Source organism: Mya arenaria, chromosome 5 (genome assembly GCF_026914265.1).
Source record: "Mya arenaria isolate MELC-2E11 chromosome 5, ASM2691426v1".
In the NCBI taxonomy this organism is placed as follows: domain Eukaryota; kingdom Metazoa; phylum Mollusca; class Bivalvia; order Myida; family Myidae; genus Mya; species Mya arenaria.
The window spans coordinates 50425471-50492970 of record NC_069126.1 but is presented as its reverse complement, the minus strand read 5'-3'; the positions used below and the strand labels follow the sequence as shown (position 1 = coordinate 50492970).

The 67500-nt window shown below is 33.9% G+C and overlaps 2 protein-coding genes and 2 long non-coding RNA genes across 5 annotated transcripts; 1 reads left to right on the top strand and 3 right to left on the bottom strand.

Moving 5' to 3' along the window:
• Window positions 1–4016: 4016 nt before the first annotated feature.
• LOC128233887 (uncharacterized) lies at window positions 4017–7566 on the bottom strand. Its single transcript, XR_008260804.1, has 5 exons — window positions 7443–7566; window positions 6992–7094; window positions 6011–6138; window positions 5355–5479; window positions 4017–4408 (listed from the first exon to the last, which is right to left on the bottom strand). It is a non-coding gene; the product is annotated as an uncharacterized LOC128233887 (long non-coding RNA).
• A 386-nt stretch (window positions 7567–7952) lies between these two features.
• LOC128233889 (uncharacterized) lies at window positions 7953–9440 on the bottom strand. The gene is made up of 3 exons (XR_008260805.1): window positions 9271–9440; window positions 8811–8837; window positions 7953–8047 (listed from the first exon to the last, which is right to left on the bottom strand). It is a non-coding gene; the product is annotated as an uncharacterized LOC128233889 (long non-coding RNA).
• A 21888-nt stretch (window positions 9441–31328) lies between these two features.
• Window positions 31329–37766, bottom strand: LOC128235772 (uncharacterized). Its single transcript, XM_052950570.1, has 10 exons — window positions 37156–37766; window positions 36402–36698; window positions 35859–36164; window positions 35428–35730; window positions 34660–34977; window positions 34112–34393; window positions 33311–33616; window positions 33054–33188; window positions 32313–32416; window positions 31329–32051 (listed from the first exon to the last, which is right to left on the bottom strand). Exons 1-10 carry the CDS (start codon window positions 37508–37510, stop codon window positions 31875–31877), a joined length of 2583 nt encoding a protein of 860 aa, XP_052806530.1. The 5' UTR covers window positions 37511–37766; the 3' UTR covers window positions 31329–31874.
• Window positions 37767–54202: 16436 nt separating this feature from the next.
• Window positions 54203–60580, top strand: LOC128236185 (uncharacterized). 2 transcript variants are annotated; one of them, XM_052951076.1, is made up of 12 exons: window positions 54203–54315; window positions 54759–55076; window positions 55372–55668; window positions 55805–56110; window positions 56222–56524; window positions 56753–57067; window positions 57573–57791; window positions 58236–58355; window positions 58896–58947; window positions 59167–59183; window positions 59898–59995; window positions 60340–60580. In XM_052951076.1, exons 1-12 carry the CDS (start codon window positions 54264–54266, stop codon window positions 60568–60570), a joined length of 2328 nt encoding a protein of 775 aa, XP_052807036.1. In that variant the 5' UTR covers window positions 54203–54263; the 3' UTR covers window positions 60571–60580. The 2 variants fall into 2 exon arrangements, with proteins under 2 accessions (XP_052807036.1, XP_052807035.1); XM_052951075.1 differs by having other exon boundaries at window positions 57555–57791.
• The last annotated feature ends 6920 nt before the right edge of the window (window positions 60581–67500 follow it).

The following is a 67500-nucleotide window of genomic DNA, read 5'->3' as shown; positions in this document are numbered from 1 at the left end:
AAGTAGCCTAGGTAAATTTATAAATCAAGCATTTCTGTTCAGAAGTTCTTATATAAATAACAGCGTTAAGATATTTCAAACATTTTGACATTTGTAAATACCCTCCCATACTACTTCATAAAACCATTACATTTGTATATCATAGTTTGATTTCGAAATGTATCTCTTTTTTACTTTTCTTTTTGTTACCTTTTTGTATGTTCTTTAATTTGACGTACGTATTCCTTTCTCTTTTTCTTTTAATTATGTCATGCATCGTTGACCATACTGACTATTTAATGAACGAATTGCGGGATTGATGTCATTATCGGGGTATAAACGTAATTGGGCTGGTCAAAGTATGTTGAGTCCGATGAACAATTGCGTTCATATCCCCGATAATGATATCAATCCCGAAATTCATTACTTATATTTACACCAATAGTTCATTATTCTATTCAATGGCAACAATACATTTAACATATCATTAATTAACACTTTCTAAAATGTTAATTTATTTTTACGGGACCTGCAGACACAATACAAACAATAACAAGATCAACAATTTTCATGTATATTGTTATGCGATGAATGGCAATCCGAACATATCCGAAGATGTTGCGTTCATCGGATGATAACTGCAATTTCTAAAAAGAAGTTTATTAAAGGAATGGAAGTGGAGATGTAAATATTTATATTGATGCTTATACTGATAATATTTTGTCAAGAAACTGGCTTAAAACATGTTTTTGACAATAAACATATATGACTGTTTGTGATGGTAAAGAATTTAAATGTACTATTAACCGTCAAATTCCTTACCATCACTAACAATTAGTTTTATACCTGCCACGTATCTCAGTATTTCGTATAAAATTCCTAAATACCGCTAACAAACATATGGAGTGGGTCTTAATGTCATACATGTATATGGATGAAACAATCAATTTTGTTAACTTGGTTCATCTAAATAACTATCTGTTTAGACGTTCAGAAAAGACATATGAAGCTCAGTTTTCATTACGGGAATATATGGTCATTGTAATAGGTCTTAAGCCGGCTCCATACGTTACCAAGTGTCACCATATGTCACTTTCTGGTTTCTAGAAACCCATTTATCTCAATATATTGGGAACTTCTTAAAAACATAGTAAAACGAGAAAATAGAAAATCAAATTTGAATTTGGCCTTTCAGATTATACAAAAAATAATGTATTTATTGTTACAAATACTTTTTAACAAAATTCGGTGTACTCTGTCGCCCCTGCTAAACGACGTGCTACAGGATCGTCCCAAGTTGGTCGTGGTTAATGATAAAATATTTAATATCGTTTTGCTAACAACTTAACCATGAACTATTTTGGTATTGGAGTCTCTTGGTTCTTCAGTACGTAAAACTATCCAAGCATCCGCAATACCAGTTAAACACATACGACACAATGTTAAACTTCCAATGTGAATGTACATGGGTAAACTCTTAACATTGAGGACAAACAGGAATTGGGAAGGCTAAGGACTTTTGGAGGGCAAAGTAATCTTCAAAACGTGTTTGCAATAGTTTATGGAATGTCGAAAAACAATGTGCGACGCTAAGATATTTGCTCTATTATGTGCTTACGAATCACCTCAATTGAAAATCTAAATTTAACTCCGTGGGATAGATTAATTCATGAAATGAGGTCTGATAGTCAATCCGCCTGAGAGATCGTTTAATGATTTATTAAACAATCACGGCACCTCTGGCATTCGAAATTGTAAGCAATAAGCAATATAATATTGCATAAAGAGTCATATCATTATGACTTAGCTAAGTCCTCTGATACATACTTGAGATTAATTTGTTTGATCGCTTTGCGTCAAAGGCTCCATATTGACCTTTACCTAGCACGAATAATTGCAAAGGTTGTATGCTCAAGTATTCATTATCTATACGTATGTCTTTGTTTAAAAAAGCCACGGTACATGTGAAGTCAAAATTGATCAGTAAGCTTTATCATGGTCCTTTGTTTAATGCGTCGGATCAATGAATTCGATTGCGGTGTATTGAAAATATCAAAATTGACCTATACTTATGAATAATTGGAAAATTTAAATCTCGACAAATCCACTATCTAATATGAACTTGAAACAAAGGTTTTGTGTGTAACTAAGAGGTATACTTACTATGAATCATTTCAATTTCAATAATCGTAAGAGTTGATATATAGTCCTCACATACATGTCTATTATACAATAACTGTTGTATACATTCAACCCAGGTACAGGTTGCCCAGACAAATAAAGAAAGCTTGAAAACGTGTAAGCCAAATTCTACATATTGTTAAATGTTTTATATAGTTATCCAAACTTAGTTACATTTTGGGTGTCTATGTTAATGTGAAATTCTCCACACAAAACGTTTTGGAAACGACATCACAAATAACTTGAACAGTATTTTTGTAATGCTACTATGCAAAACAATTATTTCAATGTGCTGATTAAGACTTATCCGATTAATATATGTCACCCCAATTTGAACAGTCGGGCATGAAACTTCACCATCCGTGCTATACTTGCGGGATCATCGGCAACATGTTACTACGTAAGTAAGCCGGTGTGCGTTGCATTGACACCATAGTCAATGCAATACTGAAATTGTGATGCTTTCGAGGGAATGACCACTCTAATAGTAACCGTTGGATTGACATACACGTTCCTTGATGGTGTCAATGATAAGGTAATAATAATACAAAGGGATTAATGAATAAAACGCGATATCTCGTTATGAGTTATTAAATACACTATTACCAACATAAGTAATTTGTTTTTAAATTTGATACAATGTTGTGATAGTTCTGCGTAGCATATATCAAACGCACACGGTATATACCTAAAACATTAGCGACATATTAAATGACCTTTGGAGAGTCCAAATCAGAGCACTGATATTTGACACACCTAACCATAACAACAATAATTCTTAAAATCTACAAGCTTTTAAGTACCACAAGCTTCAGGTATTACAAACTGTGTATAGATCTGAACAATTAGTCAACTACATTTTAAAAGGGCATTTATCTATTTAGAAACTCCACATTAACCCCTTTTGGATGAAGATCTAGCTTCAATAAAACAATTGGCAATATATATGATCCTGATGTGTTGGTCTTTAAGTCCCCATAACTTTCATATTTTATCGCCACCCATATCTTCTGATATTTCAATACATATCAGCTAAAGGGAGACAACTATGATTCCGGAATGATTTATCAAGGTGACCACACTCAACTTTTGTATCCCAGCCTAAGTTCAAATTCTAATATCATTTTATCATACTGTATTATTTCTAAGAACATTTATTTCATAAAATGTTATTTCAAGATGTTCATCCACATAGAAGAGGCCCTTGCCTTTGGCAATTCAAAATGAGATATTCATTAACACATACATTGCCATTAAATCAAAGCTTCTGATATAGTGTAATGACAAAAAGCAAAGTAGTCATGTTTGGCAGTTCCTCTTATTTCGTTTCATAATAATATATTCTTTTTTCATAGACAGTGCCTTAAATTGCTTAACGTTGTTAACTTTAATCATTTCCCTTTTGGAATTACACAGTTTCAGTACAAAGGGAGACCAAGCAAATGTGTACACCTAAACAACGTAATTGTTCACTACAAGTTAACCATATGTCATTTGTATCCCAGTGGGGACCAATGAAAAATAGCAGAGCTGTAACACGTTGCCAACTTGCAATTGCTTTAAATTTAGAAAGCAGCTATTCATCCACAATCAGATGTCACTGCTAGTCTTCTGTATTAACAGAACAATAACAACTTGTGTATTATCGTATAAAAACCATTTATAATTCCCACATTAACCCTTTTTGGATGAAGATTTAGCTTCAATAAAACAATTGGCAATGTATATGATACTGAGGTGTTGGTCTTTAAGTCCCCATAAATGCCAGTTCTAACCTCCACCCATAGCTTCTGATAGTTCAATAATTATTAGCTAAAGGGAGACAACTATGATTCCGGAATGATTCATCATGGTGACCAACTTTTGTTTCCCAGCAATTTAGCCTAATTTCACCATTTTATCAAATTGTATTATTTATAAGAACATTTATTTCATCAAAATGTTATTTCAAGATGTTCATCCACATTGAAGCCCTGCCTTTGGCAATTCAAAATAAGATATTCACAAACACATACATTGCCATTATATCAAAGCTTAGTCTTCTGTATTAACAGCAGACATATATAAATGCGTTTGTCAGTTTCGAGTAAGTTTATACATAATATTATAATTGTCTACATCAAATGACAATATAAGCTGTTGTTTTAGTAATTGCCAGACAGCAATGGACCATATCCTGCCAGGAAGTGCCTCATGGTTACCTCCTGATCAGAGATTTAGTGCTGGACATCTGCTCATATAGGTCTATCTGAAAAAGAACAATTGCAATAACGATTCAATTAAAAGATAGAAATAACTAATAAGCATCAATATTGTTATAACCTCAATTATACGGAAAGTAACTAGCGGTAAGGGAATCTACTACGGACTTGAAGCCATTTGGATGGACCATTATCAGGATCGAATTTCAATTAAATGTCCAGACATTTGTAAACGAACTTTGCTGTCTGGTCAAAAGTCTGTGAATGTGTAACTTGTTGTACACAGCCCGTCGCTAGCTTAACAACACACACATGGTTTAAAAATGGCAAACTTGCAACTAAATAAATGTTAGCTATTAATGCAATTCAAAACCTTAGTAATACAATTAGTCTAAGAGTGACAACCGCGATGCCAGGTTAACATTTTCTAAGCTTGTCACATTGCGATGTTGTTTTCTATCTGTATGAGAATAAAATTGACACCATTGAGTTAGCTGTATGTTTCGCAAACTTTATTATTTACTGTTGCTTTGACAAAAAAATGCTTGTCGTAAGACCAGTGCATGTAACTGCTTATAAATGTCAGCTTATTTCAAGTTCTTGATAATACATTCAAGGCAGCAATTAGATAAAAAATATGGACCAACATTGGAATAAAGCGTACTACCAAGCAAGTGCCATATAGTTTCTACTAGAATAAATTTAAAAACAATTCTTCGTTCACCCGTTCTTAAAATCCACGTCATAAACATTAAGGGCAATACTTCCATCGTTCATCGATTCGTTTGGTGCTCTTAAACAAGCATTGGCAACCTCATATTCAGAAATGTTAATGTCAATGACAACTAAAGTTGTGGAGTCATGATATATATCTAACAGTACCCAATGTTAGGTACACATATAACTACTTTGTATTTAAAAAAGTAACATTATTAAACAAATTATCTAAGCTGACTATAATTAAAACATATTAATTGGAACTACAATCAATACCTGCTTGACTTCAAATTGCAGATCATACTATAAATATCCGCAAAAACGAGACAACTGTGACGCAGGTTCCAGAGATCCTAGAATTGTCAAATCCCGCCGTTGTGTCTTCAGCATACCAACTTTATCTGTCAATCAATGAAATGAATATAAGCAACAGACTTACGATTGCGTTAGAAACGTTTTTCTACAGAAAGTTACTTGTTTCAGCAATTTAGGAAGAACAAGTTTATCGTTTAGCAGTATAGACAATTAAAGTATGTTTACTAAGTAATGTTAAGCATTCTTGGGTTACAGATAAAAGCACCACAATCATATTAGTTTCTTTTGTGAAATTCCTGTGAATTTGAGTATTTCATTACAATAGCCGAGGTAACAACTGTTATTAAATAAAATAGACACATTGAAGTTCGTGATCAATTATTTAAATACATAGAACATTTCATTTCTTGACTTACTTATCAAGACATTTACTCTTAGTGTGAGAAGGTTGATGACTCTACTCCGTCTGATGACAAATACATTCTGAGACAACAAATCACCCGTAAACATTTAGTTGGAGGTCTTTATATAAGTTATTAAGTCGCTAGCTTTAAATCGTAAAAGCTTTACACTACGACCCCGCCTCAACAAATGGCAATTGTATCCGCAGCCAATACCTGTTTGTACTCAAACTGTAGTATATAATCGTAACAGCAGTCAAAGGGAGACGAACTGCGATTCCGTTTTGACAGAACAATAGCGGGTTGCATTTCGATGCGTGTCTCCAGCATACCACCTCATCGGTCTGTATATAAAAGCCACAAAATGAAGAATTACTTTAAAATAATTCACTTAGTCATGTACCGTTGCTTTCAATGCTAGCAAGGCTTGCTCCGAAAAGGTGCAAGCAGGGGACGCAGCTATCAGTGTAATTGAAGTGTTTGGTTTGTATTAAAATTGGGTTCAAACCAAAGATGCATAACATATGATAACCTAACAATATTTAAACATTGGCATTATGGTAATAATTTAAATCTACTTGAATACTCTTATATCTAAAAACTGCAAGAATTGTCTACCATCTAAGGTCAAATGATAAAGAATCAGACCCAAATGCACACACAATAAAGACAGATGAGACATTTACTGTCAATGTACATGCAAATGATATGTCATGTTGTTTCATGTAAAATATTTAAAATGCGGCTTCAAATTGCATCAAGAAGAAAACCTTGTGTTACAATGAATAGAATTACGAAACCTTAGTTATAAATGCCGATGACGAAACTTGAGGACTGTTTTTAACGACAAATATATGCCATTCTATAAAGATTGTAATAAAATGAGAAACAATTAAAATGCAAAGTAATGCTACCAACTTGATTTTTTACGAGCAAAAATGGATATGTATAATTTAAGCAATATAAGTGTTAGCAGTAGCATTGCTATTGTATTTAAACTGCGGACAATAACTATGTGTTTGCGAAAAGATGGTACATACCAATGTTTTTTTTTTATTTTCTTGCCACTGTAACTTTCCGGATTAAATTCACTTTAAGGTGTCCGATCTATTATCATCAAAATAATATTATTATTGATCTCAGTCACGTGATACTATGCTAAGATGACTGTATTGTTTAACTGCAAACGACAAATACCTTTGTGCCTTGTACATTGCGGATAGACCAGGACCAGATGTTACCAGTGATCGACACTTGTTACCTTCAGATAATGGATTTAGTGTTGTCTGCTTGTATCCACCTTAAATAGAACATATTTACTGAAAATCCGATCGAAAGACACAATCATCTCTCTGAACATGTATAACCTAGGTTAAACAGGAATATTGAAGTATTATGTATAAACTGTTATTTTGCTTGGCATTATCAACTATAAAGTGCAGTACAAGCTGAATTAAGCTATGGTGAGAATAAGGCAGTGTCGAGGTAAAATAACTGTCTTGGCAACTTCGTCTAAAATTGTCAATTGTGTAAAAAGTCCGTGAATGTGTAACTGGTTGTGCTTAGCCACCCGCTTGCTTAAATGTACAAAAATGTCTTCACTACACCCCCCCCCCTTCGATAAATGTCGGTTCGAACTGACAAATACCTTCTGCTGGACAACATCCTTTAAACATCAACATTGAAGCCCGTTTCACTGAACCTCATGCAGCCTGTCGTGTTTCGATGTTTTGATGTTCGTGGAACGCCATATGTATCCGTCTTGCAATAAAAGTAATACAACTGATAACATTTTAACTATGTTTAACAACCTTAGATATTGGCTAGTTCCCCTTAAATGTGTTTCAAACTTGATACAGCTATCAGCTTTTATTAGTTATGGCTCTAAAGTTTTATATTGACAATACGACAACGAAATAACAAGCTAAGCTCATTTAAACAGTCAGCCATTTTAGAATTTAGTATCACTATTAAATAACGAAAAAAATGCATATATTTGTAATCAATTACAACCAGAAAAACAGTGGAATGTATTTCAAAGCCCTTTCACCAAACAGTTAAAATACTGTTATATCAAAATATCCGAATTCATCTGTGCAGAGCAATGGTGCGGTTCATATGTCTTACCAAGCCATCTACCTGAGATTCTGGTAACTGCCGAACATCTCAGGACCGCATGTCTGGTATTAGCCCATATGGAAAAAAACATATCGCCTGACTCAATATCATATTCAGTCTAAAGAATCGTGTAAGCTGAAAAGGAAAATAAAATGTGGTTTAAAATCTAATTATAAAAAAGAAAACCCTCATCAGGCCTTTTGGCATATATTTTCAGACGCTAGAGAAAATTAGAAAATGAAAACAATAAAACAATGAATGTCAATTATTTTGGGTGTCCTGTTTTCTCTTAAAAATCAGTCAAAGGGAGACAAATACGATGTGAGTTATAAATAGACAATGCTTTCACAATTCGATGTTAAGTCTTCGGCATACTAAAAACTTTTTTACGTGAACTGTGAGATATATATCAATACAAAAGTGTTGTAAAGAATCAAAAGCAAGTGTTGGGTTAGTTATGGGGATAATTAAGGTTAAAAAACTGTCAATATCAATTCAGACGGATTTATAATATTCCACATTTAACGTTACTTTGAGAAAAAAACGGTGTGCTTAAAAGAATGTCAAATAAAAGTTGAATAAATAAATAAACATGCAAAAGAAGTTTCTACTACTTAACTATAAACGTTTCCCATACAAAACCTAATCTCTGTCAACGGATAAGTCAATAGTGTCCTAAGAAAAGGTACCCTTACCACATAAGCAGTTAATGCAAACTAATTACTTCTAGAGCATGCAGCCATTAATATACTAGTAGTTAATAAACATGCATACAACTTTATCAACAATCATAATGCATAGACATAACCTGAATTAAGAGTTTTATTAAAAGTATTGGACAAGATCTTCGTTGTTTACATTTTAGCATTATTTGTAAAATATAAAAACATGCCCTTACTTGTTTGGACTTGTTTGCTACCGTTTTCTGTTGAATAAACGGAAGGAACACATGCAAATCAATTTTGGTTAATAGTTTAGCTATTTACAGTCACTGTTTTTTAACATCAATGTACCATTATCACGGTCGCATCTCCTGTGTCATCTGTTAATTCATCAAACGTACTAAGAGGTATATCAAACTCCACGCTTTAAACGATATAAATCTGTAAACTTTTAAACATAAACAAGTCTGCAGTGTACACAGCGGTAAATGATACATTTATTGGATTATTCTTTGTTTTGAATGTACTATTAAAGACAATACATCGACCCGGAAGCAGATCCCACTATTTATTTTTTGTTGGCTTTGTGAAATTGATCAGATTGTTTGTGACGCGTAAACACATTGTGTTTGTTTCCACAAAAGAATAACAATGAGGTAGGTAGATAGAAATAACTATTTTATTCTCTATACTTACGCGTTCACTCCTCATTATTTGTAGAGTGTTGGTCTACGTTAAATCAGTTGTAGGAACACTATTTAAATACCAGAATATCATTTAAATCCGTTTAAACTACATCCATCTGTCAATGTATACATTTGAAGTATAACTGAACGCATGATTCTGTGCTGATCGAATTTAAGATAAACTGCTCTTTTTAATACACCTTTTCCATGTTTGTGAAACATAATACAGATACTGACAAAACGAAATACTCCACTATATCTGAATGTGAGTCAATGATATATTGATCCTTTACAAATACTGCGGCTTATTTGTGTTTAATAGGGGTTTTCGTACACGGATGGTTAGTAATGTCTAGTGCTGTAAAGATATTAACATGTCATGTATTCACATTAATTGAGAACTTTGGAATGAAATCATAAATCCGCTTTAATATAAAATTATAAAGTTCAATTTAAGGGTCTACCATAAAACGACAGTGGATGGGAAAAAACGGTACAATCTTTATCAAGTAAAACATAAATCCTTTGCAACTTGTCACGAGGACTATCAAAGTAACATAACAAATGCACTCGATTGGGTCTTGTCAAACTATATTATACTCCAGATTTGGCTAAATTGCGTAGATATTTTGGACACTTTCATATTTTACTTACCGTTTTAAGGCGGAGAGCCTAGAATTCATTGATAACGATATCTTAAAATAAGTGTTATATATGTTTCTGTTATGTGCCTCGTTTGGGTTTGATTCTCATCCCTTCAAAAAGATCAATATTTAGTTAAATACTTTTCGGCTTGTTTCGTACATGATATTGCTCATAATTTGGTTGATAAATGGTATATTTTTGTTTATATTTCTTTTCCAAACAAGGTTCAACATTTCATTGATGTAGCTTTATGAATAATAAAGTAGGTCAAAAGGTCACAGTCATTATTCTCTTTATTTCCACCCGAAAGTGATTTAAACATATTTAACAAACAAACGGTCATATATACAATATATACAGCAATATATATTACATGTTATAAGGCACAAAATTGTTACACAAGGATGACGATGTTAATGTAATAATATTGTAAGATGAAGCATACACTTTAGAACTGAGGTTATATTTTCTGAGTTTTTGGCTATTATCATTAATGCGATGTACATTACACTGAATACGTATTTCTATTATTTTATTTTATTCCAAGAAAATATATATATTATATATATATATATATTATAATAATACCTTTGATTTTACTGTATCCGTTTTAATGTTCAAAAGCCTTAAAACGATAACCCAAAATAAATGTTACAATAATATTAGAGCTGTCGTATAAGTTTTAAAGATAGTACTCATGAACAAGCAAGAAACATAAATACGAACATAATACTAATATCTTATGCGAATAATCAGCAGAGAGAGGTTCTTTTTGAATGTAAGTCTATTAAGTCTGTTTGCACAATGCATTGTGAAAATATCTACAAACTGCGCGTATAAGTGTGTCTGTGTCTGTATGATCACTCGGTGCAACATGTTTATGGCGAATCGCGCTGGTACAGTAGAAGATAAACTCTGCACTATTACATGGGGTCTCGAGTCTGTTCATTAACACTTGTCTCTCGGCGGAAAGCCTTGGACACGAAGAAACACGATGGACGTCTTCGTCAGCCGACCACGCAAGACATCGAGTACATATCCCGGCCTGGGGATGTCTTGTGTTTGTGAGGAAGCGGATGGTTGATATCGCATGACGTATATCTTCTCGTGATTTCGCAATTGACCATATTAAGGACGGGTAGACGCGAGTATGGAAACTGCTAAAAAGTTGAAACTCCGGGTCGCCGGTGACTCTGGATTTCCATATATCGTTATAGAAGCCCGTGATAACTGTTCTGATTGACCGTTTTCAAGCCAGTTTTGTAGGAAGCTTTGCTGTACATCTGTAGGTGTGTATGTGCTGATCTAAACCATATTTGCTAAGGATTTTGAAGATGTCTGGGATAAAGCCAAGTTGGCTGCTATTACCGCAAGCAAAGAATAACTGTAGCCTATAGTCGAACATCTTCTTCACAAGTAGTGATGCATTTAAAGTGCACAGTTTTGTGGAAAAACATGAGCTTTCGTAGGTCGATCTATGATACAACAGAATGCCATCCCAACAGACTGAGAGCCATATCAGTTCTTGTCCTCGTGTTAAGGTTATGACACATCTTAGCCGCGAGACGAACGTAACATTCGAGCTTCGTAATATCAGATTCAGTGAGTAACGACCTTAATTCAGAGCCATATAGAACGGTTGGTGTAGATATTTTTTGCACTAAGCCAGCAAGCATTAGCGGATTGACATCGTATGCAGACTCTCTGATTGTTAGCAAGGAAAAGAGCGATGATCGTCCTTTGCTTATTCTGGCGTCAACGGCCATGGCACTTTAACAAGATCTATGGATTTCTATGCCGACGTGTGTTGTTGACTTGGACAATTGGACAAGCGTTGTATGACCTACGACCAACGAGTCGTTTACAGTTTGACTATTTCCGAAGATTAAGTACGAACATTTGCCTTCGTTTAACTGATAGCCCCATATATTTAATGGGCAACAACAACGTTTATTTGGGCTTGTAGCGCAGCTTTGTTCGATGATATCAATGTGAGGTCGTCAGCAAGGGTCGGTTAACAAGTGTTTATGGTTCCAATGTAAGATCCATGGGGAGAAACAAGTAGCTTGTTTAGGAGTTCATCAATGAAGAGAAGATACAGCCATGTTGAAAGTATCCCTCCCTGACGGACACCTTGGCGGACCGGAAATGGCGTCGACTGTATACCGTTTACTAATATCGTGCCCTTTAAGTCTGTATAACAGTTGATGAGTACTCTCAGCATTCCATATTCATGAAGTTTAACAAATAGGGCTGGGTGCAATACATTGTCAAAGGCACCAGAAGTGTCTAGTGTTGCTACGTATGACGGTGAGCCGTACTCTAGGTTTGTGAATATAGTTTCCTGAACAGCAAAGGATGCTGTTATCGATCCAAGTCCTTTTTGATATCCATTCTGTTGTGCATTTGGAAATTGTTTTTTATGTTTAACTGACCATGTTTGAAGGCGTTTGAATGCACCAGAAAGCTTTGTTTATCACAGGCAGTAATGTGATAGGACGGTAACTTTTACATGCAATTTTTATCTTGTTCTGTTTTTGAATGGGTATGTTAATTCCCAATTTGAAATCTGTTGGTATATACGAGGCTTTTATCATCATATTAAATATATATAACACTCTGAGATAATATTGTAGAGTTGATCCGCCATGTATGAGGTGCTTATTCACAGTTTTGTCATGGGCTGGCGCTTTTCTTCGGTTCAGTTCTTTCAATATGCCATTAACGTCATTACATGTGACGTAACAAGTTAGTACGTCATCCGACGAGTAGTCATTGGATTCAAGAAACGTTTGTATTTTCTCAGCTAGTTTAGCATGGAAAATAGTATCATAATCAGGAAACTGTTTAGGCGAAAAAACATCTTTATAATAATCGCTAAAGGCATTTGAAACGTCCTGGGGGTCTCTAAAAGTTTTCCACTGAATTTCGTTAATAGTTTCTTTTGTCTTATTCTGATTCTGCTCCGAGCGGTCATGCGAGGACAACATTAATATTTGTTTCCACACTGCTACATACAAGCTATCAAACAAGAAGTTTAAAGAAAATTGTGACCACCGGGGCGTGGTCAATTTCGAGCCTAGGAGCTCTTTTAGAACGCTATTGGTAGCGCACCACTGAACAATGTTACACATAAAACATTTTAGCTCAATGACAAAAACATGGCATGTATATTCATATTTTCACAAAATCCTTTCGTTAGCTAAAAGACAGTTATACGACCACATTGAGAGAATGGGAATATTGTATGGCACCTAAGACACAAAAGACATTGAAGCTATAAAAAGAGTTCAGAAAAGGACAGCAAAGTAAGTATATTCATGTAAGAAACCTGTATTATATTGAACGAATAAAATCTAAAACTTACAGTGCTTTCATACATTTAAGTTTGAGTAGATATCGGATATGATCAAAGTTTTTAAACATATGAATCAAAAAGAAAACAGAAATTATGAAAACTCTCATTTTCTTTCTACATAGGATGTTTACATAAAAAAGGCAACAAAATATGATATTTTGTAAACATTTCAATGCCGAATACATTTTACAAAAATAACAGACACGCAAGCACGCACACACACGAGCACACACACACACACATACACACACACACACACAAACACACACACACACACAAACACACACACACACACACGCACGCACGCACGCACGCACACACACACGCACACACGCACGCACGCACGCACGCACACACGCACACACACACACACACATACACACGCACATACACACATACACACACACACATTGTTATTTTTTTGTTTGTTGGTCTCATATTTGTCATGATTAAATGCTATTTGTTCTTCTATTTTTATTTTTAGCTTTATGCCAGTAGTTGTGATTAGTTTATTGGTGTAACATAACCTGTGTTTATTAACATCTGATTTATCTGATTCAAAGTTATCTCCCTTATAGTACGATTTACTGGCGTTAGGTACATCAAGTATGCATCAAACGACAATATTCTATATAAGTATTGTTACATTTTGCTGAGTGTATGTACAATTTCATTAATATGATAAGGAAGTTACAAACATTTGTGGGTGTGTTTGTACCTACTATTTCTAGTAAAGCCTCGCGTTTACCTATGTTTACATATTTTTTTCCATAATTGTTGTACTTTACAGGGGCGTAGCCAAGCTTTACTGAATGTTACGCATGAAAGGCTCAGTCAGCGATCTAGCGCAGAGAAGCAATACTTCCATTAGCTGATCTTCCTTTTATTTTGATATCATTTTTTAGCTTAGCCCTCGAATTTGATACCAATTTTGGCCATTTTTTTTTTCGTTTTCAATTGATGTAACGCACATGTATGTGGTTACGCCCCTGCTTTATTACAATCCAAATATAAATGCTCAATTAACTCTACATTGCAGTAACAGAATGTGCATAGACTGCAATTGACAAGTTTTGATTTAAAGAGTAATTTCTTTGTGGGTATTATTCTCATAAGAAACTTATAATGAAAACTAAGCAAGGTTGTATCTATTGTTGATTTGTATATATTACCGTTCGTGTAATACGAGTTTGATATTTTATGAAATCATTACCATTTTAATCGTAAAGATACCTCATTTGATTGTAGTCTTAAAATTTGTTTGTTCTATATAATAGTCAAATATATGTTAAAGATATTTAATGCCCTTTTCAAATCATTCGTTATAGAAAAAGGTAAGGTTTCTGCTACAAATATTTTTATTGTTCAATAAAACTTGTTTTGCATGTAAATTATTATTTATATCATATATTTTTTAATATTACTCCAATCTTTAAGGACGTCGTTTAAACATGAACGATTCTTAGAAATTCCATTTATTAGTGTTTGATCTATGTCACAATAAAAAATTAATTCATTTCTGTAAGGCATCAGCTTTTTATGAGATAATATTTTCCTTTGACTTTTGTTGCTGTTGTCTAAACATCATTTCACCCAAACAGCTTTTAATGACTTAATTAAATGTTCAATATTTGTTGATTTTTATCCACCATTTTCAAGTTTTTGGTATAATATTTCTCTTTTGATCTTGTCTGCTTTTCCGTTCCAAAGGAAATTGAGTATGTCTCTTTTTATTCTATCAACTATGATTTTTCTTGGATTTGTTAAGACTGTAAATGGATATATACAAGTTTTAGTAATGCATATGTTTTCACCACAGTTGCTTTACCATGAGTGTAAGTTTTCTGTATAGTGTTTTATGGAATTCTTCGATCTTTTTATGAATATTCTCCTCTATGCGGGTATCTGCTCATAGGAGGGTTACATAAGTTGAACCAACTTAAGACCTACCTGTATTTAATAATAATAATAATAATAATAATAATAATAATAATAATAATAATAATAATAATAATAATAATAATAATAATAATAATAATAATAATGATATAATAATAATAATAATAATAATAATAATAATAATAATAATAATAATAATAATAATAATAATAATAATAAAAATAAAAATAATAATAATAATAATAATAATAATAATAATAAAAGTGACTGGTACTACTGGGGCATTTGTCACTTAGTGAATTCTCCTTTTCATATACACAATGTGTAATAACTATGCAAAGTGGTATATTTTTTATGATGTAGCATCCTACACGAATATCAGATCCGCGTGTTGTATAGCATCTTGATGCATTTCAGATTCACGTAAAGATCGTCATACAGTTGAGACTAAAGAGTACCCAGAATCATCTGCCCTTGGAGCATCAACAGAAGTCTTAAAACCAGCTTATAATGGTAAACTGGAGTGATAATTTATGTACATACTATTTTTAACTTGATGGCTAGATAGCTAACACCTTATTTTAAACACTCACCAGTTCTATTCCTTTGTCATGCTAGGCAACAAGAACATTTTATGACCGGGGATCAAATCTGACTACCTCTGAGTCATAGCGATTTTATTTTAGCTTATCATCTTTATTAGGGTACTTTGCACCCAGAGTTTATAACTTTAATAAGTTTGTAACAGTCTATATTTACCATAACTGCGTGTTTCAGATGCTGTATGGAAGATCTGAACAGTGGTATAGTTGCTCCATCCACAGTTTTCTCTGAACAAACCGAAGGGCTTCTTTAAGGTAAATGAATACTGAACCAATTTACTTTGCATAATTATTTCATGCTGGTGACCTTGGCATGTTGTTGTTTAGACAAATTTTGGTTTGACTATTTTGAAGAATATGAGATCTGCGTGTAAAATTTGTACCCCTTAATGTAAATTAAAAAAGGACCCTGAAACATGTTTGTGTTTATAAGACAGAATCAGTTCTCTTTAAATGAAGAGAACTGATTCTGTCTTATAAACACAAACATTTTTCAGGGTCCTTGTGTGTGTGTGTGTGTGTGTGTGTGTGTGTGTGTGTGTGTGTGTGTGTGTGTGTGTGTGTGTGTGTGTTTTATGAAAACAAATGAAGAAAAAAAAAACTAATTTTCTATGATATTTAGGAAATTACGTGTGAATTGAGCAAAAGGCTTGACCCAAAATGGTCGGCAAAAAGTACCATTTACCCTAAAAATTATCAGGAGCTCTGCACAGTTTAAACACCTTCCAGTCCTTGCTCCAAAGTCAAAAGTTATTTAAATTGTTAAATGATTTTACAACTCCTGAAACGTATGTTTGTGTACATAAGACACATATTTTTATATCTCATAATAACATTGTGATCATGATAGATCTGTGCGTGGTTAAGGATTGCGATGAATTTCAGATTCTGTTAAAGATGGTAATACAGATGCAGAAATTACAGAGATCCCAGAATCATCTGAAGATGCTCTCGGTGCATCAAGAGAAGTCTTGAAACTTGCTTATTATGGTAAACTGCAGGTTTAATTGAGCTTATTATCTGTAAACAGATACAGACATTTTTCTGTTGCACCTAGACATGCATCGACTTTGATGTAGCTCATGATGATTGCTTCAAGTTTGAAATTAACTGTGTGTGCATTCAAGATAAACCTCAGAATGTTTGTTAAGCTTGATTCATTGTCATTTGAAATGACAATACTTGTTGATTAATAAATTTAGATCTGACGTGTTCGTAACATCATAATATAATATGTAATATAAGCTAATAATTGCATGTGCTATGTTTGAACCTTAAAACCAATATATTTGTGTGAAGCTTTTAGCGTTAATGAGCTTGTAACAGCGTGCGTTTTACTAAACTGTGTGTTTCAGATGCTGCAGGGAACAATGGTACAGTTGTCCACTGTTGTCTTTGGACATGCTGAAGAGCTGCCTTAAGGTAAATTGATGTTTGTATGTTGCTTACATATGAAGACTTATCTTGTTTCACATTATAAGTGTTGACTTAAAAAAAAGGTATTTTTTTAATCCAATAGCTTTGCCACAATCCGACAGTCTGTCATATCTATGCTTCTAGATATTGATGAAATGTTTGTGTTTAAATGAAGTACCTCTGTGTGCTCTGGGTCATCGTTTGTGGACATACCGTAAGATCACATATAAAGCCCTGTTATTCTCTAGAGTCTGAAGACCATTTTAGCACTGTCTTTATAAAATATTTTTATAATTATTTCCTTGAAAACTTCTTCGGACAGCTTTGATACTTGTTTTGTATTGATTCTCACGAATGACCATTGTTTAGACCACACAGCTCAAATGCAATCATATTTGTATTAAAAGTTTTCAAAAGACAAGTTTCTATGTTTGTTTACCCTCCAAAGTATGCCAAAAGCTTGTTAAGATTTTTGTGTCGCAGCCTTATTGATTCCGACTATCATCCTACATATTGTGACCAAACTTGGTATATAGGAAGAGTTGATAGAGACCTTTCCTGAGATTGTGTTTTTGGCCCCAAGAGTTATGGTCTAGGTCAAGGTCACTGTTGCTAAAAATAGAAATATAGTTAGTACTGAATATTGAATACCTCAAGAGTTAGGTCAAGGTCACTGAATATATATCACTGAACTATGGTTGACATAGTGTGATAAAATTTGGTATAAAGGACAATTTTATGCAGAGCTTTCATTGGATTGCCCTTTGGCCCCCTAGGATCAAGGTCACTGTTACTAAAAATAGATTACTGTTCTAGTTATGGTTGACATTCTGTGACCAAACTTGATATGAAGGAAGAGTTTATGGAGGACTTCCATGGGATTGTGCTTAGGGATCAATGTCACTGTTAAATTGTTTTGAAGAAAGCAGTCGAAACTGAATTTCTTCTGCCAATCATTAAAAACCAGGTTTTGTCACATCGCAATTCTTGTTCACTTTTTAATTTGATTGTTTTATTGCTTGGCAGGCACATATAACATCGTTATTGTATTTACTTCTAAGTCAAAGTGGCGTAGTCGAGCGCGCTGTCTTACGACAGCTCTTGTTGTGTATACTTTGGGCAGAGCTCAACCAGTACATATAATGGCTTATTATTTAGGACCACAAAAGAATGAAAAAGATAAAAGATATCAGCACTGGAAAAAGGGTCAGAGAAAAGGGAGCTGGAAATAATGAGACTAAGAAACGCAGGAGACTATCAGCACAACATGGGTGTTCTTAGCTCAGAAGAACCCACATTAGTAACATATACAAGACACAATTATATGAAAGCAGATGATTGCCTTCAATGTGAGGACTGTTTAGCGTTTATCCTAAAAACAACTTATGGCAACACAGAAACTCATGTTAAAGCCAGAAACAGCTCGATTACACATAGAATAAGCTCTAGCAACATTATTGCTTCCGTCTTCATTGTACATTAGTTAAGGCCTGAAAGAAAAGGTGATTAAAAGAATGGAAAATGATGAAGTAACAATATATATGAGAAATGACCTGATAATCGTAAAGATCTGGGGAAACCTGTTTCAGAAACCTCGACATTTTTCCATACGACTTTTTTATTAGCCAGAAAACTGAGCAAACTAGCAAGATTTCTGATTGCTGCCAAGAAAGATGATCCAGAATTACAATGCTTAGATGATGTAATTGATCCTACCAAATTCAAATGCTCTGTGGATACAGTGAAAATGAAAACAATTTTTGAAATCCCATGCTTGCTCTCAAAATTGGACAGCAGTTGAAAAAATGAGAAAAATTTAAGAAACCAAGAGCAATTATGGGACGTTACCTGGAAAAAGGGGACCAGGCAGATGACTTTATGATTTTGTGTGTGAATGACTAGACACATAGCATCTCGAGCTCTGGCCTGCAGACCATTGTCGAAAACAAAATGAATATGGGATAAATGCTGCCTTTTGCAGATGACATTAAGAAGTTGCAGACATACTTGGAGAAAACTGCTGATGAATGCCTCTCAATTTAAGACTCAGACTTTGAAAAATCAGGCTGGGAAAGGCTCAACAAAGTTTCCTTAAATTATCCTGTATGGTAATGTTAAATAGGAAAAGAGGTGGGGAAGTAGAAAGAATGAGAACTTCTGATTATAATTCTAGGTTGGCCACAAGTACACCCTTGAAATAAATTGAGAGTGCACTCAGTCCGGTAGAAAGAATGCTTCGTGCCCGATTTGACTTGGTGGAGATTAGGGGAAAAAGGGCAGAACCGTGCCAGTCCTGCTACTGCCCGTGGTACAAAAGAGTGAAAAAAACACCTTCCTATTTGCTAGGTCAAATTATGACTCTTTAAATCCAATACAAATGTGCGACAAACTCAGACATTTTTTATCAAGTCTGAATTTGACATCAGAAGAACTGCCTACCAGCACCAAATTATGTTCCGGTAAAGACTAGAATTTTAAACAACATAATGCAATGATATTTGATCTAGCAAGCTTTTAATAGATCAATAGTGTATATTGATAGATTGCATAGAGGGAAATGTTACTATGAAATATTAAAACTTCCACAACTGGTGTATGGAATCACATACTTTGCTACCATTGAGAATCATTTTTCGTCATATTGTTTTGAATGGTTCATTGTGTTTTCAGAGCTAAGCAGTGATGGGGAAGCTGAAGGTGATGACCAGATGATGTACAGCAGATCAGCCTCAGAATGGACTGCTGTCACTATTTCTACAGGGCCTGCTCTTGTGATGCATTTTATACACGTAAAAGCTCAGCATTGGAATTAGTCACACGTCGTCGAAGATGCCAGCTCTCGAGGCAACGAATGAACGTAACTGGCCAAAGGCCAGAACTGCTTATGCGATGGTAATGTGTACGTTGTATGTGCGTCCATGCGTGGGTCAGTGCGTCTGTAAAATATACTTGTGAACACTATACAGTCTTCATCAGAGCTCGGTTCCTTTCGATAACCAGCCAGATCCGCCAATGTATGAATAGATTATGGACCTTGAAAGTATAAACAAATGCCTTTTTTAGTCAAGTGTAAAGCAAAGTCTAGGATTAAAGGGGGACAATTTGCTTTTTTGTTGTGCAATTGGTTTTAGGTTGTACTCTCCCTTGCCCTTTTTTAAAAAGGAAACCACATTACAGTTAAGTTTGGTTGTATTTTAGCTACATTGGCCAAAGACTAGAAGTGTCTGTCGTTCTTGCATCCATCTGAACACAATTGCTTGTGAATGTTTGTTAAAAGTATGCCCCTGGTGTCATTACTGGCAGACCCTTGCTATTTTGAATAAGGCAACATTTAGTGGTGCTTTACCAAGAAGGATCGAATTATGCCCCTGGGGTCAAAACTGGCCCTGCCCTGGGGGTCACAAGTTTCCTAGGGACAAACTTTCAAAATCATAATGTTTCAAACCACAAGGCTCATACCTTTGATATTTGTTGTGGAGCATCATATGATGACCCTCTACCAAGACGATTGAAATTATGCCACTGGGGCCAAAGCGGGCCACACCCCTTTTGACCTACTGTCGTATTTTTAAAGCTACAGCAATGAAATTTGGACCATGTGTACAGTTTTGATAACAAATATCAATGTTGTGCTTTGATTACCTTGATTGTGTCCTTTTTTCCTACTTTCTTATTTTTGAGCTTCAGCGTTTCGATGTAACATGATTGGTTGATTGACAATTACTCATTATCACATGATGTTATCATGGCATTCTTCAAAGGTTGAATTATCCATCAACTGTTGTATATGTCCTTGTTGAACAGTAGGTGTCAGTTTTCAAATTTTTTCATTGACCTAATCGGCGTTGGATCGAAACAATTCAAAACCAAAATATTGTTTATACTTCAATTGTATTTTTTTTCTGCAATTTCGGTATCATTGAGTAAAATAATGATAAAATAAGTTTACTTAGATGTATTACCGGGGAATCTCTTTAAAACATATGGTTCGCTTTGAATGTGTGCTGAAACTAGTAAGTACATAATTTGGATATGAACTGCTGTCATTGGCACATATTAAAATGTATCATGCAACAAATCTGCTTACAACATTTTCTTTCCTCATATGTTGAACGTGCAACATTTTCAGCTAACCTTAACACAAAACGTCCCAAGGGAACTTAATTTTTGTTGCCTTTGACACATAGGTACACGCCCTGGTTTGAAAATGACACAAAAGAGCCATACCCGTAGAATATAGGCCCTCATGGGCCTCTTGTTTTTTATAATCAATTTATGGTGGATGTCCAGGACCAAGAGTTGCCAGACATCAGAGACTGAAAGGAAATTATCCAATGGTCCAAAGCAAGGTTAGACCATCATATTAGGGCCAAATCAGACATTAGGATTTTATTAGACAAGTGTTGCTCAATTGCTTGCCATAGATTTAGCAGCATTTTTGCCGCTTTGGTGTGTTTTTTACTCCACTTGTGGAATGGTGAGACCAACACTCACATGATCAATTTGAATTTCAAACACTAGTTCCAATTTCCTCAAGCCATTTTGCTTATATCTTCGAACTCTTCTGCTGCCAACAAAAACCTGCATTGTTCATAACATCAGTAGTTAGAAATATAATTGAACAATGTTCCTGGTTTGGTGATTTATTTATGTTATTATTTAATCTTTATATTTTGTCCAGCTTAAATATTTTCGTGCATTTCAGCCAGGAAGGTTCAGCGTTTAACAGAGGAGCAAAGCGAACTCAAAAGAAAACTGATTGAAATGAACATTACCATGAGATAGGAACTGAAGATGATAAATTGTATTAATACAATCAAAAACCCCAAGTGTTTGAACTCTCTGAATTGGAAATATTTTTAATCTGGCCTAAGGCGTTATTCTTAGTATGTATCCTTTATAACATAATGATGGAGTCATCGTTACTATTTATTATTAAGAACAGATTAAGAATAAATTTAAACATTTTAAGATTTCCCGAGGTTTTGAAGAGCATATTTCTGACAGTCAATGGGATCTCTAGCACATTTCACACTAATATGTTCACGTAAATGAGGCTGATTGTTGCGTGACCCAGCCTTTCTGATCAAAAGTTGCACTTACTTGATACAAAATTGTTTCAGAGAATTATTATATTGTCTTAATTTATATTTATTGATATCATAAGGTTTTTTTTTAAGATTTCCTTTTTGCATGCCAATGGGCATTGGAAACTTCTGAATGGCTGTATAGGCTTGACCAAGCACTTTATTTTTACTTGCGGGGTATTTCATATACTAGTAGGTTAATCAACATATTAACCAGGTTTTCAACAAAAACCGGGTTATTAGAATGAGGTTGTCGTTGGGCGAGCGGGCGGGCGGGCGTCAAACATTGGTTTCTGTTCAATAACTTTAGTTAGCATTGATAGGTATTGATGAAACTTGGTGTGTAGGTAGCTTATGGGAAGAGCTAGTTTGGGATTGCTATTGAGGGGGGAGGGGCTAAGGTCACTGTTACTTAAAATAGAAAAATGGTTTCTGCCCAATAACTTAAGTTAGCATTGACCGATATTGATGAAACTTGGTGTGAAAGTTGCTTATGTGAAGAGCTAGCTTGGGTTATCTTTTGAGTGGGAGGGGCTAAGGTCAAGGTCACTATTACTTAAAATAGAAAAATGGTCAAGGTCACTGTTACTTAAAATAGAAAAATGGTTTCTGCCCAATAACTTTAGTTAGCATTGACCGATATTGATGAAACTTGGTGTGTAGGTAGCTTATGTACAGAGCTAGCTGGATTTTTTTTTGAGGGAGTTCGAGCTAAGGTCAAGGTCGCGTGTTACTAAAAATAACATATGGTTTCTGCCCAATAACATATGTTAGCATTGATAGATATTGATGAAACTTAGTGTGTAGGCAGCTTATGTAAAGAGCTAGCTTAGAATTGCTTTTGAGTGGGGAGGGGCTAAGGTCAAGGTCACTATTACTAAAAATAGAAAAATGGTTTCCACCCAATAACTTTAGTTAGGATTGACAGATATTGATGAAACTTGGTGTGTAGGTAGCATGTGAAGAGCTAGCTTGGGATTGCTTTTGATTGGGGAGAAGCTACGGTCAATGGCACTGTTACTTGAAATAGAAAAATATTTTTTGCCAAATAACTTTTGATAGCATTGATTGCTCATAACAAAATCCTGGTTTCTATACAATTATAATTTCAATAAATTAACCTATTTTCAAACAATATTGACTTTGATGACCACCATGAAGTAATATTTTGTCAACTTATATAACTATGCCTGGTTCCAAGGTCAAGCGCATTGTGAATTAAAAATATTAAAATTATTCTTTTTTTACAAATCTGCTGATAATGAATGTGATGTATGTGAGAGATTTACATCGTTCATTGCACATGGTAATCACTTATGTGCTTCTAACCTCGTTTACTGTATTATTTCACTCTGCATGTGAACAATGACTTGAAACTGGCTGTATGTAAAATTTCCATAATTAATTTAGAAAAATGCATATTCATGGCAGCTTGACTCGATCTCTGAAATATTCAAGTGTAGATCAAGGGGTAAACCCCTAGCACAAATTATCAAAAGATTTAATTATACTCGTTTTAGACTTCAAAAATAGGCGAGGGCTCGCTCTACGGCGCTCTTTGTTTTTTTTTAATGATTTTTGTTCTGAAGTAAAATGATAACCATCAATTTTATTTTTTTCATTTTTTTTAATGAAATAGTTAATACATGTATATAACGTGAAATAAATATGCCTTAAATATGATGCTTTGTTTTTTGCTGATGGTGGAGATACAAAAGGTTCCTGCACTGAGTCCCATCTACGGAAGGGAATGTATACAATGTATTCCCGATCTATACAATGGACTTTGAGGAACAAAATACTACGTCATTGTCTTGATAAAATAAAACCCTAGAGTGGCTTTAAGGTGCACAGGGAAGCCGCTGCTGGGATTGGCCATTTGAGATCAAAATGGTCGCAAAAACATATACAAGAGGCCAGTGGCCAACAAAGTTCTGGTACATGTATATTATTATGGTCAGTTTGAAATGCTGAGGGTCAAATAATGAAGTTATACAACACCAAGAGAAGAAATTTTACAACCTAAAGAAACATTCAGATGTTTTATGAAGTATACTTTTACTATAGCACCGTTAATAAGTTGCCGAGCTATAGGTCCGATTTCCGAATGACAAGTGTGTCGAATTCCCTTACTAGGTTATCTACCTCGACAACAATAATATAATACATTTTTCTTTTGCATCTTCGCTTTGAGTCTTGACAGCCAACACATTTTACGCAATGTGGAAAACGATATGAAAGTAAGCTCCATGAGTTAATATAAGTATCAATATAGGAAGAAACATTAACTTAGGCAAACCTATGCAGGAATCACTTTTAGATTAAATTTAATGTTGTCGGCTGTGTTTGATCAGAATAAGGCAAAGGCCGATCGAGGGTAGTACAAAGCTAGTCTTTGTTAATTGTGAATCAGTGAATGAAAGCAAGACCACGTAAACACATGTTACATGTCTATCCGGTCTCCGGACAGAAGAACATGTGGTTTAAACGAAGTCGCTATGTCAAAGTAGTCTGATAGTCCGCCGAAACAAACAAAAATAAAACTTTTTTAGACTCCTGGTGTTAATCATGTACTATTCCAAATGACATTACTGGCACCGGTTATTTTTGAAATTTGGTTATGTTGCTTTGCGTACGCAAACTAATTCCCCCCACCCCCCACCCCGTAAAATTAAATTTTGCCGACCGTTCCAAGATGGTACCCCAACAATCCTTGATAAACTTCCTAGTTTTATACATTATATATGTTGTGTGTCATTTGTATATATTCGTGTTGTTTTTCTGTCTTTTTGGTTTTAACCCTGTGTCACTGTTATATTTAAACTTTCGACTACTTATTATCTACTTGTTCATGTAAGTATTAATATACATTGATGAAGACTTGCTGACTATGCACCTTTTAAGTCTCAAAATCCATTTGATATGAGAGCAATAATCAACGATATCACGGCATTGTTCCCAGGTTTGAAGAATTAGTTTAGTTTCCGGAGGAAACCCACTTGTCCGGCTTGGTGTCCATACATGCGCCCAGTGTTATAGTTAGATGACATGAAGTAAAGTCTTCATAATAAAAATGGCTGGAGCGAGTCGTTGCTCCTCTTACGAATGGATTACTGGTAGTTTGCTAAATCAATATTTATAATAAGAAGAAAAAAGGCCCAAGTGTGATAGATTAGGTATTGCTCTTGTGTAAAAATACTTGAGGTAATATCCTCCTAAGGGTTCAAACTGCATGCTATTCACTAATCATCAACATTATGAGATAGTTGTGTGCAATATTCAAACGAGGAGATGCCAGCCATGCCTCGACCTCGGTACGTCGGTATAGCTCTATATAACTCACAAGTATATATAAACGTGTGTGTGTGTGTGTGTGTGTGTGTGTGCGTGCGTGTGCGTGCGCGTGCGCGTGTGAAGACTTAGTAAGTGTAACCCGTACGAAATGATCAGGCGTCAACCAGCTGGTTTACGGGCGTCAAAGAGGCGTCAACCAACTGGTTTTTGCCTCGACGTGTTTAAAACCAACTGGACAAGAGCAGGACACGTCAAATTCTTGCCAAACCAGGCATCCTTTTTCTCAGTAAAGGAGGCGTCATTTACAAACCAAGTGTCAAAAGGAACTTAGGAAAAATTAAAGCCTCCAAGAATCTTAAACAAATTATGGAATTATCTTTAATGGTACATAAGTACAAGTTTGATACATTTTGTTTTAGTTTTACACGGGAATACAGAAAGAAATTGACACTCAAGGTGACTAAAGTCTAATAATTGTTTCCCAATGTGATAAAATTACAATTCTATACAGGGAATACAAAATGAAACTGGAAAATCATTGAAAAAATACTGTTCTCTACTGTATATAAGCATTTTGCATTAGAATTTCTTTCGAAAATTATTCATTTCAAAGTAAACATTCACATTAAAACCATATTCTGCATTTCAAACTCTTTTTAATTTGACTTATATTGAGAATGATTTTTAATTTCTGCTTAATTTCAGAATTTATATTTGACAAATTACTATGATGATGCTTGAATAAATAATCGCATACAAAAAAAATATTATTAATATATATTTATAATACATATATTTTTTGTTGTATTGTTTCTAAATTTATAGATTTATTTTGTTATGTTAAAAGCAGCAAATCATAAATTCATAGCAATAAACATTTATATTTAAATGAACAGAAAGCATTATACTGCTTAAAAGTTTAATACTGGTACTGCGCCCAAATTTCTCTCTCCATGAGTCCAGGTATATAACAGCCTGGGCTTATCAGTCCATTCAAAAGTCAGGCAATAAAGCTTCCTGAAGGGTTTATCTAAGCCAATCAGCATCAAGTAAACATTCATCTGTGTAGGAAATTCAAATGTATGGAGAAGAATCATGTAAACATATGCCGGTTTCTGAAGCTCATATTTTGTGTGGATAAACCTTTTTCCTTATCATTTGAAAGGTAAGAACAGTTTCAACATGTATCTTTAATACTATTACACAGTAAAAAGAACATAAATACAAAATGGTTAGTTATTAAGTATATTGTTTTGCAATTATTCATCTGGCAGCATTTAATCATTCTGTATATTGCTCCATGAACCTCCATTAACACAATGTCCCAATGGGATGTTTTGAAGCGTTGTGATTGTTACAAATACAATGTGTTTAAGTATATGGATATATGCACAAGTTCTATTACATGAAAGTATAAGCTGCATTTAACTTTATATATATACTCTTCTTTATATAGTGTTAAGCCTGAGCATGATATTCACTTATTTATTGATGATCATGTGGGTGTGTATGTGTGTGCCTAATGATCCTATTTAATTACCATAGATGATCAATGGTGTGTCTGTGACAAAGATGAGGATCCTGTGACCAAACAAGATTTGATGGGAAAGTTGGAAAGCTAAAGTATACATGCTGAAGATGGTGGGTTGCTGACTGCTATTCCATTTAGTTTCACATTTGAAACTTTATTCTTTTTATAATTTACAAATATAAATCAATGTAAGCATGAGGTAAAACTATAAATTATTTTCTAACAATTACATCCCTCTAGTAATTATAGCTATAGATACGGAAATCATCATTTGAATAAATATATTTAAATTTATTTTAACTGAATACGTTTCCAGATGGTACAGAAAGAATGAAGCGGAATCACCAACAGAAGCAGAACTAAATGGAGCGATAACGGAACAAGGTTCATTCTGTCGAAAACAAATTAAACACAGAATATGAACTCTTAAAACAATAAGTGATAGTAAAAAAGTGTAAAAAACATTTTCAGCTGTGCCTTTTTTAAGAAAATATATTAAACAATGTTTTATTGTCCTGTTTTCCAAACTATAAATTGTTCTTAACTCAAACTGGTTGTGTTCAAGTAATGCCAAGTTTTGATGCCTGTTATTTTTTTGACGCCTGTTTTTTTTTTACGCCTGTTTTTTTGACGCTTGGTTTTTTGACGCTTGGTTTATTTTACGCCTGGTTTTTTAAAAACCAGTTGGAATTTAAAACCAGCTCATTTGCATAATGTTCGCATATAGACGCCTCTTTTCCGCTTGGTTGACGCTTGGTTTTAAATATGACGCTTGGTTATCCATATGAGTGCTAGATTTTTTTTTTTTAAACCAACTTGTTTTAGTCTGTTTTTGACGCCTGGTTTCCTGCTCACAACCAGGCGGTTAATTTCGTACAGGAAGACCAAAATGACTCAATAAATAGCATAAATGATTTGAACGTTTTTAAATTGTATTTTCCTTACAACACGCTTTTTCATTATGCAGGTGCAAAATAGTCGCAGCCGATTAACCACATATGTGTAAAGTCTGTTCAGTTTGTAAAACTAGCCAAATGCACTACGGCACATTGTTTGTTTGGACCACCTTAAAAACATTGTTATGTCGCTAACCTCAAAAAGAATTCGAACAGTTTCGCTGTGAGCATTTGTATATTCCACCAAATTTTCAAATATTTGTTTGCAGCAAGTTGAAACAAACATACATATGTATGGCAATGTCCGGACATACATTCGAAAAATTGCATGTTGCTCATTGGCTGTTAAATACAGACAGTAATATTTTTCTATAACTTGGACTTAGCACCTTTTGAAATGATATTGGTTTGCTCCGTAGTTTTTATTATCGACATAAATTTGATCGGCGTCAAATGCACGAAAGGAACGAGCAAAGTTATCTATATTACCGACGTTTGCAGCATATTATAGGAATCATTTTTGATTGGCGGTAACCTTTGTAGCAGTGAGTAAATTATATCGTAACTGTCCTCGCCACTCTTACTTTTTCTTCATTTTCTTGCATTCTATGTGTCCATTTAAGAATTGTTCATTTTCATATTCCTTTTCGCAAAGGCTGTAAAATTTGAATACGTGACTTCTTTCACTTATTTATCGTAAACAATAATATGCACATAGGAGTTATAAAACAAATCCCTATTTAAGAGCAATGAAGCCGGTGTTTTTTAACCAGGGTCTTTGTGGTCGGATGGGGTATTCACATAGTGGTTGTGGCCTACGTTTCCGTTTGAACATTCTTGGTGTTCTTTAATTGGCAAAGATGGAGGTGTGTGTAAGTGTTCAGAGGCACGTATATATTCTCCAATTTAAAGGTAAGCTGCTATGCATTATAAAATAAATATACTAAAGATACATTTGATGCCATTTAGGTCATTCTTAATATAGTCGAGACTATTTGTTATTAATTAATGATAATGATAATTTAATGATAGTTTGCACAATCATAAACGATGCTTAAACAATAACACACGTGTAAGCCTTTTGCTTTCAAGACGTATGAAGACAACGAAATCAATGCTTATCTACTCTCAAAGTATATATTACGGTTATAAATAAAAAAAATAAACTCTTACAATCGTTTACGTGAATCGCATTTGTCTCAACAGCAGATTGAACAGCATCGTACACATGTCAACTAGTGTCGCTATCGCTATCTCCATATTCTTAACAGTAGAAATTAAATAAATTCTAGAAGGCCACGATTAACCCTTTTTAACAACTAAGGCTACTTAAGAGTAGTACTGAATAAAACATTTACATGGCGCAACGAGCAATCACAAATAACTAAATTTGAACTCCGACTTGTTGGAATAGATGCCCTTTGCTATGAGAAAGAAATTATATATATTGTGACAAAAAAGTCATATAATTCGATCAAATACAATTGTCTTTTTTTATAAAGGTAATTCTACAAGTGCCATGTATTTTGAATCGCGAAAGAGAAGCAAGTACATTCCAGTTACAAGTGAAAGTAGAAAACTTCCAGTGAATTGAATTACAATGGATGCAGGGTTGGTAGTTGCTTCTGCAAAAAGCTAACATATTCTGCTCCTGTATTTCAGTCCGGATAGTAAGAGTTCTGTTTTGTCAATCTTTGTATATCATCATCCTATAATTCTGTTTTTCCAAAACACAGTTTAATTGCCGTTATCGTCCATTGAGAATCTTGAATTATTTTATGCTTGTAATCAGAATTATTGTTCCAACAATTTGCAGGACAAATTATCTCTCTTCAGTTTAAAACACATACGATATATTCTTTGTCTATTACGATGTCGATATCGCTTCTCCACGCAAATGGAATGACAAGCATGTTTCAAAAGGGTTACAATTTAAAATATATGTCGACAATAAAATAAAAATATTTTGTCAAATAACTTTCTTCAGTATGGCTTTTTGTTAAGTATATACTTACACATATGCTTTGGATATTATTCATTTCATGGGCTATCATGATATTTGAAGATGGCAGTGACAACGTAACACTTCTTTAGATGTTGTTATTTCTAAGAGAAATTAAAATGCTTATTGTCTGGGATTTGGAGATAAGATACTAAATAATTTGCTATCAATAAACAACCCCCTCTCTCTGTCTCTCTGTCTCTCTCACTCTCTCTCAATAAAACTGACTGTTGACAATTATTGAACAGCATAAAGCAGAAAAGCAGTACATGTGATTATTATTTAAAAGACGCAGTATGAATAACGAAATAAGCGCAACATTGTTCATATATCTTTGCGTACATTCATAATATCCCTTCATTAGCATATATTAACCCTTAGTGTATTTGTATGTTAACTTATGTCACTGTTTTTAGACTTTTGTCTTACCGACAATATGAACTGTTTTATCATCTTTGGAAATCAATGCCTAGAACTCCTGTAATTTACGCTTTCATGATCTCCTGAACATTTTTGTCACTTTTATGCCATTTATGCCTAGAACTCCTGTAATTTACGCTTTCATGATCTCATGTACTTTGCTTTCGACATCGTCCGACAATTGCCTTTGTTTTGATATAATTTTAACAGATACATGTCGACATACTACAGTTGAATAGTTCTCTTTGATTAACTGAACCTGTGATCTTTGAAATGAATAACGCTAAAATATAAATTGCATACGCATTTTTGTCACTTTTATGTTGTTTAAAATGTCATATATCGATTTATCCGGAGTTTTACTCTATATCGTCTTTAAATGCTTTTGAAATCAAAACAACAACTGGTTCTTTACATGACTTTTGTACTTTCAACCAAAGTAACATTTCCGTTGCTTAAGTTAAAATTGGGATATGGCGATAATAAAAAATGCTTCAGAATTAAATATACTGTATATATACCGACCCCAATCATTGACAAAATGTATTCTAATCAGACTGCAAATGAGGGCAAATCTTGACCTAGTAACTATAACCGTATTATTATCTGCATTTGTTGGCGTAAATAGTGTGTGTGTGTGTGTTTCTCAATACAATTGTGAATCAAATGTTATGATTAAGCAATTGGACGTGGTAAATATTTAACTTGGGTCGTTGTTTCCCGGAGCTTGGTTCAATACATAGCACATGACCACACGTCTTTTGATTTCTTGTTGTTATAGGCTAGACCTTTTCCACATTGGGTTTCATTCAGCCGCAATGGCAACTATATCTCCACATTATCATAACAGAAATGCATATTTTTAAGTAAATTTTATTTTGTGCACAGATGTGCTTAAATGACCAGTATGACACAAAATCATATACAACATATAACATCATGATAATCAAAAAGGAAATAAAATAAACTCATAACATCTATAATAGAACAAGGTAACAGCCATAGACTCTACGTTGATAGTTGGACTCCTGGATCAGGCAATCCGATTACTTACACTATAAAAATGCAGTAGTAACAAAAACAACAAGCACAACGGTCAAACATAATGTATTAAAGTTTTGCTCAACCTCATAAGACCATCCACGGTATGTACACACACAAACATACACAAACACACACATATATAATATATAAAAGTTTCCATTGAATAATGACTATCAAAATATCGTTTATAATCAAAAACTTCCAAGGTACAATACAACAATACCTCTTTTTCCGGTTAATATCAATCGTCTACGAAACTATGCACTCATATGATAAATAAATTAAAAAAAGATAAATTGTACAAAAGGAAGGAACCAAATGGCAATAAACGCCTTGAAACAGTTAGCGTAACTGAAATGATCATAGGAATTTTGAACGATACAAATCTGACTACATAGTAAAAACGACTCTCAAATAGTTTTATAAAGCGTGAATATAATTTTCACCCGGCGCGTTTTTCTGACTGTCGCTGTGGTCGGATGTAGTGTCCACATAGTCATATTGGCTTACATTTTCATTTGAGGGGACTTTGTTTCCTTCCATATCCAAATGTTGAGGTGCGTTTGTGATCTGGATAGCATTTGTTGACACTCCTCTCTTCAAAAACATATATTTTGATATTTTATAAGTAGAATAAACATTACAGGATTAAAATACAATTATTTTCAGTAATTTCAGAAATAAGATTTTACTGAGTTTGTTTGTTATAATATCAATTATGGACGGAAGAAACAGATGGTTTATAACGTAATCGTTCACGCCTTCCAACATCGACATACATTTGAATCAGTACTCTCAGGAGAAACAACATACGGTTTTTAGTCTACATTTCAAGGTTATAATTTAAAGACATCTTACCAGATTGTGAAGCGCAGTTGTCTCAACATTAGACACCGTATCATACACATGTGTACATCGCTCTCTAACTGCTGTTGTCCTGCGGCGTAGAAGCGTTGCATACACTGTGCCAACGATGTAAATGCTTTTTATCATGCATGTAGTAACACATTTCTTGGCATTTAAAAAAAAATAACATGTATTTAAAATTCGAAGGACACGACGATTTTTTTAGAATGCCATTGCACTCTGTGTGCCATTAAAAATATAACAGTTTATTTTTGGCTTCTAAGCATGTTTCCGTACCTTTCATTGTATTATCCAGTTTGTGACATTGGTTTATACAATGTCTTTTAAACAAGTTTCCCTTCCCTACTGATTTTCCTGACATGTATATTCAAACTTACTATAATTTCTCAAATTTCATTAATGATTTTTCGTATACAGAGTCAATTTGTGCTGATCTTAGCAGTGATCTATACCTGGATATACAACACCTCACATTTCTCAAAGTTGACTTATGATGACAAATAAAATGCGTTCTGTCACAGAAGTAAAAATGAGTCTTCCTGAAGTAAAAACATTGTCAAAGAACAACAAGCGATGACAAATAGCTCTTCTTGAGTTCTGATAAACTAATATAGATTGTATTTTTACTATTAAAATAATTTGAAACAAGGATCAAGAAAACTAAAATACGTATCGATCAAACAAATCTTGATATGAATGTTTTATTTCCAATTTAAGTATTTACACAATTACCATGAGGTTTGCATCGCCTAAAGAGAAGAAAGGTTAACGTTAGAACAAGTAGAAGTAAAAGTGTTCCAGCTACGGCGTAGATGACCGACATATGCCACTTTTCGGTTAGAACTGGTGCAGAGTTGTTAGTTGAATCTGCAATTAGATAACATTTACTGTATTTCAGTTTGCTTATTATAATTTGTAGCTATATTGTTGCTTTGATTTGTTTATAATAATTGCATTTCGCATATTCAAAATAATGGCAACTTACGTACCTTGAACAGCTTGAAAGGAAATTGTGTATGTTTCATTGTTTGAATATGACGACTCGTTTCCACAATTAACAGAACACTGTATCATTTTCCCGTCCACATCTTCAGTAATGAAATAGAGAGCATTTGAAACACTTGTATAGCCGGAGCCACTGTTCTTTGTCCATTGTGAGGTCGATATAGGGTCAAGTAAGACGGAGTTGCTGCTCCATGCAATTGCACATGGCATGCATTTTCCGCTGGTGTTGCAGGTTAAGTTAAGTATATTAGGAATGCTTTGTTTTACAATAGTTGCCTCCATAAATAGGTCTGAAACAGTGGATGTTCGACGCAAAAACTAAAAAAAATAGATCTATGGAATGAAATGGAAACATTTTGGATTTGTTTTGTAGAAATACGTTTTTAACACAGAAATATTTCATTTAAATCATTAACCTTCATGTTATCTGCGGATCGTATTGACATCGTTAAACATCTCATTAATATTTTGTCAATCCGAAGAGAATTTTAGTTCTCTATTGTCTTGTATTTTGAAATAATGAAAATAACTTTGAAATCACCATGGCCGGAGCTTAATATTTCGATGTTATCATCCCAATCGAAAATTTATTATATCCCCAATAAACTTTCAGTTTAAAATTAGAGTCAAAATTATAGTTGAAAGCAGAAAATACATAATAAGGTTTTGGATGTACAGATAAAAGGTCCGTGTGATCTTGCCCAATACAGTATACTTATTGAAGCATAGTAGCCCTATTTATTTAAAATATCATTTGAAACTGTGTTTGAAATGCTAATACTAACCCTCTGTCATTGAGCTTGAAACTGTCAAGGAATGTTTCAAAAGGTCCACTGATGTCCAAGCGTAGCCAATGTATGTGTTTAAACCATCTCCCGTATAATCCAGCGTTAAAAGGCATTCCTCTATTTGTGTACAAGTCCTTAGCACAGTGGTATTTGCATCTTCCCATCTAAGCGTCCATTGTCCATTAGCATTACTGTCATCCACAAGACAGTTTACGGTCACTCTAGTATTTGGGCATAATTGAACAGGTGATGTCGTGTTCAAATACAGAGTCGGACCACCTGAAATATACAACAGTACAAATTGTTGAAGAAGTAGCAAAGTAAACCGAACGCACTGTTAAGAGAAAATGATAGTTATTATTCAGTTTAAGATGAATTGAATTTAACTCTTGTTACAAGTTGGTAAAACGCATTGTATAAAAGCTATGATAATAGTTCATTCCATAAGGTGGATCGTTTTAGAGAAGAAAGTAAATGGAAAAAGCAGTCACGGTTGGAAAAAGAAAGTTTGAAAAATCGCCAAATAAATAAGATAGAGTACGTACCTGAGGAAGATACTGTGTAGTTTGTAGTCAAATGTGATTGAAAATGATCGCATCTTATTGAACAAGTAATAGTTCCCCCAGCCATGTATTTAGAAACACTGTAAAGCACGTTCGATACAGCACTATATCTCCCATTGTCACCATTCGTCCAATTGTTACTCTGAATGTATCTCAAATTACTGTTGTCGCTTGACCATTCAATTGTGCAAGGCGGATTTGATTCATTCGTTTCACAAGAAATATTTAAGACACTGATAAAATAAGTGTTGTTGTATTTTGGTATTTTGTTAATGGACAGAGAAATGTTCGAGGGGGGGACTGAAATAAGGAAAAAAGAAAAAAAATGTCTTGAACTTGAATTGGATAATATGAATGTATTTTATATTCTATCATACAGTTTATAAAAGTGTGAAACCCATTTATTATTATTGATTTGCCGTTTATCATTAAAATTGCCTTTGGTAGCACATTTTGTGAACATAATATTAAAGAGTACAATGGCTTTCTTTAAATATCAAACATTAAAACGGTACCATCTTTTTTTAAACGGATTAGTCTTCATAAATATTCGACTTGATAATACAATGTTTATTCATTCGGCAGTAGGTGCGTTTTTATAACTTTAATAACTTTAATAACATCCTTACAAATTATTAAATTCCATAAAACGAGTATACAACAAAGGTAAGTATAACTGAATGCCAACAACTGCTAACATTTAAATTATCTGTTTTAATTCAAAGTCGAACTAACACAGATAAAACTTACATGTCATACTGATGTTTTTGCATACTGAGATATCATTAAAACCAAACTCGTATTTGCTCTTTCTGGTGCAGCACATCTCTTTTCCATTCCACGCAATGTTAGCCTTTGTCACTCTTGCTGAGCTTGTAAAAGTATGAGAAGATCCTTGGAAAGAATCAGTTTGTAGAACATCATCTAGCAAGACTGTGCCAATGTGCATTTCTATTGCCGGAGCTGGGATAGCATTGCGAACTGCACAAGATGCTGTTGAATTTTCTCCATCAAGGAATTCTGGAACTGTTAGGATGGGCGGGCTACCTTGCTCTGGATTCGAAAAACATTGATTTAATAATATTCAATATTATACACGATATAATAGTATAGGATTCATTTCCACAAAACACCTAATTAGAGCTTGTCATTAAGTAATTAGGTAACCCATATTTGCTCACCCACGTTACATAGAATGCCGTGCACTTCGTAAGGAGTTTCAAGGGCTGCATTTGAAACCTGACATGTCACATTCTGTCTTGACAGTCGAGCCATTTGTTGATGAGCGTTACGGAATCTGTACATCCCGTTGTTCCATTCAGTTTCAGCAAGAACAAATGAATCCTGGCCCAGTGAAAGTACGACCTGTACGGGTTTTGTTCCATTATCAGTTATGCAATACATGTCGGAGCCTCCATAAACATAAATGCATTGTGTTGTATTAAAGTCATTGGACTTTGGAGCGAGTACAGGGTAACTAGGTTGCACTTGAAAATAAGGAAACTCATTTAAATACCTTTGTATATTAAATTATCCTTGTAAATACAGATTAAAAAGTATTTTACATTGCTGCTTGTGCAATGGTTATCAGAATCGTACAAGATTCTTCATACAATTAATTGATTCATGTTTTTTCCCAAGCAGACGTAACTAATCGCATATAAATTTATACGTGTATGAACCATAAATATGGTATTATGCATGCAGAAGTACAATTAAGGAACCTAAAAAATGAAGCTGCACAGATTCTGTGTTGTCGACTGAATTGCACTCTAGATTATATGTTCCCTCGTCTCCTTCATCAAAGTTGAATATCGTTAATGTAAAAAGATATACAGAACTGATTTTCTCTTCGTAAAAACCTTCTCGTAATTGTATATCTTGTTTATTCTTCTGCCACGTACGTCTAGTGAATGTTTGACGCTTTATAGAGTCATCAGACGGAAAATATCCCAATATAACGTCTGCACCGCGAACGACAGGGCTTAGAAGCATGAGAGCACCACATTGACCAACAATATCTGTAAATGATAACTTACTGATCAACAAAACAAAACAGCAAAACCATATTTTAGTTGTGTCAGTCCATTGCTCGCACCCTCAAAATTCGCAGTTTTAGCTGTTATCTTTTATTCATCTTTCAATAGAGACTATGATATAGTATATAGCGTTTGATAAAAACGGGCCTTTGAAGCAAGTAATAATACAAAATAAATTGCATGGACAGCCGATGATGTAATCTATAGCGGGCTTATGGAACAGTTTAAAGTACGCCCGATAAGAACGGGCTTATGGAACAGTTTAAAGTACGCATAAGCTTACATCGACATGCCCAGAAGCAAAAAACTACCATGATTGTGTAAGGATGCTTTAATGAAAAAACGCACCAAATGACAACAAACAAAACACAAGTCAACAAATACAATGATATGAAATAATTAATGGCGTGACCGCCTTGAAACGGTCTGTGATACATACCTTTCATATTTAGAGATATCATTCGTGTTTTAATTGTTGTGTTTGTTGAACATCTGGCAAAGAAAACAGAATTGTTGTTATCGATTGAGGGCGTCAAGTTTAAAAAGAACGATCCTTTTTCCAAATATATGGAAACATTTGTCCCCTTTATTGTACGAAATGCTTTTCCCTTTTCCATCAAGTATCTCCATTCTACGTCACACTCCCAAGGATAGTGTGGAGTCGCTTTCAATGTTATCTCCCTGTTCACAAAAGCTGGTCCTTCCACCGATATTGTTCCATACTGGTTACTGGCAGCATAAACGTTGCCAAAAAGTGCTGGAATCGTGGTAACAATCCACATCCACATACACATTTTACCCTTAATAATGATATTTGACAAGCTACTTACAATTTCGTTTCATTATGGACAGTCACACTTATCAGTGTTATTTCAAACTGGTGTTTAACAAAAGAGAGTATCACTTATATTACCTTCTACATCTGCTATTGTTATTCTAAAACACATCCATTAGGTTTGAACAGATCACCGATTTTTGAAGTACATGACAACTACAGAAATTCAACATTCAAACAGCGTTAGAAAAACGGATAAAACTACCGGAATCAAATACGAGAGTATACAGGCACCACTTGACACTTACACATTGGTGGTACAATGTACAAAGTACATTAATATGTAACGGTTGCAGACATGAGTTAGTAGCTAGATCTATATTACGGAAATCGGTGTTATCACTCGTTCATTAAACAAGAACAGTCCGAAAGCCGCCATTCTTTGAAAATAATTATGAATGGCGTATGTAACCACACAATGCATTAATAATAAATGTCCGCTTGTAATTTAGAATCATATTTCGCCTACAATTTCACTTATTTTCCGGTTACACTAGACCGACAGCAGTTATAAACAAACAAACATAATTTCCTATCACCAATCCTGTGCACGCATTGTATGGAAAACCACCTCCATATGGTGATTCATAGAGGCCTTCTACAAGCAAAGCCAGATTCGAACTGAAAAGTGGCTGTGAAAATTGTAGGCGTTGTACTGTTTGTCGCTTATAGTATAGCTGAGGTCGATCTACATTTGGAGGTTGATTGACCGCTTATATTATCGACATACGGTAAGTTTGTATTTATTTGACCTTGATCCTTATTCCTTTCAACCCGATCTTTGTTTGTTGTAAGCTAAGTGACTTGGCTGTAGTTTCCATTTTGTATCATTTACCACTCAAAAGGCTCAACGGCTTTCTCTTCGTGTATTTCCATCAACTATTGATGCATGACAATATAACATTTAGGCGATCCGTATTTAATATAAACTATATTTATGTTAGAACGTTATTGTTAACCTACGTTTAGTCCCTTTCGTTGGTACGACGTTGCACGAGCATGTGCTTTTGTTTTCTTGGGGAATATAGAAACACTCGCAGAAAGCGAAGGTGTACGGCTTGCTGACCACAAATCAAAATAACATATGCCTGAGCCAGAAAGTAAACCCAATGTGTTTTGTTAAGAAGCAAGTGAGGTTACCATTTGTCTTACCATGCAACCTGAGCAAATCGTGCAAAAGTGTTGTCTTCAATTCATCGTGTCTTTCAACAAGACCATGTTTGTACATACGAGTGCATCCTTTTAGGATATTATTGTTTGCGTGGTCATGATGTATGTAGGCTATGTTTTAAAGCATCCAATTTTCATTCAAAAGACATTTGACTTTAATAAATTTATTTTGTTTCTATTTGACATATCTAGACCCTCTTAGCTAGAAAATATTACTATCATCATTTAATTCAGTCAAAAATGTTAAGAAATCATGACCAGAACATGTGTATGTAGTAGCATACGGATCTTTGATATTTACATGTACTTTAATGTAGCTATGAAGGGACATTGACTAAATAGCAACATAGTGAACTTCGTACGGGACACCACTATGACAAATATAATAATAAACAATCATAAAACACTTTACAATCGCAAATAATTTTCTAAACAATTAAGAATAAAAACCACAAAACAAGAAATGATTTCCTCCCCATCCTGAATCAGTATTGACAGGTCCTTAACAATGTTGTCTGTTTTATAACAATATGCCCATCCAGTGCATGGTCCAATGTCTAAGAATTTGCCCCAAATATCTCTGAGCATATACATTTCCTTATATATTTCAGTTCGGTATATCTTACGCATTACCTCTGATTAAAGAAAACCTTACGATACAATTCCTCATGGTGTGTTTGTGTTTAGGTATGTTTTAGTTAGTATTTAAGGTGATGTATTTCAGAATATACAAAATAATAAATAATAAACTATAAAAAATGTCGATTGTTTTTGTTTCATAAAAAGATGGACAAGTACATTATGAATAGTATAATAATGTTAGATTCGTTTTATGAATTTTAGTGCTGAACCGCAACGGTATAATAGGTATGGAACAATTACATTGATCAAGCCATCGTATGTGAACAGACCGGTGACGCTGAAAATGGAGTCATGTGATGAGTGGATGGGCGGCGTCGTATGGAACTACCTTCAACCAGGAACAGCTGAGTTCAGGGTCGCTAACAGTCAAAATGGCAGTATTCAGTTCTCAGAAAATGGATCTTACTTTTTTACCATCATTAATGCAAAGGATATTTATAATAACACGTACTTTTACGCTGAATGTGCCCACAACCCATTATTAAATTCCCAAATAATCAAGCTGGTTTTAGAAGGTATGCTTGTATGAATTTAAATATGATATCCTTGGTCATTGTTAAGAAACTTTAATAACTGAACCCTCAAATCGATTTAATATCATGTTTTGATATTGCATTTGAATCAGTAGTTCATTTCCCTATAGACTTTCAAATATAATTCGGTATTTTTCAGTTCCTCAAAACTCTGTCGTTGTTGGGCCTCAGTTTGGAGACTTTTTCAAAACAAAATGTGTTTACGCTGATACTGGAATCGACATATTTTGCAAGACAGATTTTGGAATAAAGCCTCTTTATGTTCCCTTTAAAGTAGGAGGACAAGTATTACCACTTGTGTGGAAGGAAAACAGCCAGACATGCACAAATTAGACCACACCTCTTTCCGACTTAAGAAAGACATGGTTGGCAGCAATTTAACATGTACAGCTTTATACAGCGCTAATGAGGATCCAGTGGAGTTTACAGCCCGCCTACTTTGTAGGTAAGGGTCTCTCTTAAACGTTTACCTAAATCTACCCATGTAACATTACCATGTATTTCATTCGACGTTTATCACAAAAGCATGCCACGCTTTTATAAGAACACTGCCTTCAGTCCAATGTTATTAATTACATCTGTTTCAATAAACTTTCAATTCTTGTCCATAGATTATGGTGTTGCGTGTGCATAGTTTATCGACTGTCCCTTTTTGACATCTAGCATTTGTAATAAGTAATAATTAATTTCTTTGTAAAAATAGTTAGTTTGCTGCCCATTTAGATTTTTTAAGTACGACGTTTAATTAATTTTGACAGAGTAATACATAAAAACGTTAAAATTAATTGATATTGCAATATTTTTATCATTGCGTCATACATGTGTTGGAACGATGCTTCAGACGTATACTAACACTTTTGAGTTATCTGATATTGTACGAATATGCTTGAAGAGTTTGGAACGGCAACATTAAAAGAACCAAGCTGCTTCTATGGCGATCGCTCAACTGCAACTTGTGAAGTAAATGATGATTTTCCAGTTCCAATGATTGAAATTCGTTTTGATGAAAAAAGTTAAAAGTACAACAACATGATGAATACGATCGCTTTAAAAACACCTTCTCCAGCAAAACAACTTTTATAACTGTTGATAAGGAATTGAATGGAACAGAAATGTGTTGCATATCAAAGATTGGAAACAACATGAATGGAAGGTCTATTTGCAAGCCAATACTTATGAGCTGTACGTATTAACTTTACTATATGACCATACTACTACATGTGAGTAAATGTTCTTAAAGTACTCAAGTTATGTCTTTATTTAATGCGTAAAAACCCTAAGTAATGATAAATATAAAACTAAACATATACATTTACAATTGAACAGAATAAATGTGCTGTTGCGTAATCAAATAACAAGAAAACATTTGTTATTTCAGGTACCCAGGAAAACGCTGGAATATCACCATTCAGTCGCTTTTGGCTCCCCATTATCTGTGGTAGTTTGGCATTTATTGGTATACTAGCAATAGCTCTTGTTTGCTGTTTACGGAAGAGACGTCTACAAAACGGTAATATATAGCAAAAACGTATTGTTTTACCTTCAACGTAAGTGTTTCTTTAAATATGTATGCATTCTTTTGTAAGCACGAAACATGAAATAAGAATCGTCTTGATGGATGCTGTTCAGTGACACTTAGGCTTAAACCATTAACAGCATCCGGTATAAGTTTGGAAATCCGGTACACTTGCAAACTTAGTTTTTTTTTATTATCTTAGATATCAACTTCAAAAGCGACACATAGAAAGTTTGCCCATTAAATAAGAAATATTTTAACTAAAATTAATTTTTTTTTAAGAAATATGAAAATATTAATTCCAAAATTGATTTCTCCAGTTGGCCACCAATTTGATTTTAGGTCCCCCGCGGGGTTTTGGCAAACTCCAATTGGAGAATTTTCCATATGAGACGAAACGGGAGAAAAATCAGCAATTTGAAAAAAATCAAATATTACAATTTGGAGCAGAAAATTACATTTCTATTTATGTTTTGAGTTCTTGAGTTATTACCTTTATTAAAATCTAAAAAAAATAAAAAAATATGGTTTTGCAAAAACGGCTCTCCAATTGGGGAAAATTCCAATCGGAGAATTCCACAGTAAATTTCTATTGATAAAATTCACCAATTGGAGAATACAGAAGTTGGAGAACACAGAAGTTGGAGAAATCACCAGTTGGAGATTTCCACAGTATTACAGCTGCTGGGGAAAAATAAAGTTGGGATATATACATGCCATCATATAATTGCTAATTAATTTAATATTGATAGAATATTCAAGAAAATAACAATGCAAGATGTTAGTTGTTACCTGATTTCGCGTATACCATCGGCATTTTCAACTTGTGTGCAATCTAAAGCAGTTTTATTATATACAACTGCGTCAGATGTGTACTTTTATTATTCCTTTTCAGAAAACTGTTTCATCAAAATGCATATTTCACTAATAAATCTAAACAATCAAACTGTTAGCTTAATTTTGCATTTTCCAAAAATACTTCCTGGTGGTACTTGGTTATAATAGTTAATTTTTAATCGACTTAAAGGTTAGAGAACACTGAATGTATTTCTTTAGACCACTCGGTCAAGGATTACCCGTGAAAACGCTTGCAAGCACTTGCTTCATACAGGGTCCTTTAATTATTTTCAAAGCACCGATGAACGGGTACAACTTTCATTGGTTAAATCTCACTAAAATAAACAAGCTAGATTTTGCTAAAGGTGAATAGCTGATAAAATCACTCACGAGTCCGTTTACCTGGCTAGAAACTGTTACTGTGTCATTTTTGAGAAGCCATCCATGAGATAGTACCCCTGGTGGGGATCGAACCCACATCGTCGTGGGTTAGAAGCAGAAACCTACACCACTAAACCACTTTCATCCTTAAAGTACCGAGAGGCAGGCATCACGCTGCAAAGGGATCGAGCTAAATGTACCATGGAATGAACCCACGACTACGACTTCCATAGGCAAACGCCTTAACCAATAGGCTACGGAGACGGTATTAATGCATGTTAATCAGAAACTGATATATTCACGTAATCATATGACTGAAAATTTTCTTTCTAATTTTTTTTTCTCAAGTTCCTCAACTTTCTTTAAAAATTCTAAAATGGAAAATATGACATATATATATATATATATATATATATATATATCTACTTCAAGAATAAAAAAAATAAATTAAAAAAATCTTTTTCAGGTAAAGAGTTTGATTTAGATTTGAATTTTAACAACTTTTTTAATGTAAAATATATTATTTTTCATTGCCTTCATTCTTAAAGCAAATCCCTTAAATTTCCATTTCCAAAATCTCCAATTATAAAGAATTCCATATTCATTACAGAAACACTGTCTGTTTCACTATTAACTAGTCTAATAAATAAGCAAAGCAATTATTTAAACATAAAATGATATGATGATGTAATAAGAAATGCTAACAGCAATACGGGATTTTATTTACATTTAGAAATGGGATCAAAGATGACACTTGACATTCTAAATGAACGAGAATGCTTAGAAAATATACAGAAATATGGAAGATAGTTTTGTTTCATAATGACACAAATTCAAAGTAATGTTCCTTTCTTCATTGGGTGGGACTAATTTAGCTCAACCTAAAAATTGTTTTGTCATCAAATTAGGTATAACAAACAATCTGATTGGATCAAAATCCTGACCAATATAATAAACTCTGAATGGAGGCATCCAATCAAAATCTAGTAATATTTCCATTTGTTTCCAATTGATTGCACCATCAGTGATTTACACAATCAGGGATTTATGGCCTTTTAACTTGTAATGGTCTAGTGGCAAGTGCATATATGACTTATGTTAAATCATGTTTTAAGAGCTAATTAGAATTTTAAAGTCTAAGCTATGCGACAGAAAATTAATACCAAAATCTTTTTTTGAATTGTAGTAACTGATTCTTTTGAATTTGATGAGGTCAGACATTTTAAGATATATAATATTCAGTGGATATGTGTTGATCAAGCATTTAATAACATGCCACAAAGCAGAATATTTATTAGGTCATTTTTTTCACTTCAGACCCTGGGGCAAGTTTGAAGAGTTGCACAGAATGCTTAAAGAACTAAAGTGTTGGGAATCAGTTCCTGTTTGCAGTGTGTGTATACCACGTGATAAATTGCGTCATAAAGTCAGAAGGCAATATTTTGATTTGAAAAAAGACTTTAAACAAAGATAACTTTACTATTTCTTCACCATTTTAAATTAAACAAAGCGCAGTCTACGCCACCTACGGAGCCTTGCTTTCGGCCATTTACCAGAGTTTGATTGCGAGTTTAATTTCTTTAAACACTTCGACAAACCTTTTCACAATACGGCCGTCTGACGGAGCACTGTCAAAACTTGAATTTGAAAACGGGTTTGTCGAAGTGTTAGATGAAACTAATGACTTTATCAAATGTCGGTAATAAAACAAATGCGGGGCTCTTTAAGCGGCATAGACTGCCCATTGTTTCATTTAAAATGGTGGTGTAAAAGAAAAGGTATCTTTGATTTAAGTGTTCATTTTAAGCAAAATGTTGCCTTCCGACGTAGCATATATGACGTAATTTATCACGTGGTATACACACACTGGTTTGACTATTGGTAATCGGTTCCACTCACGTTGCTGTTTATTAATAGAAGAAATGTTTTTTGACAATACCTGGTACCGTACTTGTAATTTTATTCTTGTATAAAAACTCATCATCCTTTACTCTACTTATGTTAGGTAAAGGATTGAAAATATCTAGTTAGTGTATTTTATGGAATTATTTTTACCACCTGAACAATACAATTTGGGAAAAAAAGTTGACATTGGGAAAAATACAAAATCAGGCTTAAATATCTACTTTAGATTTTAATGGCAAAATATATCATCGAAATTAGAGTTCGGGATGAACAAGCCTGAATTATTACTCTATTGCTTGGCATATTTTTTAACAAGCCCTGCTATATTAAATTCAGAATTAGAACAAGCCCGGATGACATAATTTTCACCAGTGCAGGGTTGTGGGCTTATGCTAATTCGATATACTACATGTTTTAAAGATTTTTATGCATATATTATTTTGTTAATTTATAGTAAGTCTTGTCAAGATTTTTTATTCATTAATGGTATGAAATCTCCACTTATCAAATTTGGAAAACATAAAATATGGTGAAAAATGGACAAGTTTTCACTAGGGAAGAAGGCAGTAAGGCAGTAAATTTCACCAAAAATAAACACTATTAATGTTGTTGTTGCTTTAGCCATATTGTTAATGATTACAACTGAACAAAATCGACAAGATGAAAGAAGAAAAACTGATTTCAGGAACATACCAGTTATTTTTTCATTATAATTGATCATCAGAACATTAGTATAGTCTATCTATATCATTATTAAAAAAAAGAACATTATATTGATATAGTATATGAAACATATTACTTGAAACTTAATGAAATCTCAAAACACTGAAGTATAAGCAATAGTGTTGTGCCGATGATCAGTTACAATCGACAATTGATCGGAAAGGCCTTCATCGGCGACAATCGATAGTGAAATTTGAACAATCGATTATAGAAACAAGAGATGTAACCATTACCGACTACCAGTTAAAAGATTGTCTTGAAAATATATTTTGTTTCTGGTCAATACATGTTAATGTTGAAATGTTCATGTGGTACTATGTTGTGTTATCTAGTCATATTATCATGTCAGTAGCTCACTACAGTACCTTATTACAATATTTTTTTTGTAATTTAACTGCAAAAGGATTGGTTCTCAACATCACACTTTTGTGGTTTTAAAATGTTATTGTTTACTTCTTATATCATATAAGAATTTAGTTTTCTCAGTTTTCTGAAAGAAAATGTTAAAACATACAGAATATTCAACTGCTTGATTTACTTGTTACTGACTGATTATCAAAACGAAATTGATATTTTTCTTTGTGTTTACTTTACACATGTATTCAATACCGTACACAAAATTTAGAGCCTGCGGTCTCATGATCTGTAATAGTATCTTGTAAACACTAAAGCATAGTTGCGTTCTGAATAAATAATGTAATTTATACAAATAAATGTACAAATAATATTGTAAGGGAACATGTTTTCTTAAACTGGTTCATGTAGTGTATCTATATGCCTTATGTATGATGACCAAAGATAGTTAAATAATGATTAAATCGATTAATAATCGATCATTGATTGTTTTCATCAACCGATTATCTATAGTAATATTTCAGTCCGATTCCAAACACTAATAAGCAATAAAAACAGTCAATTGAAAACTTATGGCTAAGTATCTGTAGATGTTGATATATATTATGATAACAATAACCATCCTTTTGTTGACTATATTTAATAAATATCAGTAGGAAAATGACCAACTAAGATCTTAATTATACACAGTAAAGACAGTTTCCATGACAATACTTATTGTTTGTGTGTTTTACAATTATTTGAAACGTTTTTGACATGAATATGAGTCTAGGGCCATTTCAATGAACAGACTCGTTGTAAGGAATAATATATACAAAAATAATGCAATATAAATTTGCGATGCGAATTCCATAATCTTTATTTCTTTATTGTTATAGTTTACCAGACGTGCGCCAAAGGAAACACAGTGTCATCTATGACCGATTATAAGACGGTGTATTCACAATAGATCCTATAGACACCGCAGATAAAGTACACGGATAAATTAAAGATCCTTGTTTAAAATTAATCTAAATGGCACAGGCGTATGTGAGTTTGGTCACCAAGCTTAACAAGTGGGTTTTCTCCGGATGTTTCGGATTCTCTCACAAAAAAAGACCACACTCTTGTGCAACATCGTACCAACGAGAATGACTTTGCAAAATGATCTAGTTATTATATGTTTTAAAATAGTTGTTAACATAATTTAAATGACAATCGTGCAGGAAATTGAATAGTTTTTTATTTGAATTTTAGTTTCTTCTTTTCGTTATATGTCAGGTATTTTAATTGATAAAACATTCGAACAAGAAAAGTAATTATTCACAAAAGTCTCCTTTTCAACTATAATTAATTGATCACATCAAAGTATTTTCATTTGAAATGAATGAATAATGTTGATGATATGTAAATAAGTTTCGCTATGAAAATGTCAATATGCTCGCTGTGTGGTACATTAGTCTATGCTTAATTTTTATATGAATTGTATTGCAGAGTACCGGGATTTTCAGCAGACAGACGAGTCCCTGTACACAATCAACCGAGTACAAGACACCAATCTCAAAAACAGACAGAAGTGAGCCAATCAGGCTGACTAAGTTGAGAAAAATCGACAGCGAACACATCATTTCAAAAGAAGATCAACATTCTTACGAAGTCCCTCTACAAGATACAGGCAATGATGCCGAAGTATCAATGGCGGACACAGGTTACATTGATATGTCATGATGAAGAAAAAAGATACGTGTATTATTTGTGTCGAGTACAGGAGTGAAAAATTCTTATAAAAGTTATGACAAAAGTCTAAAGATAAGAAACATGCTTTTAAATTCGCTTGGCAATATATGCTGCGGTGACCCTTAATGAATGATTAATATAAATAATGATATTGATGTGCTCTCAAGTTATGTTTGTTCCCTGGTGTTTTTTTTGAAAGTGTCCAATTCTTGTTTAAAGATGGATACAGAGTCTAAAGACAAGCAACAAGCATTTGCATACGTGACAATATGTGACGAGGTAACTCTTTGCGAACGAATAAAAAAACAGTTGATCATTTATGTTTGATAAATTAGTGTTTCTGTTCTGACTTATATGTTTGTGTGCGTTCCTTTTGGTTACGTTATCCGACGGTTCGAGTGTTATTAAAGTAGAGAAATAAAGCGGGTACTTGTATTATAGCTTGTGTAAGCTCTACGCGTATGATTCGCGCAATCTCGGACGAGAAAACTTTGAAAAGCTAAATTTCAAATGAATCACGTAAACGAATATCCGATCGATCAGTCTTAATAAATAAACACTTTTTGTTTTGAAAGTGTATGTAAACATCTCAAATCCACAAAAATGCACTATTTAGACAAGTATAGTATATAGTATTTGTATCATGCGATATAAAGTAACTTGACACCAATACCGTTTTACGTTTTATTATTGTCCCGCTAATATGGGAGGTTAACGGTGTATTAACATTGTGCGTACATAAAATAAAATGCAATGCATTAATAACATGTAAAAGTGGTGGCTTCGAAGGCCGCAAAGTGGCACAAATTACCGGCGGTCTTGTCTCGTTAATTGATATGTATTAATAGTAGCGTCTTGTAAGAGGTCACAATACAAAATTATACCGGAACTTGTCCGAACCATATACCAGAGCTACAAGCTCCAACGTTACATAAGACACGTGCTGATTACTACCACCAGCACCGCAACCTTGACACATGGTAAACCGTCGGAAATATACTTCCTGAAGTCCATACAAGACTGTTGAACCCCTTATACCCGACCCCTGCCTGCCATTAATATTAACGCAATTACTATGACAAAATCAAAATAAGTGGACTGTAACCTCTAACCCAGTGTAGAGTACAAAAAGCCAGGACTACTTAAACCCAGGATAGGCCACATATCCAGTGAGCATTGGTAAATTAAAGCATTGCGCATTAAATTAATGAGTCTTATACTTATGTTAGTGCCAACAGTCAAAACCGTCGACATCATTTTACGCCACAATAAATTTACCACCCGGAACACAAGTATCAATTTCAATATCTTAGCAAGCCGCTTTTCCCATTAGCCCTGACCCAACTCATACCCTCTCTATTCAGCCGCCTTCTTATGGGTTGTATTGCCTTTCGTGAGAAATCAGTGGGTTGCCATTTTAACTGGTCTAAGATATAAACGCAAATAATGGTACAATCTACAAAAGCCGACCGGTAACGGTTCTCCTTGGTGATTTGGATGGCGATTGCCTCACAGAGGATTTGCCCGATGTGGTTTCCCCCCAAGTGAATAATTATGATGGACGCAGGTAATCCCAAGTTTGGCAGTCCCCTCAGCCTTGCTCTTTCACCAGCCCGACGCGGGATAAAATCACCCAGGACACAGATGTCTGTGAAATAAACACGTGAGGCATATTAGCGTTAAAAACTCCCAAATTAAAACATAGTTCACGCACCAGGTAAGCTCTAATATTACCTGGCCCTGCATGAATTTCGCTTGTTGCCGAATATATCTTTTGAATGCGTCTGAAGTCCAACGCCCAATTTTTGTAATTATCTTATCGGGCACACCCTTGATGGCAAGGTCTGTAGCCCTGCTTATGCGAAAGCTGTGAGACGTTATATAATTAGCGTTTCGGGTGCAATTGCATTCTGCAGAAGGTCGCGGGATTTGCGTTGAAGACTCTCAAGAGTTGAACCGCAAATGGTTGCGGTTCGAGGCCTGCTTCCAATACCAGTCGCCTGAATTTGTCCATCTGGAAACGGGACAGAGTGTCACATATTTTATTGCTGGTGCCTGGGCCATGTTGCGCTCGAATAAATACATAGTTTTGTAATGACTTGAACGTCTAAATTCTACCGATTCGACCCTATCTGACTTGGATGTAAGCGTACTAAGAATTTGGACCACTGCTGCGTTATCGAAGTTGAATTAAATACGTTTATTTCTCAAGCTTACTCCCTAAATGAAGATTGCAACCAAAACTGGGAATATCTCTAGGACTATAATGTCTGTAGAAAACCCCCTTGGTGCCATTCTGCCGGCCATGCCGCCGCCAGGCACTTACCGTGAAAGTATATTTCGAAATCCTGTCCGTGCCCCCCCCCCCCCCTCCGAGCTATCCGAATAAAAAGTGTCCACCATCATTAGACGATCAGAAGTGGTCGTGAAAAACTGATACCCCGTAATGACTCCGGAAAACGAAAGCGACATAGTCAAATCCAACCGGACAGATCTCTTAAGTCAAACATAATGAAGTGGTTGTGTGAGCCCATATATTTAGTCTATCAATCGCCTACAACAGGGGCGACCAGCTACAATGGCCCTTCAGCAAATGTAGGGAGCCAGTAAGTGATTGCACTTCCTTAACCTTGGCCTTCTTTTCGTTTAGCATTGACTGAATTTTCGCTACCTCATCACTGATCTTATTATTTGGAATTCGTACCACCATCTCATTTGTGTCTAGTTCTAAACCGAGAAAAACCAGTACATCCGAGCAGCCTTAAGTCTTGTCCTGTGTCATTGGCACATTTAACTGCTGCATATTGCTATTGAATGAAAAAATAAGAACGAGGCATGAAGTTTCGGCCTTGTCCACCATAGAACTCGTCCAGTTAGTATATACGCATCCCTGATAACATATGCGATTTAAGACAATGCTCTAATAATGTAGCGAAGCGTTCGAAGCTCAAGCACGAAATTGAGCTCCCGAACGGAAGGGACTCGTCGTAATAAAACGAATATATGAAAATCTAGTAACGAGAAGTCGTTAGGTTGGATTGGAATAAGTTTAAACGCATTTTTGATGTCCATCTTAAACAAGTTACAGTTCTAACCTAAGTCTTGTATCATCTCGACCGCTTTGCCGAATTGAGTATTCTGTAGTGATGTAGGGTTAGGGTCTTCATATTCATTTATGGAAGAGCCTCGAGGGTAAGACAGATGGGGTATCATTCGAAACTCGTTTAGGGCTTTCTAATATTTGGAGAGACAAGGGCCTGATATTGGTAAAAAATTGCTTATTTCTGAGAATGATATAATGAACAGGTGTAGAAGAAATGATATGTATCCTCGATGTCTCCACAATGGCAGTAGGGGATATCGACCATTTCTTTGGAAAACATTTGTTCGATAAGTCTTCTACAGTGCACACGCAGTCTTCTACAGTCAACACTAGATTAGCGATAAACATCATTATATACTTTGGTTACTGTAGTTCTGTTCTTGTTAAGGTTATACTTAAATGAAGGCAATTGATTGAGAAGAACTAATATCTACTAATAGAGCTTTCTAAGAAACCATATATATTTACTTGTATTTTGTATGAGCATGGATATTTACAAACGGACAGAGTCTGTTTAACAACGTCATCAAATACATGTTTTTTTTAGTAACAGGGTTTATGGATGCTATTCGTTGCCAAAAGTCCAGACGTGTAATTCCCACTAAATATCTCTTACATTTGTCAATGTAGACGTGCTATTTGTTGGTGTATCTGAGCTGGGCTCACGGACCCAAATTTATACTGCCACTGTCAGTTTATTTTACTTATATACCCAAGCAAGCAGAAATTGTTCATTTATTTTATTTACAAGTGGACCATGGGCGGGTCATTCAGTGGGGGAGGGGGGCTGTAGGGCCTGTGTCCCCCCCAGTTGGCCCGCAAGTAAACTTATAGGTTATTTTTTTGTCAATAATTCTCAGAAAAAAGTACTTAATTACGCCATAATGCACCAATTCAGACTAAAAATATTTGAAATATTCTAAGGGGAGTACCCCTTAACCCCACTTTCCACATTTTAAACATATTAATGTCATTTCCACTAGAGGGATCATGTCCAAAAAGTTGTGCCCTTAAGTAACGCCCCTCTAACGCAAGTCCCTGTTCAAAACCTGCTCCAGCAAACTCACGAAACTTTTGATGGACATCATAATGATATCCACCTAGTTTTGTCTGATGTTATACATTTACTATCTTAATAAGCATGTATGGTGTAAACGTGTAATTTCAATACATCATATAAACAAAATATCCATGTGGATGGAAAAACAGCCCTCCAACCCACTTGTGTCCCCCAGTTATGAATTACGGGATCTGCCACTGTGAACCATAACAATCAAGTGGGGGATTTCAAGAACATGAAAAAAATAGATATCGTGAGTCTTAGATTAGAAAAACAAACGCGCGATTTTTCCCCTCCAAAAGTGCTAGGTCCGCTTCACCTAAATGTGAAAAAAGCCCTGACTGTTGAGTGTGAGTGGGGTATAAAAGCTAGCAGCAAGTAATACTTGTTTATTAGCAATAAATTGACTTCATTATTAAGATACTTTATTAATTACCTCTGAAATAATATTCGTTACAGTATAATGTACGAGTTATATGAAGTTGTAATCTTAGTGTATTTTATCCATACAGTTCCAGATACCAGGTAAGAAACCTCTGGGCCATCTTAGTGAATAATTTCCACTTAATGAAAATTTTGATTTTTTTCTTCGTAAATTTTAAATTAAATTTTAATAATCTAATATTACTTGCAATCTTAAACGTTGCAAAAAGGCAAGAAAGTGTCCTCTAATGGTAGAATTTAAAATCGTGTTTATAGTAATTTAAAGCTGCACTCTCACATATTGACAGTTTTGACAACCTTTTCTTGGTCCCAGACTCGGCAGATGTTGGCAGCATGCTTTCTATACAAATAATAAGATTTCTCACAATAAAACAGATCTAAATTGTTTGGAAAATGCCGACATTTTTCATTTTTCTTAAAATGTTACTGTAGTATCACTTTTAGCCATAAAACATCAATTTGCGAACGTAAAACTTAAAAATTGTATCTGATCTTTTGTCAGCAGTCTTATACCACCGGTATCCAGACATTTACGCAAAAATTGGCTAATTACAAAGTTGTCAACACGGTCAATCTGTGAGAGTGCAGCTTTAAAAGAAAAAAAAAAGACAATGGGACTTTTCATTTTAAAAGTATAATTTAATGCTAAAGACTTACATTTTGTTGTGTTTGAGTCAAGTATCATTTTGCATACATCTCATTTCATGACATATGTGCGTATTAATTACTATTATATAGACAAAAACATGTTGTAATATAATATATTATTTTATTCGACATGAAATGATTTATAATCTATCCTGTTTCCAAATCATAGTCCATAGTGTCATAATATAGATGATTCATAATGTCCATAATAAGGTTCGCAATGTACATGGTCCAAAGTATCCATAACTGGTTTAAATAGAACCGAGTGATAGCGGAAATTTCCAAAAGACGTAAGGAGGAGTTAAGGCATGGTTAAGGCAGAGCTATCTATAAATAAAATTAAATTCATCTCGTAAACATGTTCAACTGCGAATGAAAAGTTATCACTATACAATGTATTTTGTAGAACTACGAACTGAAATCTGTCTTCTACACACCGCAAGGTAAAACCCGGCATGTGACTTTCACAGAATGACGTGTGTTTAACATACACAACTTTATAAACACGACTGAACCGTCTGTTGAATAGATGCAACAAGAATAAAACTCCAATCGGTACAATGAAAAATGAAAATGTGCAGTGTAAAATGTAAACATACAACCGATGAGTTGGCGGTTGTAAAATGTAAATTGGTAAATCATCAATGATACAAACCTAAAAAACACACATACACGTCTAGACCTTTGGCAACGAATAGCCTCCATACGGGTTAGGTTACATTTCTCAATGTACACACTACTAGTTGACGGACGTTTAAGTCATACACCGACGTTATGACTGCACAACATGGTCACATACACTCTACTCAAGTTAACCTACTATCTACTAGTTATGTGATTTTGGATGTAATTTTGGATACTAGTTTGGTAATCTTTAATGAGTAGAGAAATAGTATGTAAAACAAATACCCCAAACATATTTCAAACAATCAGTTTTTGTCTTGAAAGATTCTACTCAAGGTATACCATCTACGATTATTGAAATTTTGAGATGTCTGGCTTTCCCGTACTGTTTCGGTATCGTAACAAAGTTTAGAGAAAAATATGGTTCTAACGAGATTGTTATGGTCTTGAAAGATCTTGCTCGATTTTAATTATCAGTTATCAGCGTTCTAGACTTTCTAATGCTACACAAATATTGAGTCAGTGTGCATAAAAATTAAACATTGTTATCGATGAAACGACGAGCTTATTTGTTCATCAGAAATCTTAGTAGTATTGTCTTTAAAGAAGAAAGAGAGTGTAGACTACTGATATTATTTTGAATGCTTTTGTTTACGAAATATAAACTAGAAAATCTTTCAATTCTAGGTCACGTTTATTGCGGTTTGGAACACTTAACGATGCAACATTTATGAACAGTGTTATACATATTTAATTTCCTTTTTGGAATGATCTACAAGGTTAAATAGTATAACGTCTGACTGCGGATGAAAACGACTTTCCTATTCTTACAAGTACAGTTTAATCCATTGTCGAATCGAAAGTATAACATAAGCGTTTCCTGAACTCCAGTTAAACAATTGTGGAGAGAACGTGCAACCAAAACATATCTTCCCTTGTGAAAAGTGATGGTCGGTTTCTATTTTTTGAAATAATAAGTTATGCGTGTAACACAATTGGCAATGAATAGACCTTACAAAAACATTCGCATTCATGAATAAATAATTTTGCAGAGATATGCCACGACAATGGATAATTATATGTGCACAACTTGCCGTACTCAATTCTTGTATGTTGGATAAGTAAAACACTTCAATACTTTTAATAATTTCAATACTAGAAAATAGTTATTATGATATTTACATTAACTACTTACTAGTGTTACTACTATTTTTGCTACGGCTACTGCTACATGCTACTGCTGCTGTTACTTGCTACTAATATTACAACTACTGCTACTGTTTCTGCTTCTTTTACTGCTACTACTTATTTATATGTTATTTTAATGCGAAATGTAATAGAAAAAGCAATATAACGTATATTTCTTCCTACGTCTATGGTTCATGAATTGTTCTTATAATTTTAGATATTTCATTCCTATAACCTGTGTGTCCCTCTCGTTTGTTAACAATCGGACTTTTCATAATAATATTTAATTATAGTTTAAGTTTAACCGCTTCGTTATTTAGGATGAGATGTGTATTTGAAAATAGTTTGAAACCTCTATTTCAGTTCTTCTTGCCTACGTCTGCGCAGCGGCAAACCATTACGGAACGATATCAGTGGTAGGACCAGCTTTTGTAAACAGGGAGGTAACACTGAAAGCGACACCGTTCCACCCTTGGGGATGTCACGTAGAATGGAAGTACATAAAAGACGGGGACACAATATTCCAAACAATGAATGGGACAAATGTTAAAATATATTCTGAAGATAGGTCATTCTTTTTAAAATGGACGCCTTCAATTGAATACAACGGATCTAATTTCTACGCTGGATGTTCATCAAACAATACAATTAAAACAAGCATGACATCTTTGACTATGAAAAGTAATTATCACTGACCGTTTCGAGGCGGTAACTTTAACTTTTATTGATTGTGTTTGTTGAATGGTTTTTCCTGTTTGAAATCATTTCAGGTTCTACTCATTAAAGTCTTTTTTTACACAATCGTTGTAGGAGTTTGCAACAAGGCCTGTCCATGTAGTTTCTTCGTTTAAAATTATCAAAACATTCAATGTAAATCAGCTAAAAATGCGAACAATGAGAATATCACAATTTAATCAATCTGTAAGGAATAAATGTCATTGTTAGAAAAAAAAATATTGTTTAGTTATATTTGCAGAAATTGTTGGGCAATGTGGAGCTCTCGTGCTTCTGAGTCCGGTTGTTCGCGGAGCGTCTGTCAAACTTGGATATTTTCCGTCTGATTATTTTATACGGCGCCAAACTAACACTACACGAACATGGAAGAAAAACACCCAGGTCATTGAGCTACAAGGAGGCTCTTACGAAGAGAAAATCGTCTCTGAATTGTTGTACATATTGAGTATAATTAACTTCGAAGAAAGAAATGAAGGAACGTATACTTTGAATTGCTATCCAACAAGCAAAACGGATTCTGTGCAGCTTCATATTCCAGGTACATTGCTTTTACTAAAAATCTATTTTACCAGATAATCATTCATGAGCAGCAATGTGATAACCTTTAGATTTGTTTGCATTTAAAAGTTTATAATGTATTCCAAATGATAAAAATGATTTGTGTTGGTTTTCAGAGAGACCGGGTTACCCAGTTCTTGGTCCCAAATTCTCTGACTTTAATACAACAAAATGCATTTATGTTTACGGAGGCTCCGACGTTGATTGCAAAACTGAAAATGGAACAAAACCCGTTCAAGTGTTACTTTTAATAGGACAGGATTCATTTGTTCTTTCTGAAAGCGAAGGGAATAAAGGGTCGTACCGATACCGAAACGTTTGTCAAGAAATGGCCGGAATGTCTAGACGAGATGTGACATGTCAGGTTTCTAATGCAGCCCTTGAAACACCTTACGAAGTGCACGGCGTTCTATGTAGCGTAGGTAAGAAAATTTGAGACACATATTGACAAGCTTTGATTCATTATTTTTGTTTGAAAAAAATAGATTGTGTACAAATTTAAATGCTTTTAAATCAGTATGTTTCATTTCCAGAGACGGGTAGCCTGCCTGTTCTAACAGTTCCTGAATTCCTTCATGGAGAAAACTCTTCATCTATCTGTGAAGTGCGAAATGCTTTCCCAGCTCCGACAATAGATATATACGTTGACAAAATCTTACTAGGTGATGTTCAACAAACTAATACATTTCATGAATCATCTCTTACTTTTATAAGTTCAGCAATGGTGACTAAGGCTAACAAAAAATGGAATGGAAAAGAGATGTGCTGCACCAGGAAAAGCAAATATGATTTTGGTCTAGAACATGTCTCAGTATGCAAAATTATCAGTATGAAATGTAAGTTAAACTCGGATTGGATCGATTGTATAAGATAAGGCATAATACATCAAGATACCTATAATTCCCATTGGGAATGTTCTGCATTACTAGAAGATAAATATTTTATGTAACTTTTTTCCGGAGTGTGTTTCTTTGAAATTTAATAACAATATAATAACATTATATGTTTATGTCTTCTGAATCATAGATTCATTGAATAGTTTGTCCTGTTCTGTTTTGTTTCAGCTCCGCCGTCGGACCTTTTGATTAACATAGCCAAAAATATTGACAATAACAACAATGTTTATGTCTGTTCTTTTAACTTGTCTTTTGAAACGGATAAATCAAATCGCCCTTGCAAAATAGAATGGTTAAGCGACGACGATACTTTGAGGAACGTTGATAGGTACAATTTGACTATTGGAGGGAATAGTTATCGTTTTAATTCCTATGAGATGTACAATGTCGCTAAAGAAATGGCTGGAGGAAATATTACATGTTCAACAAGATGTAATAACAGAACATCTCATTCATATAAAGACGATGAAGTACCGTCTGAAGGTACGTACTCGGTCTTATTGTAACTTGTCTTGACTTGCGTTCGCACGCTCAATAACGCCGTGACTGCCATTTCAATGTTTTTTCTTCTTCCGACGGAATCGATCTCCCGGCATGTACTTATATATTATCTTATTTTTAATTTATTCAGTTTTGCCTATTTGTAAAAGATTTAGATTAAATCTTTAATACTTGTCGTTTTATCTTTTGTGAATTCCTTTTACCTTGTATCTTGCTGAAACAACTTTATACACTACTTTTCGTAGTAACGATGTACATTGTTCTTTGAATAAATGTTTATTTATATCATGATATTCATTATACCATGTATTATCCATTTATAGCAGATGTTTGATAGTTTACGTCTAAAAAAAGGTATACTAGCTATTTTTGAACAATTTAGAAGCTTTACTGTTTTTTGTCCTAAACAATTTCTACGCTTACATTTTTGCTGATCCGACTTTTATTTTTAACATGACTTCACCTGTAGATTTACCTTCGAAAACAGAAATGGTCGTAAAATGTACTGTGGATGGCTGCAATGCTAAAGGACAGTGGACGCTTCGGTTGGAGAGTGGAAATATCACTGAAATAAAGACGTGTAACATAGCAGAGAAATGTCAGTTAACACTGAAGAACACGGGGGATAGAGAAAAAACAGACATTTGCAAATCACAGGATCTTCTGACGATTTCATTAGCCGTATCATGTTCAAAGACGGCGGATGGTTTGTAATTAACAGTTCTGAGTTTGGTAATATGTATAATTGACGAAATTGTATGTTTAAGGGACTCGTTCATATGATAGGGTTAGACAAAATAATCTCATGTCACATGTAAACAAAAAGGATGTAACGATAAGTTAACATCCTCAATAGTTAATTTAAGCTGTGTTGTTAATAAATATGTATAGATATGACAGAAAATGCTTTATTTTGCCGAAGTCAGTTAGTAACGCTATTGAAAATGAAATCAATTAAGACTTAGATTTTAAATAAAAAAAAATGTTCAAAGTAGAACCTGCCTGTTGCAACTGAGAGCTGATTTATTAACATAAAGTAAACAATTTAGTATAAACAAATAGTAAACAACATATTGCCCACATATAATCTGTAAACTCGTCGCTTTAAAACATTGCAATTTAATTATGCATTAGAAACAAACTATTGCAGGTAGTCAATCCAAGGGAAGTGGCATTCAGACGTTTTCGTTAACATTCCCATTTTCTGTCAACAGTGTACTTATTGGAACAGGCGTGATCTGTGGACTCTGCATCCTGTTTGTAATTGGAAGTAAGGATTTAAGTTCATGAATTATCTCATCTCTTTTATTGTTGAATGCAGTAAAAGTCATTTTTTTGCAAGCAGTCAGACCGTGACGTTTCTAAAGAACCATTTGGAATAAACAATGATGTGTTTCCACTGCATTAACAAATGGTATCATTAGCGTACGAAGATATAAACAGTCCGTAAGACATTTTTCCAATTTTCTGTTTTGTTTTAGTTGGACATTACATTATTTTTAGGTAGGTTGTCAGTCTGATTTACATAATGGACAATTGCCATAATGGAATATAAATTTTTTGTACAAAAAAAAAACATAAAGTAAAAACAATAGCATTGTATCTATCTTTTCGAATTTTCTTTATTTGTATTTCAATTTTATGTGTATTTATATTATCAATATTTAAATATTGCGTATAAAGTTCCAAAAGAAAATGAGTTTTCTGAATCAACTATTAATACAAAATATAAAAATATCTATATAGACACTTTGACCAAACTTTTGAGCACTAATAGTGATTATTCATTTAGAAATATCCATTTTTTTAGGATGTGTATATCTTAAACGGCAAAAGATTAGCGCAGTCAACAACACCGAAAAGTATGTATCATTTGTCATTTTGTTGTTTTGGTTCACAATCGTAAATGTCGGTTGCATGTTACAGAGCTTGATATATTTAATTGTTGAAATAAAATGCTATTGATCCAGTACATTTTTACGCTGGAGATCAAGCAATGCTTTGTCTAATGATTCTTGAGAGCATATATACATGTTACTCGTATTAGTACTTATTAAACAGTTGTTGCGTTCTTATTTCAGTGTTGAAAATCACAGCGGTAAGATTCTTTTTTATACTTTACTTTACTATACGTACATGCATAAATACTGTGTATACCCAGTGAAAATCTGATCATCACCAGTGGATATAAATATCCATCTTTAGAGTTGTTTGTGCTTAGCAATGGTTATTTATAGTTAAGAATCTAAATATCCTGTAAGTTACTTTACTTTTCCATCGGGACGAAAAAAAGCAAATACACATTATAATCATGAAACATTCAAATACATTATATTACACACCACAATTGATGACATACCATATCCAAATTCAATAAATAAACATATATAAATTAGCGGCATAACACAATCAAATTATTTTATAAACGTTTCCAAATTAAAATGCCGTAGTTTTCTTTAAATATACAACTATGTTTTGTTTTATTTGATACACTATTGAAAAATTCAGTTTTGGTTTTGTAACCAAAAAGAATGAAAGCATAAAATGAATATGTTTATGAAATATTACGATTGTGAAGACTGTTGCAACCTGGCGAATTCTAGGTTTGATTAAGTTAAGAAATGGTTTATTGCATTGCTATAATTAATAAAATAGTGACCATTGTTAGCCACACACACTTGTCAAAGACAGTCATTTAGGTATTTTATCCAGTTTAATGTTATTGGTTCTAGATCACTTTATCCTAGTATAATAAGCTTGATCCCTCTAAATTGACTTAATAATATTAATTAATGATAACTGAATATAACAGTCCCCTCGTCGGACAATGGCGTGCTACACATAACAACAGAAGGAGTCCAGTACGCAGTCGTGCAGAGACAGGCGGCCACACGGAGGACTGAAACGCAGGTAACTCACTTCACGTTGCGATGTTATCCTCAGGTCAATGAATGTGATGCAATGTCATCCAAAAGTACAATGTACAATGAACACAAATGTTTGAAGTGTAGGTTAGGACCACTTATATAGAGAACATAATAATTGCAAATGTTAAGGCAGGTGTGCAACCATTCAAAAAGAATCCAAGCTTCATGTCTTAAAGGTTTAATATGTAACATAATACTTCCGGATGCCATGCAAGTTTAAACAAACAAAGATCATTTTCCGATGGGCTCTGTAATTTGTAATACTAATATGCAAACTTATTATGTCATTTGGTAATTATGACAATTATATATATATATATATTGCAGCAACCACATGATGACGACAGCCTAACGTACGCCGAGTTGGACATCAATTTCCTACAAGAGGCTAACGCAAGAGTTTCGTTAAGGAGATATAATATGCCGACGGTGTATGCTGACATTGAGTTCTCCTCAACACAGGAACCTGAAATAGAAGATTGTGCGTGCCAAAATGCATCAGACGAGTGTAAAACTAGATCAAAAACCAAACTATGTGTTCCTGAGTGTATTCAGTGACTTGAAGCTTTTACCCTTATAAATAAGAAGGCATAACAAATCCTCAAATATCTGTTTCTGTTTTACTGCCCGAATTCTTGCAAGGAAAATAGATACGCCGACGGAGTATGCTGAGTTTTCCTCAACACATATATCTGCTTAAGAAGATCATTGTACCACAATACATCAGCGAAGATCTAGATCAAAGACAAACCAATCTAACATAAATTTACTTATTGTGTTGTTTCTATATTGTAGTGCCTATGATTATGATTATGCTTGTACATTTTATTTTGAACAGAAAGGAATATTTTTGAAACAAAGACCAATTGATCAAAAACAAAATGAAAATATTTATATTATTTATAATACTGAGACTTTGATTGTTGTTTTAACAATTGATTTATTCGGCACTAAGAGTGGACTTGTATACATGTACTTTTTTGGCAGTTTTTCTCTTATTCATATTAAGACATTATAATTACTGAAACATTGTTTGGTTACTGAATTTATTCCCTGATTTGACATTCATAGAACAGGTATACACAGGTATGTCAGGCAAACAAAGCATTAGGTTGCAATCATTTCAAGCAATTCACTTCATATTATCACTAATTTATTTATAACAACAGGTTAATATTTGTGTTTTTTTTATACATTTTCGTTTAGATATACGAGCCTAAATCATTCCACTATATTCGCGAGCACAGCTTTTTAAAAGTGTTACCGTCATTCATAAAAAAGTACTTTTCTTCTTCATTGTTACTATTCTTTTCTCTACAATGCTTTTTTCAGGAAAGATATGTGACTATGATATCAACCATTATTATCTTCCCTCACATATTTTATTTAAAATTGAATGTCTTCTAACAGCAATAGAATATGCATTTGATAGCCATTAGTTTGGCAATGACTCACAATGAAATTAAGATTGTTGATCTCTCAATCATACTCCGTTGAAAACGTTCGTTTGAATTCACCACAAACTGAAAGTGTCATTTGTCCTCCCAAAACACGTGGACGTGTTAATATGCAAAACTTTTATCACCTGTATGTATATAGCTTGTCATTATTTTTATTATTCATTATATACTTGTGTTTTTGAATTCCCGAAGTTTTGTAACAATGTATTCATTGGATTAAGTTAAGTTTAAATTCATTTTTGTAATTTTGTTCCCGATTCCTACTTTTTGGGTTAAGATGTTTACAGTAAATTTTAATCTTTTTTATGTTCCCTGATTTTATCCACAGAGTAAGTAGGTGTATGCTATGTTATGACATTGAATTTTTGCGCCAGTTTTCCAGTCATTAGGAAAACTAAGGATATGTGGGTGGTATTAAAGAAAATCTCTTCCATGTTTGATAAATGTTACATCCTTGTCATACCACTTTTTTTATTTAAATACTTTGTTAATGGTTATTTTTAGTTTGCTTTGCTCCATATGATTTCTTTTAATATTATCGCAGCTTCTTTTACAATTTATGTATAGTACCCATGATTGTATTATAGTCATTGATTTATTGAAGTGGAAGAATATGTTGTTCAATATATTTTGGTATCAGATTTTTATAAATACTTAACAAATGCTTGTATTTTTGTCTTGATATGTTGAGTAATGAGCCGGTATAATTAATATTGTTTGAAATTGATTTGTACATATTATCATTGTAATTATGCATAAGAGTTATCAAATCATATGATTTAATTCACATCCACCTACTATTTTGCATCATATGACTTGCTTTGCATGTATCGTTTGTCATAATGAACTCATTCAAATATTTATGTTGTATATATTGATACTGAATAAATGTTTTTCCTCTTAATATTGTATTAAATTGGCGCCAAATACATTGAAGAAAATTGATAATTCAAACTGAACGTTATCTTAGTAAACACATATGGAAGACACAAAGAAATATGAAAACATGTGTCCTGAAAATCGTTAATAGATCACTGCATTGGCTCCTTCAACGAGCATTCATTGCGTATTATATTACGGTGGCTCTCATTGATGCCAGAACTTTTAGTTTGAGCTTTGAAAATGCTCCAACGCGTCTTCCTTTGTATTGCCAAGAGTTGAAACATGGAGCTACAGAACACGAATGTGGAATTTTACGAATGACTTTCGAAATGGAAACATAAGAGATCAAGATTGACGGCAAGTTTTGGTATTTATGGTGTTAATTCAGTTTGTATCTGACGATATAAAGGCGAAAGTGTGCATTTAAGCTCCTAAAATTAATTGCGGGTATGCGCCAGTGGTTTCTATATTTATTTATAAGAAGAGACGCATTTAACGCATTTGTTTAACTTTCCGGACTTATACATCCACCGATGATGTAGTGATGACTGTAAATAGCACGATCAATTAACTCAAATAACAAAATCTGCGTTTTAGGTATTAAACTCTATGAACATTACAAAGCTCAAAGTTAGCGGAAACAATCTCAACATTATATATGTCATACATGGGACATCGTTCTTTGCCTACGTCATTTAGATTGGATTCACCTAGTATTATAAATATTTAAGAAAACCGATATGAAACCACGCGCATATTTACATGCTTAACTATGTCTGCAAATGAAATAAATATTATTCAGACGAAAGAATCATACACAAAACTATCGAGTTACAGTTAACACTGCACCTTGATACCAAAATGTAATAAGTGCAGATCTGGATTTGCAGGTAATGTTCGATTAGTGAATATTTGGTCATTATTGATGAACTAATGTAAGTTTTATATTCATACCACAAAAGTATTGTGTAAGGGTATAAACTTAAATGTGCAGTTGTTAGATTTAGAGATAATGAGAAATTTATATATACTTTGAACCTCTATACAAGTCCATTACATAACATTCTATGCATTTACACTATATGCACTTTACAGTTATTAAAATAATTTCAAATTTTGCACATACATTCATGAAATCTTATGTAGCCTTTATGAAATAGCTTAGTAACCTCCCTTGCCATCCGGCCCTCGAACCATCAAGTTAGATTTTAGTGACGTTATTATGATTTGTCATTCAAGAATATGTTATGAATTATAAAGGTTTTCTTTAGCGCAGAAAACTTATTGAAAAGGGTATTAAAGGGTTAATATAACACGAAATCGAATGGTGGCATTTGAAATAACACGTCTTCGCTTCAATTCCAGGCTGTTTTACAGCATGTGTATGAGTTCTGAGGAAAATTGAGTTGATTTTATTTTGGAATTTCAGCAAAATTTCACAGACAATTCAAAACACAATATGTCGATGACATAGGAAAAAACCCATTAACATTTGGTTATATACTTTAATATGATATTTACTTTTATAAAAACGAAAATGACCACAAATATATCGTTACTTGAAAACAATGAAGAATAACGTAATACTTATTCTACTAACTGGTGAAATAATGATTTAATTATTTAACAAACATCGCCTTCAAATGAATAAATCTGTCCGGAGCACCTTTTCCAACCTTTAAAATGTTTTATACAGTAATTCAAAGATAGTCATACATAATTGTTTTAAGCCAATTTATTATATATGATATTAATGATATAATATAAGTACGAAAAACACGTTTTTGTCAGAATATTCTTTTTTGGTAAACGTTATAGCTAAATATTACTACTATGTATAATATACTGTCTTTCCAAGCATGTTTTAGGATGTCTTATATGTGTTTATATTAAGTTTTTTTCTTAGGTCATATATCCTAGAAGTAAAGCCGTAATTTCACTTTATTGGTGGGAAAATGAATTAAAATACTATGGAACATATATATTGGAATGGCGCCTGCCTTTCAAGGGGCTTTAACCTGTTTCGTGCCATCACGTTTTTTTAGATATACCTAGATATTCCTGGTTAAACCAGTATTGAAATTCATACAAAAGTATAATAATTTCTGCAATTGTTGATTAAATTATTGTTGATGTTTTTACAAACAATCGCTGACAAAATATTACAGATAATCAAATGGCCGTTACAAATATTTATCTCAATTCCATTCTATGATAAAGTTTGGATGACGACCTAGAACTTATCACTCAGCTATAGGCTTGACGACGTTCACATTGTTTTTCCTTCTGCTCATATTGACAACTGTATTACTGCTTGACCATGGGCAAAGACTGTATACCTTAATAAATTTCATTTCGTGCATAAGGGTGATACAATCATGTTTAACAATTGTTGTATCTTGTTGGTGACACAATTGCATATAGCATATACACAAAAAAGAAAGAAACACTTATGTCATGTTTTCTTTGTTGATACACTATGGTTATGTGCACTATGAATATACATGTTCTTGTTTGTGATGTTATGTTATATGTCTTTGGCGTTTACCCAGTGCCATTAAACCGGGTTTATGTTTGAACATTTTGCTACTGAGCCTCGGGTCTCCTGGTCACTGCTATAATGTTTTAAAAGAGTACATGTGTTTCTCAATAACGAAGTTTGTTTTGTGTTTTGTTTTGTGCCACAACTTAACAACAGGACGGACACTGGAGACACTATTAATATGCCTTTGTATTAAGTTTTGCGATTTTTTATCATTTAACTAAGAATATGTTATATAATATATGTACATTACACTTCATTTAGTAGGAGAAATGTTGCTTCAATTTTTCTCTATGATTGTATGAAATAAAAATTTACACCGCGCTTGTTGTACAAGTCGGTGTATATTGACTTTAAAAGAGCTATCGCGCATGTTGTACTTGTTCGGTATGTATATGACAAAATAAGGTCCAGCGACTGTCAGCTTGCATGTTGTACTTACTCGCTATGTACATGACCTACAAAATGTCAGCGCGCGATACCGTTCATGCTGTACTTACTCGATTTATATTTTTTACTGAATAAAAAGGTCACCGTGCGTAGCAGCGCGTGTTTTACTTACTTTCGGATTCTGATTAATTCTACTCTGATATAGGTTAAGTGAATATGAAACTATTATTGTAGATTATCAATCGGTCATATACAACTAAATCCCCCAAAAATGTTATCCGAGTTTAAGGTATACTTTTAATATATTCAGAAAAGCAAATAAATTAGCCTTAATTATGCTAGAATATTTTCCAGCCCTCCCTTGAATGGTTTTCTTTCACGTTCGTCTAGTGAAAGCTTGGCGCTGTACAAACTGATAAGATGGAAAATATCCCAATATAACGTCTGTATCGAAAACGACCGGGCTTAAAAGACCTAAAGCGCCACATCTTCCAGAAATATCTGAATATCATAACGTATTTGACATTATTACAGCAAAACCATGTGTACTTTATGTTCACTGATCGCAAAAGTAATGACCAATAGAATCAACTTGATCAGGCCAAACAGAAACATTACGTCGCTTAATGTGTTGTAGGAGGCTTGAATTTAAATCTAATTGTAAAAAAGAGCAGACAAAATAGATATATGATTTAAACTCTTCGTATGTATATAAATAAATGAAAAGCATTATATGGGTTAATACTTTGATATGGCCTTTGACATTAACCTTTCATATATAATGATTCTAAGCTTGTTTTCATTTTGTATTTGATGAACATCCGGCGTAGAAGTCAGAGTTGCTGTATACAATCTAAGCGTGTCCAGCTAAAACAAAATGCCCCATCCTGTGATTGTCCTAACGTGTGGACAATGCATTGTTTGAAAATGTGTGCCGCTTTCCATTATGTAATTCCAATCAACCTCATATCCACAAGGGTAGAACGATGTCGTTTGTGTGTTACCTCCCTGTTGACAAGAACAGGCCCTACCACTTATATCGATGAATGTATACTGACTTCTTGCAGAACAGATAATTAAAAGGAGCTAGAATAGTGCTTGTGAAACACAATGAACAAACGACGGTTTCACACGATGAACAAAATATTATATTTTTAAATCCGAACAATTATGCGAACTAGTATTATACTAGAAGGGAGGGTTCGGTATTTTGTAATTTCAGGTATCGACATTTACCTTAAATTAAACTAAAATAAGGCCTGGCTGTTGAGCATGATTGTCACAAAGATCAATGCTTATTCAAAATAAATGGTGGTAGCTTGACATGTGTTCCGAGCTTTGCGTCTACATTGTTTCAGTGAGCAGTAATGGTCCGAAGTTCGCCATTGTTCCAACGTAGTAAGACAAGTGTATGTAACCACACAATACAACAATCACACAATATTATTGTAACCCCTGATGTAAGGTAATAGGAAAGGTTGAATTATCATTACAGTATCAATACAAATGTGTTGCAATGATGTTTCTATTGCCGTATTGGGTGCTCAGTGAGTTAAACATTTCACAAGGGATAAGGTTAAAACGCTCAAAATGACCATAACCCAACTATTATCCGAGAAAATCTAAGTGTATGAAACAGAGGTTTTTAATATAACATTCTAATCATAATAATACCATAGGAAATCAGTTTTGAAAAGTAATCTGATGATTAATTTTAAAACCCCTTACTTTATAATATTAACCTTTTGGAGGTACACTAATGGATAAAAACCCTTACCATTGGCAGGACATTCCACTGCCATAAGACCGAATGCTTCGAACACACTTGGGGAGTAATGTTAAACCGCTATAAAATATATTGTAATTAGTTTGATAGTGTTTCCCTGTCTGTGTCTATACATTAAGCCCTATATTTGAGCCGTTACAAGATATCGGACTATAACCGTGGAATAACTAGCGTGCGGATGAATTACATTTCTGTAAATGTTAACGCACTCTAGCTTTTAAAAGTTGTCCTTTACAAAATTTTGCAGATCAGACACCCCACCCACTACGCTCATAACTGAAGCGAGGTGATCGTATATACTAGTATATTAACTGGTATTGCTTCATTATCAAATATATACGATAATGTCGTTTTGGTTATAAGTTCTGCAGTTTCCGGCAAAATAAGTTTGTGTTTTATTTTCAATACAATGGTAGACCTAACGCCAT

Coding starts and splice junctions, on each gene's coding strand:
- LOC128236185 (XM_052951075.1), top strand. CDS start 54,264: ATGCCACGACAATGGATAATTATATGTGCACAACTTGCCGTACTCAAT. Junction 55,669..55,804: donor TGTGCAGCTTCATATTCCAG/GTACATTGCTTT, acceptor GTTGGTTTTCAG/AGAGACCGGGTTACCCAGTT. Junction 56,525..56,752: donor CAAAATTATCAGTATGAAAT/GTAAGTTAAACT, acceptor GTTTTGTTTCAG/CTCCGCCGTCGGACCTTTTG.
- LOC128235772 (XM_052950570.1), bottom strand. CDS start 37,510: ATGTGTATGTGGATGTGGATTGTTACCACGATTCCAGCACTTTTTGGC. Junction 36,699..37,155: donor GATATCTCTAAATATGAAAG/GTATGTATCACA, acceptor TATCATTTACAG/ATATTGTTGGTCAATGTGGT. Junction 35,731..35,858: donor CGGCATTCTATGTAACGTGG/GTGAGCAAATAT, acceptor TTTCGAATCCAG/AGCAAGGTAGCCCGCCCATC.